Source organism: Lytechinus variegatus, chromosome 14, assembly GCF_018143015.1.
Source record: "Lytechinus variegatus isolate NC3 chromosome 14, Lvar_3.0, whole genome shotgun sequence".
NCBI classification, from domain to species: Eukaryota; Metazoa; Echinodermata; class Echinoidea; order Temnopleuroida; family Toxopneustidae; genus Lytechinus; species Lytechinus variegatus.
In genome coordinates this window covers 32,355,001-32,427,089 of record NC_054753.1, presented here as the reverse complement: position 1 = coordinate 32,427,089, position 72,089 = coordinate 32,355,001, and the positions used below count along the sequence as shown (strand labels likewise).

The following is a 72,089-nucleotide window of genomic DNA, read 5'->3' as shown; positions in this document are numbered from 1 at the left end:
TGTTTTATGCCACTTCGGTGCTGAGCTCCTTACGGATCGATACCTCAGATATAAGAATTGTCAAGCGTTCTTTCACAAAAATTCCCTGTATGCACAACAACCAATGATATGAATTGTGAAAAGTAGAATAACAAAGCTTTCTTTATGCTTCATTACTGACATTTTCAACAAATCTACCAGAGGCTTGAAAATTGTTATGAAAAACCACAAGGTTTTGAGAGGCTTTGCAAATCTATTAATTCAGATCTTTAAAAATCTCCATATCTCTAAATATCTTAACCAGGTGCAAAACCAGCTAAAGGTTGATGTGAATCATTAACCCAATCAAGACTGTTCCCATACAAAGACAATAGGAATTATTGTCTTTGGTACACACTGAGTTAATATTCAAAATAAGATGTATGGCGGCCCCTTAAAATATCGCTTTACTTTTATCAACAATTATCTTTCCCCTGTACAAGTGTACAAAGAAAATTCAAATCAAATCTCCATAAATGCAAACAATTAATATTTCAAAAGTCCAAGGCTATATTCTTGACAGTCTAATTCATTAAACGATACAAATTTTGTGAAGAATAGTGCAAAGACCAGGTGATGATAGAGCTCACCATTAAGTGATCATTTTATTTTTCTGTTAAATACAAAATTATTGTGTTACTGGTCAAGTATTAACAAGCATACTTAATTAAAGTTCAGCAACGTTGAATGATGATTGCTTAACGCCTCTGGCAGCTTAACACAGCATGAGGACACCGTAAAGAGGGTTTTTCTATAATTGTTGATTACTCTCCCCTTGAGGGCATTAGAGCACACTCATTATGTAATCATACTCCAGGTAGAATTATTAAAAGAGCAATGATGCTGTTATGATTGGCAAACAACAACATTATTCCATTTTCAGATAATCTTTATCTTATTCACAATTTTTCAACCAGCATTATCATCCACTTCAGGGGTTTTTGTCAATTGTTATTTTACAGAATTATAAAGAGTAAAATAGAAATCATACTGTAGGTTTCTAATAGTAATTTCTTTCATATTTTTCAAGCAATTTTTAGACACAAAACAACCCTCCTATAGATATTGGAATTTTATTGATATTGTTTATTGAAATCTTCAAGTCATTCACTGGTATAAAAAAGTAACATCTTTTTTTTAATCCTGGCAAGCATTCATGTGAAGACTTTAACACATAAAATTATATCTTTGGAGTGCTTTAAGAAATTAACCTGACAATACAATGTGTTTTTCTCCATTTAACTTTCTCTTTTTTCCACTTGAGTATGGCTTTGAACAACCAATTTTTCTTATAACCCTCCCACTCAGACGGAACTTGATCCAGATCACAGGGATATATCCGGCCGATCGTTTTACCGGAGTAAAAACCTCAGCCCACAACTGAGACACCCCCACACGACAGGGGGCACTTGAGTAGAAGCCCCTCATTTTATAAGCACCTGTATGCATGGTAGGCCCCCTGAGGAATGAGCTTACCTGCTGCATCTATAACGAGGGATGCTGACGTCTGTCCGCCAAACGACCCATCATGCATTGCTAACAAGCTCAAAAGACAACAAGGGCTCTGGCTGATATCTCTGTTTATCTGTCCATGTTTTTTTGCATTTTTTTCCCTCAAGTCTTACACTCACCTACATCTTCTGTTTCTACCTTACTTTTTTTTTGTTGAATATTCTATGATTCTCCAGTCGCAGACTAGCCATGTAACCTGAAACACGCATAAATTGGTATTTTACACCTTGATAGCTCGTCACAACTATGCAGTATGCAAAGCATTTGAGAGCTAAATATATAAACATTTTCTTGGTGAAGTATTGGATAAACAAAACGTAAAAAGCAATTATGCCTTAAACATTTTCCTCAGAGTGTAAAGAGGCAATAGAAAGCTCAAGCAATAATCTTTGTATCTAAAAGGGGTCCCTCTATCTTTTTTTTATTTCAAATGAATAGAACTTCAACAAATAAATCAAAGATTAAGTGGTACTGTAAGTCCATGGCAAACTATCTACAAAGAGTTATAATCAATTGATATTAAGCATATTTTTTTACATACCCTGAAGTATTTTAGAAACAGTCCTTTTCTTTCTTTTGTTTCTCTGACATTAACATACCTCTTCTCCTCCTCTCAATCCCCTTCTCACCATCTTGTTTTCTATTACTTCTCTTTCTTCTCCATTCATTTAATAACACCTTTGCACTTCTTCCCTCTTCCTGCTAATGTTTCTTCATATTACATTTCTCCTTTAATATACCTTAGAATCTTAATCAAACCACATTCACACTAGTCCCTCTTTTCCCATCGATCTCTCTACCTGTTTCCTATCTACCTGCACCCCTCTGTCTCTATTTAACACCTTCATCCATGAGTCCCTCCTCTTCCCCATCCAGTCGGAGCACCTCTGATGTATGCGGATGATAATTGCTCCTACTCTTTACATAGCTATCCCCGGGCACCCACAGCATCACAAACAACACTATTTTGCCAGGGTTCAAGTATGAGCGGGCCTTCCATGTTTGCTTGTTTATATCCTACCTTCAGCTTTTCCCCTCTTTTTTTCTTCACACGTCGCTCACCTCCGAGGTGCTTGTCTCCTCGCCCGCCATTTCACCCATTTTAAAACTAGTTCACAAAGGTAGGTTTTTCATCGGAAAGGAAGGTGTTGATTCATTTTACAAATTAACACTCCTTTATTTCCAAGATACTAGTGGCCTTTTCCTTTTCAAAGTCATTATTCAGCAAAAGACTACTATAGAAGCACATACCAGAGGATCCAGCCTTACAACCCACTCATCCTAATCTATGTCTCATGATCATGACAACACACTAGGTATATTTACAAGTATTTTACATATTTTCCCATTTGATCAATGAGTATCGATTTAAATTTTTTTATGATATACTTTTTTACGAATATGTTTATATTGAAATTTTTTCGTAGTACTAAGTTATTTCTACCTTGTTATTGATGATTTTGTTTGAAATGTAAACTTTTGCAATGCAGCTTTTGTCGCAAAGAAAGTATTTTTAATAAACCATTTTGAATTGAATTGAATTGCTAAGACCTAAGTGGCCCCAATAGAGACTTGTATCAGAATAATACTGGTTGGGATAGATCATATACAGGTGTTATACAGCAAAAGACAACTATAGAAGCATATACCACATGAACCAGCCTCACGACCCACACATCTTAATCTACATCTCCTAACCATGGTTACTAATGGAAACCATTTTGAGACAGATTAGAGTCAAGACACAAGCAGAGAATGGTAAAAATTCAACCCAGTTCTTGAGCTGACTAAATGGAAATGACAATTTGTGATAGGAGGAAAGATGGTGATGTATTCCCAAAATACCGGTATAAAACGAGAGAAGAGGAGGAGGATAGAGGAGTCATGTCGGCTATGAACTTGGGGTTGAATGGTTGTATTCTGGTTGTCAAGGTGATTGGAAGAGAAGTGGGGTTTTACGAGTTACCGAGGATTTATTCATATGTTAATATTCACAAGCATTATTAGTGTGCTTCATTCATTTTCAAGTGATATAGGAGATATCTCCTTCTCTCATTTACTCATTCTCACTCTCTCTCTCCTTTCTGTCTCCCCCTGCTCCCTTTTTCAATCTTTCTGGCTTTATCTATTTATAGAAATAGTGCAAATGTGACATCATCAACACTCTAATTTGCATATTGTGTCAGTTGTGCAGATACTATTTTATTTAATTAAGCAAACTATAAAATGTCAATCTTTATTGAATTTTCAACGTTGTGTAATTCAATTTTTCCATTTATATTCATATCAACTTCTTGTCAGACAGGGTGAACTTTAACTTTCAGATTTTTAAGAATATTCTTTTACAAATTTGAAAAGCAAACTTTAATATCTAAGCAATGAAATATAATAAATTGATTTTTCTCTTTTATTTCAAAACTTGTGATTTAAGCAATATCTTATTGATATTAAAAATGTTTTTAGTGTTGTTTACCAATACTGGCATTAATCTTTGAGTCTGTTGTCACTGACAATACTTGACTGATAACAATCAATGAAATCTTTCTATTATCTGATACCACTCTGCTACACGAACCTGAGCAAAAATATACCATTAACATTAAATCTACCATTCCAGGTATATTCTCCATGATTAAGAAGCATCACGTCCAGAAATCACTACAGAATTACCCTCGCACACATGGCCCCTACAACATCATCCCTCACAAATTTCGCGCACTTTTCATGTCGGTTACATCATCATGCCTCAGCGCCTTCACCAGAGAACAAACCAGGCATGTCTATTTTGAAGGGGTAAGAGGGAGAGATGGAGGGGGGGGTTGGGGTTGGGAGGAGAGAGGATGACTAGAGTATGGATGCATGGCTAGGTGGAGGTAGGGGTGGTTTGTTTGAAATTATATTCATGAGCCATATATAATATCAAAAGCCACAAATACAAACTGCCTATGGGCATGGTAAATTGATACTGTTTAATTAAATCACAGAATTGCTTTAAATATCACTAAACTGAGACAGAGTTTAGATGAAATGTGAATAATATGAAATGACAATCAATCGGCATAATGCATAAACTGGAAATAAATAAATAAAGTGCCAGCGTTTGCTAATTCACTCATCAGGGAAAAGTCATATTTTCAAATCATTTCTTTATTTTCTCTCAAAAATTGCTTTTCTCAAAATGAATTCTCTCATTTGATTCATTTCAAATAACTGGTAGCATGTTACAGACCAAAAAAATACCTGCAATATTAGAATATGGCATATGGTACCCAAACAAATATTTTCATGAAATTTTGAAAACCACATCATCAAATTCTCTGTTCACTTTTGAGGCTGTGGTATTAATGGATATTAAATGAACATGAGTGACTTTCACGATACACTGCACACCTCTCAGGCAGTGAAACTATTGTAGCAATCAAAATGAATTATGATTAAAGCATTTATTCTTGTTTCTTCACTTTGCATTGTGGGTACAGAGTCATAGGAGAGGCTGTAAATTACCACAAATGAATGGAAGTAAATCTAGCGCACAAGAATCTAATCAGCCTCAAGGGTATAGAGGAAAAAATGAAGAAAGCGACAAACACATAAATGCTTGAAAATGATAGGTATGATTTGGAGGAAGAGAAAATGACGAATGGGGAACGACAACATGTTGTATATGAACTCAATCAGCCAAAATGAATTATATTTTCTCTCTCCCCATACTTTCCCTTATTTGATACCTCCATTTTTCTCTCTCTTTCTTTGTTCCCTCCTAATCTTTTTTTCTCTCAAAGCCATAATCACTAATGGCCTGCTGATATTATATGAAATATCAAATACTAATTCATTTTTTTGTCTGAGACTCTTGGGAATAAAAAAAGACAAAAGAAACTTCCTCCATATTTGAAGGATAAAAATTGCAATGAATAAAATCTGATATATCATAGAAAGAAAAAAACTTCCCACAATATTTCCATACCTTTCGTTTCTTAAATCTGTCTTTTTCTAAAGGCACTGGGATTTGACATTTCTAAGGAGACAAACTTTCATTTCTTCAAGTTAAGAAAAATTACTTGTGACACTGAGTTTCAAATTTTTCCCTCATTTTTCTACATCGATATCAGTTGAACTAGGCCCTATAAAATGCTGCATATTACTACCATTATCAATAAAAAAAAATTCCTCTGAGAAGTACTGTTGAGGTATAGGTTACTGAAAAAGAAATATCAATAGACTTGTTTGAACTGTTCATGAGGGAAAAAATACAGAAGAGATCAAAAAGAAGTGTCTGAGTTGGTTTTGCAATTCTTTTTTTTTTTCTCTCCAATAATGAGACTTTATGAACATGGCTGCAGTACAGGCTACACCGATGGACAATCTTTTAATCTCTGAGATGCTACAGAAAAGGGTATTGAAAGCACTTAAATTGGATGATACACAGAGAAGTGAGGAGGACCACTTTCTGTTGAAGCTTTAATAAAAGAAAGTGATACAGAGAGAGCAAATAGCTGAAATAAATAGGAGGAATAACGTGAAGGGCATGGCAGTCTCAGCATGGTTATTAAATAAACGCATCATTGGAAAAGGGAGGGAAGAGAAAGCAGCAACACGATGGAAAGAATTTTGTAAAAAGCCTTGGCGAGGGTGATGTTTAATCAGCTGGGTGCGCTCTTACACCACTGGTTGACGTCTTCTTTCTTGAGATGCCTTCTGCTTATAGGAAAGGAATTTCCAAGATGAAGTGAGGGATTCGGGAGTCAGATAGAGAATGGTACATAGATGTACGAAGATGAACACCCTTTAGTTTCTATAAGATGGAGAAAGCGTGACTTTAAGATGGCTAAAGAGAATAGAAATGAGTTAAAAATATTTACTGGTTAACTGAATGAATAATGAAAGGCATCAATCTACACAGGCTACCCCATACCCAGGAGTGAAATGGGTGCCCTTGGGGCTAGCCCATACAGCTATACAGAAAGTGACACTTGACTTGTCAAACAGTATGGCAAGCTAACAGGGCTCAATCTCTTTTACTCACAATTAAAGGTCAAGTCCACCTCAGAAAAATGTTGATTTGAATCAGTAGAGAAAAATCAGACAAACACAATGCTGAAGATTTCATCGAAATCGGATGTAAAATAAGAAAGTTATGACATTTCAAAGTTTTGCTTATTTTCAACAAAATAGTTATATGAACGAGCCAGTTACATCCAAATGAGAGTCGATGATGCCACTCACTCACTGTTTCTTTTGTTTTTAAAAACAAAAGAAATAGTGAGTGAGTGACATCATCAACTCTCTCATTTGGATGTAACTGGCTCGTTCATATAACTGTTTTGTGAAATGAAGCGAAACTTTAATAATGTCATAACTTTCTTATTTTACATCCAATTTTGATGAAATTTTCAGGGTTATGCTTGTTGAATTTTCCTCTTTTTATTCAAATCAAGTTTTTGTTTGGGTGGACTTGTCCTTTAAATTTACCTATACAAATATAGCTACAGATAGCATCTCAGTTATGTCTTACTGAAAAAAAAATATTGCTCTGATTAACACACTCAATTCAATAAAGACCAGTGTATTATCATATCACCTCATTACATGTAGCTTATCAATCCACCAAGAGAAAGAATCATCAAATCAGAAAGAAAAAAAAAGAGAATCCCATGGCTGATAATGGAAGAATGCGATCTCCCCTTTTCCATTCCATTTCCCTTGTATATTGATCGACAACGACCGTCCCATATTGAAAATATTTTTCTCGTTTGCAAATGGCGTGAAGATAATGTCGTGCAGGTTGCTTCATTTGGGGAGAATGGACAGGGGTAAAAGAGCATGTGGTAATGTGACCTACAAGATAGAAGCATCAGGGAGAGATGGAGGGATAAAAAGGATGACAAGAAAGGGAGAAATAAAGAGAACAAAACAACAAAAAATGAAAGTTGAATAGAAAAAATAGAATAAATAGAGAGAAGAGAGAGGAAGAAAGATAGATAGTGAAGTGGACAAAAGAGAAAGAGTGAAAGAAAGGGGAAGAGAAGGTATAAAAAGAAAGAAATAGACAAAAATGAATATTCTAGTTCTTCAATAGTTCCATATCATTATCCTCTTTACTCCATCTATTCCTCTCTGACTGCATGCCAAAAACCTATATATATACACACAGTATATAATCTCATTATAGCCATCCACATACAGCTTTCTTATGAAATGTTCCAATCTCAATCAATATTTGATTCTAGATGATTCTGTCTTCTATGGCTGTAATGATACCTTCACAATCAAAATAAGCATAATTACATCCTCTTAATAAGAAATCATTCCATGTAATAGAGAGAATCAAAGAAACTTGTACAAAATACCAAATTACCGACCATGATCATAACAATGATGATGAAATTAGGAGACAAGTGCCATCTGCACTCCTGCAACTGTCTGCTAAGGAAGGTCAATCTATTTCATGCATTAAATCAACTTATGGAATTTAATGAAATGAATGCTCTTGTTTTCATATCATATTAGTAAGCTCTTAATTGCATTACATCAATAAAATGAAAACCAGAAGGTTGTAACTCATTTATATTCACAAATCAACATTCTAAACAAAAGTTGTACACTGTGGCTGAGTAAACACAATCTTTTGCTCATCTAAAATAGTATGTATAATGTAGAAAACATATACATCGCTCCATGGTATATGACTTCAAAATAGGAATATATGTCTAGGGACAAATTGACAATGAAATCAAGCCATTTTTTATCATTTCAAATGCCTCCTTCATAAACACAAGAGATTGGTTGTTGGCTCTCTGTGGTTGTTTATGGTAGAAGGGAAGCTTTGATAAATTGATGGATGTATTGAAAAAAATTATTCTCCTTCTCTTTCAATGTCTAACAAGTTCAATTCATGTTTGCCCCTTTCCAAAACAATTTTTCATGCTCTTGAAAAATGTTTCCTTTTAATGCAGCTTGTTTGAAAAATTTGGTTTTAAGGATGGGAGATCTGCATGAAATGATTACATAATTTCAGTGTCCCTAAGGATCACATTTAATGTACTCATTATGATCAACCTTGATGTGAAAACATTCTAAATGAAAATGTCTACATAATCATTCCATCACGTTCTCTCATTTTTTCCACAGATCTTCTGCTCTATAAGTAACTATCTTTATATTCACATGTTTTATTCTAAAACCCATTTACACAACCTATGCATATCACTTGAATGTAAACACTATAGAGAATAAAGGGACCAACACATCTCAGCTAAACACAGTCATGTAGGAATAGCAATAAATTGCTTTGCCCTAGATAATGTTGATTGGGTTTAAGATGGATCCCTTGCATAAGAATAGAAAGTACCAAAACAAGGAAGAGATATGGTAAAGAAGAAGCAAAATTGGCACAAGAAATCAAATAAGACAGAGGGGATGGAAGGGATGAGATGAGAAGCAGAAAATGCAGAAGGCATCAATCATATTCCCCCATCTATCTTCAAACCCACACACACAACGATGTTTCCCCTGTTATCTGATCAAATTTACCTGCAAGCAAGCGAGCAAACATAACGGTTGCCCCCGCCTGCCTTCTTAGTTTTGTGACAGCGAGGTATCTAACTCTTGGGTAAATATGAAGAATGAAATTGAGAAATCAATAGAATTATGTTGAGATAGTGTTATCTCCCTTTTACTTCCTTTATGCACCTGTCCCAGAATTTCAAAAGGCAAGCATAAAGGGTCGTGTATCAAAAGATGACATTTGACTTTGTGCCTCTACGGCTAACATCAGAAATTTCTTTCTTTTGGGTGACCTAAGGTATGGCAGGAGTGTTTGATTGAATATGGAGGTATAATATTGTCCAGTCAATAGGAAATATAAAAGGAATAAAAAAATTGTTTCATGATCAGAGTACTTTAGGGAAATTTGTATAAAATAATATTCAGCCATAAAATGAAGGTACTAATAACTTTTTTATAATCTGTTTAAAGTCAGAATGATTTCAACCAATATGACTCCATACCCAGTAAGGGCTAAATTATTTCGCTGTCATATTTTAAGACAGGTGAACAAAATGGTGATGAGTCAGCATATAACTGTCGGCTCTAGACATTATATTTGCACTAAAAACATGAATGAATGGCCCTTTCGTAGTGCCAAACACACAATACGTTGCCCTTAAATCCTTTCCTTAATCATCAATGATAATGTGTATACTAAAGGGATGTACTTAAGCTTTCAATTTCACTCTTCCAATATCCCATACCCCTTCAAACCAATAGAAAGCCTCTCATATCTTTAATTAACCCCTTCCAACTCCTTAACAATAAGACTCTCCTCCGGACCGCATCTCTTTCATCATGGTATCTACAGCAACCAACATCCGATTGCCTTCCAAGATTGCTTTCAGAGTAGGGTTGACTTTCATCCCACTGATAAACATGGTTTTCCAACGGTAAACAAATTGTCCCCATTACTGTCATCGTTTCATCCCGACCCGTGCCGAATTGGCGCTTGTTACAATTACGCCTACCCCCAAAATTGGGAATCAGCGCTAAATTCCTGTAGTGTTATTCCCAGTTAAATTCTTGACAGAGGGTCGCAAGTCTACAAGAAATTGGATACTTTAACAAACCATGCCAATATCAAGTGTACTTCACTTGAAGTCATTTCTTTTTTCTTAATATTTCTGAGCATTTTCTTTATATTAGATTGAACTTAACCCAAAATCATGCAATGAACACACCATCTGACTAGAAGGCTAAGATAAAATTTGAATCTATAACCTTTGTTTCTTAAGTCCTTTGTGCACTGATGAACTCAAAACCACCTTGTACACCAGTGACTCACGTTGTCGTAGTGTAAAGTGACAAGTCAAACTGGATTGCCCTTGATTACATTTAGACGATTGTTTTAATCAAACATAGAGAGAGAGAGGGATTCACATCAACTACCAGTCATGAATCTTGACTACTGGAAACAGTATCTTAAAGCAGAATATCAACACCCTTGAGGAAGTTTGGATGAGGGTCCTGAAAATACTGAACTACAGAAATACAAAGAGGGGGTATATTGTATAATTATCTACAGCTGTTCAAGAAAGAATAGTCTTGAGAGCTAAAAGTAATAATCTAAATCATCTAGTTATGGTATTGAATGATCATAACAACAAAAGAATGAGAGGGTTCATAGTATGAACCAGAGTTGGCAGTAAATTTGGCAGGTGTCAAAATTGAGTTCTGAGAGAGAGCTGTCCTAGCAGAAAGACCAACAATACATCCAACATGACAGACGAACAAAACAGAGCCACTTTGCACCACGAGATTACATCCCTTGACAGGTCTACAAACTCACGAGAGAGGATGGGTACACGTATGGCTGTCAAATTGGCAACACCAAGACAGGAGACAGAGAAATGCATACAAAGATGGCTGTCAGATGCTTCTTGCCAAGTTAAGACTGACAAGCGCTGTCATGCGCTTGTTAAGGTTACAAGTTCAACATCAAGATCAATTTCAAAGTAATCAAAACCTCCCACCAATCTTGCTTCTCCAAGGAACAACTAGCATCTGCTAAAAAATACAGATGCAGACCCAACTCATAAATTAACATCTACACACACTTTATTCAGGATTGTGGCACTATATCAAATACAAAATTATCATGGCACAAGAAAAGGGATTCTTATTACTTTCATTTCTTTGATCTGGGGCCATTTTTATCGTGCTTTTTATGCACTTGGTCAATGCAACCAACAGGTTTTGGAAAAAAAGCTTCAAAATTATTGCTAGATACCTAGAAAACATGTATGTGAATAGAATAATTTCATCAAATATCTCTGTAGCATCTATGATTGTTCAAAATAATAAATCAATAAATCTAACTACCTTTACAATTAGTGAACTGTTTATTTGTTTTTTCTCTACAAATTACTCCCCCACCCTCCCCCAAGAAAAAAAAAGGATCCGAGAACTGTATGGTACTGATGCAAGTGAGGCATAAACTAAAAAAAAAATGTAGTTTGCCATGCATCGTTAAGAAAAATAAATGAATGTGCCCTTGTTTGATTGAGTGTACTTCAAAGACCAGCCAATGAAGAATGTTAGAAGTTGAGATTTATTTCTATATATGAATGCATTGATATCTTTGTTTATTTACTTTTTATGTACAAAATGGTCTATACAACCCCCAAGGATACAAACTCTCAAGGAGGTAACCTTGATATATTATTACTACAGCCTATAGAAATAAGTGCATTATGATTTATATGTGATAGGGTAGGACTAAATTGACACATTTCAATTATTATGTTCAGTTTACTAAAGGTCACTGTATTGTACCTTGACAATGGCAATAGGGAGACTGATTTAGCAATTATCGTAACATTCAACAAAAATAATAAGATGTCTCTTACCTGTTTTTCAAGAGATGAATGAACGAAGAGTGGCGCATGTGAACAAGACATGAAAGAGAAGAGCAGAAACAAAAGAAAAACTGTTTAATTATTAAATTTCTGATAAATAAAAAATTTGATTTATAAATATATAATTAACTGCTTCATTTAACCAAACGACTATAACTGCTCGATAGTATTTCATTTATTTAAAGATTGATTTCTAATGTAAACCTTAACTTCTTTGCATATCTCATTTAGGAGGTTCTCCCCCCCCCCTCCCTCACACACACACACCCTCTCCCTCTCTTTTTAATTTTCTCTCTTTATCATCTCCTTCTTAACCTCTTACACCTACTATCTTATTCTTTCAACCCTTTCATTTCAAAAGAGTATTCCACTCACACATTCTATTTCTGACCCTGTTTCTTCCCCCTAGTTCCTCAATAAGAATATGACACACTCATTTACACCTCTTCTCAAACCATCGTATCCATAGCATCCATTACACTTTCCTTTCCCATTAGTGTTTGGCGTCACTTCATTCCATTTATTCATTCCATCTCAATGGTTTCTCTATCTCCCTCACATAGGATAATAATTTCTTTAATGCTTTGCGCTTGATTGTGCTAACCTCTTCACAAACTCTCTCTCTATCTATCTATCTATCTATCTATTTATCTGTCTATCTGTCTGTCTCTTATTTCCATCTCTTTCACCCCAAACCCTTCACTTTTGCTCACTGCTCTGCTCTTTCACTACACCCTCTCTATCATGTAGACTGCTATTCATCAATCTCTCTCTTAGTCTATTCTATGCAACTTACTTCCCCTCCCTCTCCCTTGTTATTCAGTCACTCATTCCTCCCCTATTCTCACCCTCCAGTCCCATTCTTGCCCCCCCCCCTGCTCCTCCTCTCCTTTATCCTCCTTCCGATACCACTCCCCACCCTTGTGCCTTCTCTATACTCACCAAACTCCAACACTCTTCTCTTTTCTCTTCCATCTCTCCCTTCTTCCCTCATTCCCCCAACCCAACCGAGTCTAACCCACATTCAATTCATTCATTCATGTCACTGATCTCTTCATGATTTCTCCATTTATTCACATACCAACACTCCCTAGCAACCAACACAGATCGCTACCAACATCAAAGGTTACCAAGAGAAAGTCATACCGTCAATGCATCACTTTGGTAAACATAACATTTGAATGAACTTGAAACATATAGCTATACTACTACAAGTTACAATAAGAGCCTCTGGTAGTATTTCATTAAAATTTGAAAGCCACACATGTACATACACCTTGAGGAAGGGTATATGCCAAAGGGAACAGTCTGTCCATTGCATTGGTAAACATAACATTTGTATGAACTTGAAACATCTTATTAAGATGTTGATTGAATAGAGTGGTATTGAGGAGTAAGTAATGAAGAAATAAAGGTTCAAAACTGAAAAAAATATTATAATTTATATACACAGATTTACACAGCTATAAGTAAGGCATTAAAGAAAGTAAATTATTATTTCTAATACTAAATACTTTCCAATTATAATTCCGATAAAAGATAATTCCTAACATGTTGCCTTTGGAGACATGACATATAAGATGATTAAAGAAATAGGCTTAATACATTAACCAACTTTTTGCTTCCAAAAAGTCTTTAGATGTCATTACAAATGATCTCCCAGTTTCAGATTGAGTGCATCATGCATTAATGAATAAAACCATCTGGGAAGATAATGAAAAATTTGAAAATGATTTAGCAACATTTAGTATTAGCTAAATAAAAAAGTTCTTTTGCTGCAGAAAACAAGCTTTAAACACTGAATAATTCCTATTACCAATTCAATGGTGCGTATTACTTGGGCTAATAACAGACCAACCGTAAGACCATATCAGTGTTCCTTACAGATGAAAAAGAATATTTTGTGCCTGGTAAAATCATAATCTTAAATTGAAAGGGTCAGTTATCAACCCACTCTATTGAAAAAGACTTAATTCAAAACGGATATCGTCTGTGAAGGGGACTTTTATACATCCCTATTCTGGTATTGCGAGTGTGAAAAACAGACCTGGCTCTCATCATACACATGCATTCCTATGAAATATTTTCCTCATAAAGACCCTCACTTTTAACCTTGCCTTTAAAGAGGGAGCTTCTTTCATAAGGATCTTCCTTATTCATAGTTATAACTCAAAACAGCTCTTCACGTAAATTCCTCCATTAATTCCCCATCTCTGAAAGGAACAGTAATATGATTATGATAAAATGTCAGCTCCCTTCTTGAGTTGGAAGAATTAATGAAAGGAGAGATTCAAGAAGAGTGTTTATTGTGTGATGATGATTTCTCCTGTGTATGTCACCTTGGATACTTCAGGTTATTGAGATGCAATAAGTGCATTTTTAGGCATGTATACTTGTGTGTTGATATTCCATATTGGTAGACTGGTAGTGGCAGAATTATGAAGTTACTCCATGGTGTCAAGAAGATGTGTTTTTAAGATCTCAATGACATAAATATGATACACATACTATGCAGGGATATACTTATAAGCTGGAAAAACTCTAGCAGATAGGTCTACAGTGTTGTGGCAAAGCTCAGACATTTCTGCTTTGATTGTAGGCTCTAATCAGCTAGGGGGTGTTCAAAGGTTTTTTCCCCTTCCTCTGTTATTGATTCATTTCTCATCATAAAAATAGGCCAAAATCTTTAAAATAACAATCAGATGTACTTATAATCCTCAAATTGAAACTTGAAAGTTAAACACCATGCCCATGCCCAACCAGAATGTTACATCATAAACACTTAAAAAACAATCATGTATGAATGTACATGAAAATAAATACATAGCAACAGAGTCTAGTACATAGCTCACTGTAGATAAACCAACATGATATGCTCATGAGGGGGTCAAAATCATAGTGTAACATATCCGGAATGTACATAGAACTAATTCTATTCCAACTCAATCCCTTCCAGGTCTTCATGTTGACTCAAAGAAATTGAGTCTACATGCAATATTATGATTGCTAGACTCAAAATCAGTCACTTAAATATCGCACTCACATAACTAGACGGTATGGGAGCATGGAGTGAGTTCAGAAAAGACTGGTCACAAAGGCTAGGAGTGTAGCATGAATGTTGCTATAGACAATGAGAAGGTGTTTGAATGGTGAGGATAGATGTATTTGGTTTCATTCCCGCTCTACAAACAAGGAAAATATTTTTGTACCCCTAGTCCTTACCAACACCTATTTGCTTCAGTGCAGACATAGCAGGTCGACCATGTGCAAATATTAATGTTAACACACTGCAGATCAAATTACACTCATGTGTATTGAATAAATGAATAAAAGTCCCAATCAACTTTCAAATAAATTGTATCAAAAAAGGAATAATATCAAAATTACAATGACATTGCCCAAGTGCTAATGCATTTAACTAAAGATTGTGCATGGTTTTGTAAAACAGGCATCTCAGTTTTTATTTCGAATGGCTACCTTTGTTATTAAGAATTTCTTCTAGACAGCCATAGGGTCAAAGGCCTTTTGTCTGTTTGATCACAGACAAAATATCATTTTTTTAATATCTGTAGTTTTATTGATAAAATGAAAGCAAATAAAGAAAATTCACAAATATATTCATGATCAACCTTTGAAGCAAAAATACAACTGACCCAATAATAACATCTTGTTAAATGTTGTCATATTCACTCATAGTACCACCTATGCTCAGGCAACTGCTAAAACGATTGCCATTAAAATGAACAGAGCAATATATCAATATACAGCAGTATCCACTCCTTATTTTGTGAATATGTTTTTAATCTCATACTGCCTTCTCTTTGATGATGCCTTTGATGATCAATGGACATGGGACTATTAATAGCAATTCCATTCAGATCGATCGTACCTCTGTAATAATTTACAGCAAGTCGGTTGACATCAAACCATGTAGGTGAGGTTGGTATGAAATATAGCGACCAACACTCGATCAATACATCACTGAGGAAGAACACTGGAAACTGCCAAAGGTTTTACCCAGGTTGCAACAGGGTAAGGGAAGAAACCAAGAAACAAATTTGATTCTGATATTACAATGTCCATCAATCGGTCACTGCTGCTAGCAAACAAGCAATGAAAAGAAGTCCATGAACTTGGTATTTGGGTCTGAAGTGTGTAAATTAAACCAGGGATGAATATTAATTTTGATTTGGTCATGGATTTCTCTGACAGGCTGGGGATAAACAAGTCAGGGGGAGTGAGAGCTGAAATGAGAATATTCAGATTTCATATGGAAGTAAGGAGATTAATAAGGCATGGAAAATTAATTTAAATTGCTAAAATCAACCTTGTCATTTTACGAATATAACTTTGCAGAAACATATTCAGACACAATTCATAACATGTCCACACACATTTTTAATAGACTTAAAATTTTCCAGTTAATAACAACTCATGCTTATCACATAAAGATAGACATACACAGACAAACTCGACTGTTTTGTTATTGAAAAGCAAATATCATACAACTCATATTCAGAAAAGTATTGATTTGTGGTAAAATTCATGCCCAATTTCCCTTCCACTCAAAAATGCTAAAACAAATACAGTGATACCATGGTAAAGGACGATGGGATACAAACATATTCAAATGATTAGAATGAAATATCATACTACAATGCCCTGCTCTCACGTCAATGGTTAGGTATCAACACTCCAAATCATATGCTATTCATTACTGCATAAGGCCAAGTAAAAAAAGATAGTAGTTGATCGTCCGGGTTTTTTGAGAGCGGTGATGAGGGAGGTCCTTGCTATTTGCTATCTTACTATTTTTTTTAAGAACACGGAGGCATTTTCTCGGTCCGATTTTTGACATCAGTGATGAGGGAGGTCCTTACTATTTACTATTTTTTTTTGCTATTTTTTATTCAAATGATTGTCAGGCCATGTCAAGCTCGAATTATGTGATCGATGTATGCTCAATAGTAATAATAAATGATTAGAAATATATGTATACATATTATTATATATGTATAAATATCTACGATTGATTGGAAATCTATGGAAAATAAAATCCATTGATGTATTATTACTGATGTATACTGGTACTGTATTGTTGTCAAACAGAATGTTCATGTCAAGTGAATAATTTAAACATTTTAATTTATGTAAGGGTAAAAAAAATGCATGGGGGGGTCTTTTTTATTGTCATGGAGTCTTGTTCAATTTTCCAGAGCCAATCTCATTTTTAGCTCTTGGTATGGTTTCGCATCGCAGTTTTCGGGTGCTTGTTCGTTTACATAATGTTTAATACTACTGCTCAATTTTTATTCATTTTTAAAATTGATATTGAATATTAAATCCCTCATTGAATATTCGATGCATTGCCTCCTGACATTAGAAAACTCGCCAGAAAATTCAATGCATTTCACAAATTCACATGTCACGCCAGCACAGTCAATCACATCATCCTAGCACACATGCAGTTCTCCCAACAGAGTCACAAGCACACAATCACCGTAACACACATCTAAGTACAGGCACTATCACTCACCAAAAAACCCCGCTGAAATACAAATTACGTCATTAGAATTGATTTATCTGCGCCATATTTCAAGAGCATGCGACGGATTAGTTCAGATTCAGTAAGCGGGGTCCCCGAAAATGCACTCAAAATGAAGAAATCCGCGATCTTTTCCGAGTTTGCAAACTTTATTTCCTCGCTAATTTATGATGGTATCTTCAAAATCCAATAAAAAAACAAATCAGAATTTTTTTCTTTCTTGCAATTACGGCGATATCGGACTTTGCAATTGTTTTTGAAGTTGCAAGAGAGATCCCAGAGTAATCTTGTGAATTTTTTCGTTATTCAGCAGCCATAAAAATAGTTAATAACAAGAAAATTGATGCTGCAATTAAAAAGGGAAGATGGCGAGGACGAGAAACAACACAATTTTTTTTTTTTTTTTTTTTTTTTTTTTTTTTTTTTTTTTTTTTTAGAAAATAGTAAATAGCAAAAATTTTCATGCGGCGGCCAAAAGTGATGCGCGCGAGGACGATCAACTACTTTCTTATTTTACTTGGCCTAAAACTATTGGGTGATAGGATCGTACTGCATCTCAAGGAGGAAACAGAGAGCGTGGAGAGGAGGAGAGAGGAGGAACAAGAGAAGATGGGGAGGGAATGAACTACATAGGCTCACACTACATCTCAGGAGGGGAAAGACAAACGAGAAGAGAGGCAAGGAGAAGAGAATAGAAGAGGAGAGAGGCAAGGAGAAGAGAAGAGAAGAGAAAGAAGAAAAGATGCAGGGAATATTAGATATAAAGGGACCAGGAAGATATAAATATAAATGTTTAAAAAATATGAGAGAAATCAGAAAGAATGTTTTTAACAAAGTTCTGGATGGAATCTGAAAGAGCAAAAAAAACAGAAAAGAGAGAGAGAGAGAGAGAGAGAGTGATTTCTCTGGTTAATGTAGCTTGAAATATGTTGTTTTCACTTAGGGAATGTCTCACGAGAATGGATAGGCAACAAGCCAAGATGACATTGTGTTCAGACTAAATTTGGGCTCCTCTATCTTGCTGCTTATAACAAGGCTCCTGTACATCACATGATTTGGAAAGGTGCTTGACCCTCACAAACAAGGTTAAAGAAGGGAAAATTAGTTTGGGGGACATAATTTAGTGAATTCCCCTTCCCATTATGGTAATGAACGAGATAAAGAGAATAATCATTAAAAGGGAAAATAACCGAATGTCAACATAATGGAGCTAGGCCTACTTTGACAACTAAATAACTTGGAGCGACTGAATTTGCTTTTTTTAATAAAAGGGATTTCGTGGGGTGTGGATTACCAGTTTCATCAGCACATTTATTAAAGAAATTTGATATAGGATTGGATTGGGTTAATGGCTGATAACTTTACTTTGGCAATGAAAGAATGATTTTCAGTTTTGATAATCTATCTCCTTGAAAAATAAACACAGATACTGATACTTTAAAAAGAAAAAAACCATTGCAACACACCTAAAAGCGTTGAATTAACATTTTGAATCCCATTTTTTGGGCCTTTGCAGTTTAATCCACCTAAACATTCTCCAGTGATGCGTTTTGAAGTAAATCTTGGGGGCATATTCCTGAAAAGGTCACCTCTATGTAAACAATGTGTGAAGAAAATTGCTTTTCTCCAAGGCAAAGGCTAGACTCTTTCACAGGTCCCTGATAGACAATCACACCTAGACAATGCAAGCACCATGTACTAGTAATGGAATGATTCCTTCAAAACTCCTGGTCTTGCAGTCTACATCCTGAACACTTGAAGGAGAAAGTGACTTTATGAGAGAAGGAGATATCAACTTCAAGAAACCAGTTTGATTCAGAACATGAAACCAACAATAGTCTCAATATAAGACTTAGTTCCTTATATGGCAAATAATATACAATGATCCCCTTTAATCAGGAAAATTATCCTACAGAGGAACATATGGTTAAATTATGTTTATCACACATTTATCAGCTTTTTACTAATTTCATTTCACACTATTTCCTCTTAGAAGGAACAAAATACTCATGTATGCTGCTTAATCTTTTTATAGAAGAGAGAAATTTGACAACCCAATTCTTTCCGTGCAAAATCTCTAGTGATTTCTAGTTACAGAAACTAAATTTATGTTTCTGTGCCACAAATCTGATTAAGAACACTATCTTACAAGAGTAATAAATTAACCTGACCTATATACACGACTGACTACTACATCCTAAAGGAATAAAAAAATGTTATTCTAATGAAAACAGGACATTTATCATTATATATCAATATCAATCTTACAAATGTAAAATCTTCTTTGGTGAATGAACCATTATGTCAAAATTCCTTTAAATTATTTCTGACTTCTTAAAAAGTAACTGTGTCTCTGTGTCATAATGAATATTCTTATCTAATTCTGTGAAGTTGATAGTTTGGGTAACCCAATTGCATAATGAACTCAGTTCCTGAAAGATTTCATGCAAGAGCTGGGACATCTTTTTTTAATTCCATACTCAAAATTGATTATATCCTTTACAAAATTATTAGGTTTCAGTTTGATCAAATTTGGTAGATAGCCTACATATTCTAGTGCTTAAAGGCAAATAAAAATGTCAATATTTGATAGAAGCATGAAACTGAGGCCAAAAAAAAAAAATAAATACATGAAAAATGGATACATGACTAACTGAATAAATTACAGAAGTGCAATAGTTGCACCGCTAAAGCCAAGGTAAACAAGTTGCAATTTGCACTTAAAGAAGTCTGAGTAAGAAGGTGACAAGTATAATTATTTCAACCATTAATAAGGAGTCTGTAGGCCTATACATAACAAAATCTATTAATATTACAGAAAGTTTCTTGGTATTGACTACAGAATCATACTTTTACTTATTTTTTGCAAATACAATTTCTTGAAGTCTACATCATTCTACTTGATTTTTCATTTTTAACCCGAATTGGAAGTGAAGGCTGGACCAAGACTACTTTATCAAATCTCTTTATGAATAAACATTCCCCGCTCTGATAATGTCTCAAATATAGATTGAAACAGGGTGAAAAAATACTACAAACTTGTTTTCTAAACCATAACCTTGGCATCACAGGTTCAATTAACCATTAGCCCAGACGGGCACCCATCCCCTACTGTTCTTAGATATTAAAACCCAATTGGCCATGTCTGTATTATCATAACCATGGTCTAGAGCCAGTCTGGAGGCAGTTAGGGGGTAGCACCCTGATGTGGACAACACCTTGTGATGATAAGCTAAGGTTCCTTCTTATGTTAAGGTGTTACATTCATGAAGAGTACACTATAAAACCTATGGTGTTAATAACAACACCAGTTACTGTTAGGACTGTGCCTTCAGGTGTTAACATTACACCATAGATAATTGTAATGCCAAATAGTGTCACTATAACACAGGGTTATAAACCAGTGGATGCTGAACTAACGCCATCAACGTAACACTGGTGTAAAATGCTTGGTGCAATCCTCTCAGAATACTGACTAGTGTGAATTCAACACCACTGATTTTGCAATGAAAAACCTTATCTTATCTTGCACTTATTTGAAAGACAGGATTCAATATGAACCATGCGCTTTATATTGCCGACAGGGTCTAAGTACTGCAGCATTTATTTTCACAAATAAGCATTCCCCCTATAGGCCTATGAATGATATCAATAATAGTTTGTGTTCTGGGCTTGTCAATGAAGAGAGAATTCTTTCAGAGTCCAAAGAACAGTTGCGAATGATTCGATCAATCTCAACTATGGAAAGCCAGCAGCTCCAATATCTAGAATGCATATTCAAAGAGTTTTCTGCAAATGATACATTCCCAGACTGCTCCTCTTTGTTTTCAAAAGGATGTTACGTACATTTCCTATTCTGAATAATCATGATATTGTTAGACTTCCAAAGATGGGATTGATCTGATGAATTGCATCTCTCTGTAAGATGGGGTCCATGTCTTCATGCTATCTGCTCTCTGCCAGACCAGGTAAGGTCAGCTCTATAACAGAGTTTATTTTCACAAATGTGCAACTAACATGTATGTTATTCATGTTGAAGCGTTATCAAAGGTCATGACCTCACATGACGAGTGCCTTGCCATATGGCGGCCGACTGTACAACACCCATTGTTATTGTTATCCCAACTTGGCGCTAACTCTGAAAATCATTTTTGCTGTTATTTCAATCAACTGATCAAACTGTGTAAAGATAGGATGCAGTAATGAGAAGTTTGGATTTCATTGAATATCTTTTATCTATGTAAACAACAGTAAATTTATAAGTAGGCATATCACAAAAGTACACAAACACATTTATTCACCATTAGAAAGTATAAAGGAAGAAATGAAATATATGAATTCTACCATCCCCTTTTCTATATTCTCGCTCATAATCACAACTTTTCTCTTTCTTCAACATTCCTTCTCATCCTTCTTCCTCCTGTTTTCCTTTCCCTTTCCTTCCCTTCATCCTCATCCCTTGTGGATACCATTCTCTCTTCTCCATCTTCTTCTTTTCTTCTCTTTTCTTCTTGTTTCCTCTTCTTTTTTATTTTCTTTTTTCTTAAGTTTTTCTCCCTCTTCCATCTCTTCTTTTCTCATCATTTTATTTTCATCTCTCTCCTCTTATCTTTTGCTTCAAGACATCCATATCGACCCTTTCCTTGCACTTTTATCCACCATATTGTTTAGAATTCACATGACATACTCAAGGAATACATTAGTGCAACCAACAGCTTAGAAGCGCAGAGCTGCTGTTTGACTCTCCCTTAACACAATTCAACATTTCACAAACCCATGAATTTTGATGGGATCGTGTTGGAATCGGCAAAAAAAGCAAACACCATTCCGCTGCATTTTTCCATCATTGAAGGATGAAAATGGGTGTCGTAAAAAAGAATTGAATTGTACCATTGCGCATGAAACACTGTGAAGGGGTGTTATTTTGCTGCTGGAATATTCATGCTATACAATTTGATGACATGGATGCTCAGATGCCTTCAATCATCTCTGTTGTATTGATGCAGGTACAATAGGTGTGACAGCTATTTGAATTCATATCATATTAGACCTTACAAATGGAGATAGTAATGAATGAAATTGAAATAAATTTATATTTTTTAAGGATCAGCATACAGAGGTGCAATTCATTTCTAGAATGAAGCCAGTTATTTGATATTCAAGCAATCAATTTGCTGTTTACAATGATACGATCACAGTGAATCTATTATCCAATTGAAGGTACATGTATAAACCTATTGGTCATTGGTATATCATGGATAGTCTTGCAAATGCTCTATTATAATCAACCGTGTTTCTTTAAATCGCAGGGGCTCAAATGCAGCTTGGCTGTTGATACTCAAGGGCTATACCTATACCCTTTTTACACAGGCTAAAATTTCCTTAACCCCGTACTATAGGTGGGGCTAAATGGCAATTTAGCCCCACCTATAGTACGGGGTTAAGCTTAGCCCACTTTCTTTTTACACAGCATTTTTGCAAAGTGGGCTAACCCCACCTATAGTACGGGATTATTTGGCCCTGCAAAAAAGCAGGGTTATCCCACCAATTGCGGTGCTAAGAGCAATAGTACGGGGTTAAGATCGCATGTGTAAAACAAAAGTGGGCTAAGCTTAACCCCGACTATAGGTGGGGCTAAATAGTACGGGGTTAAGGAAATTGTAGCGTGTGTAAAAAGTGTACGAGTGAAGTACTTGTACTACGAATGATCGACATAAACCACTAGTCCGGGGTTAGCGAGTTTCATGTGTTAAAAGCAAGCATTCCTTATCCGGGGTTAGCAATAACAATTTGGCATGTGTGAAAAGGAAAAAAAATAGTACGGGGTTAAGGATAGTACGGGGTTAGCGATAGTCCGGGGTTAAGAAAATCCTGTGTAAAAAGGGCAATAATTTACTTGAAATTAATTGCACATTGATTTTCTTTAAAAAAAAAACATTCAAGATATGTCATGGCATCTTAAAAATGTAAAAATAATCAGAATATTTCAAAGCAATTGAGTGAAAATTTTGTCCATTTATTCTAATATTGGGATTATGGATGGTCAGAGATAAAAAAAATTAAATGATAAATATAATATACCCCTCCCCTCTAACTCCTGAACATCTCTATAGAAGAATATTCAATAAAAAGAGGGCATGCAGAGGATATTATAGACTGCTGGAGCCATACAAATGACATTTTATTCTCTCAAATCGCTGACTCAACGCTCTCTCAAGAGTAAAGTATTGCTCTTCTCTACTCTAAACCTATTCAGGAGATATTATCCAAATATTACAGAAAGGACATCCAAGATAAAGGGGGCTATCGAGACAGACTTACGAGGGAATAGAACCCATGCATATTCAGAGACGCGTCGTCGTCGCCAGCATGGAACACCATGTCATCATCAGAGATGAGTAAAAGAACCTGACCGAGGCAAACCACCAATAATTGCCCATGCATTCTATAAAAGAATATTAAGGGATGCAAGCAGAATTCGTAATAGAGGTTGAAAACAGACCTCTCTCTATATGGAAAAGATGTCAACAAGTTATTTTGAAAATAAAATATGGGCAAAGGGAGATTACTTGGTATGAAAAGTGAGTTTTAATGATAAAAAAATAATATACTTATTGTTACACTGATAGACTCATATTCTTTTAACCAACTTTATTTTTTTCCATCATGAATACTGGTAAATATTAAATCATTCCCCATGGAAGAATTAATCACCTCGTAAAGTATCTAAAATCCGCAAAATTTAATGTATTTCAAATCAAGTAAAATGAGGAAAGCAAAAAATTATTCCATGTGCATATAAATTTGCCTTGGGCAAGTCAGAGTAATCCTTATGAGACATAACCTGAATACCCATATACGGGACTGAAGAGATGACTCACTATGAATTATTACATTCCAATATGATTTATATCTTTCACACAAAAGAGAGAAAGGGCTGAGAAAAGATACAATTAAACCTTGCAAATCAGGAATAATATACGGCATGTGTGAGAAAAAATTAGAAGTGTAATTAATCAATATCCAGAATTCAATGACTAAATAATGAATTTAAAAGCAACATCTGTTTGAGCAGTATACAGTATATTTGTTTTACTATTGTTGCTATTAACAGTAGCTTCATTATTATGAACATATATTACGTCCCACTCCCCTCCCATAAACATGCTCAAGTAAAACTGTACTTCAAGCAGTCAATTAAAGTTCAACACATTAATCTTAGTCTATAATGATAAAAAAACAAATGTTGGGGAAATTAATTGAGATATTTATTCCTCTTGAAAGACCAACTAGGAAAGACCAATTCTGTTTTACCATGGATACTGTCAGCAAGATAAACAAAGTGGGCAGTGCATTATGTGATAGCGTGACGACCGACACACAACTAACGTAACAGGAGAGGACAGAAAGAATACTTCGCACACGTATCGTCGTCTTCATACAATTATTTCATATAAAACAAACTCACTCTAAATTGTGAAAGTCATACTTGTTTGACTGAGCCTGCCAAAACAAAATTTGCTTTTCTTATTTCTACCTTACTTCAGTTAAATTTTCAACTTTCTTCATCATGGCTAACAAAACAGAATTCATAATATCCTAATTGACGCAATACCATTTCAAATAATTTTCTTTATATCTTTTTGGGGAAAAGTGCAATGTTTCATTGAACAATATGGTACTAAATTACAAATGATGGCATCTCTTCCCTGAGCATTTATGTTATCTAGATTTTTTTTAAGATTTCAAGAATTCATTAATTTCATTTCCAACACCATACAACAAATAACACATTTTGAAAATGATGTCATGTACATTCAAAGATTGAATTTTCAAATAAAAAAAATAATTCTGGCAGATGTTTTCAGCAATGAAGTTTAGCACCAAATTTATCAAAAGGAAAAAGCAAGTTTTTTCGAGACACTTGGACTTGACCATTGAAAGAAGTTTTGACCAAACAAAAGACATGTGACCAATTAGTCTGAGACCAAGAATAAAATGGCCATGACTGAAATATAACCCATTATATTTTCCCTGGTCATTTTCAGTCATATTTTGGCCATTCTTCACACACCAGGTGCAACTTGTATTTTCTTAACGGTGTAAAAAGAAAGCAAACAAGAGAGCAAATAAAACACAAATTGGCAATGAATTTGTTAGTGTTCACACAAGGTCTTTGTCAGACCTGATGAGTAGAATTCTTTCATTTTTCAAGCTAACGCCTCCGCCCCAAGGTCGGCCATTTTGTTTTACATGCAGGTCATGTAGTCAAATAAATTTGCATTCACACTTCTTACAAATGAGGTCTAATATTTCTATTTTATGAGAAAATAGTCGTTAACAGCAATTGGCCACCTCCAGTCATTATCATTTTGAAACATGACTATGAGATGAAAAATGTGCCGGTTGAATATCATCATCAATATCAAACTTCAGTCAAATAGAAAATCAAAGCATCCATTCTTATATAGGTCACACACACACATGCTGCATGAATGCAGGTGAATTTAAAAGAATAATCTTTGTGCATAAATATCTGATGTATCACTTGAGGCTCTGAGATTTAAGGCCTGGATATGGTGCAGGAACTTTCTATAGTCGAATTAACATCACGCTTGAACCCAATTTCCACCGAACATCGCGGGAGTGTTTAAATGGAAAATTTGTTCTCAACCAATCAGACACAAGAATTTCAGCAGCTTATAACAGCTACTCTCCATATTTCTTAACCACAAACCAACAAAACAAGACAAGAAGTTAACACAGGGCGAGCTAGAAACCAAGGGGGAAAAAAACCAGTATCATGTACCCCTCTCTTTCTCCATCAGGAAATAAGGCTGAGACAACCTGCTCCTGTTAATATACAACACAAGACACCAAACTTTGGATGAATAATTTATGAATATTGACAGAAGCCTAGAAAATATGTGCCTCACATCGGCATGGCAACACACATGGAGGCCCAAAATAATTCAAGCTTGATTTCTCTCTCTCTTTCTGATGTACCCTTTTTTCTCTTCTTCATCGGAAGTTCATCTCTTCTCTCTTTTCCTCCTGCAATGTCTCCTATTCCCTTGAGGCAATCAAACCCTCTGATCAACTTGTCGACTTTCCACGCACTCTACTACTAATATGCATCCCATCTACGCTTCGTATATTTCCCATGGTTTTCATGTTCGCGCCGCCTCAGTGTCTCTACTCTACCATACAAGCTTGATTCTCTGTTAGTATTTCCCACTCCACAATTCATTTTCATGATTTTTCCTCTATTATTTATAAAGCCCCTCTCTGTTGAACATTCCATCTCTGGAAATGAGATGGTCTTAATATGTGACATGAATGTATGTCAGTTAATTTCATGCATTTAATAACTAGCAGAAAATGAGCTAATATAGGGATCATTATAGGATCAATTCATCTGCCCTCATTACATATGTCTTCATTAATCCATGATAGCCAAGTGGTCATGTTCTAAACTAAATTGCAATTTCTAGATGAAAATTTCATTATAATAAGAATTCAATTATGAAAGCCTCGCAACTGTCAACATTCTAAAAATGAGAAAAATCAACAAAATATATCATATACACATGCAGGATTTATCCTATCAGGTTGTATAATTTATAACTGAGGGATAAGGTGAAGTATAATAAAAAAAAAAAAGGTACTGTATGTTCCCATGGAAATGTGTAATCAAATTACCCAATAAAATTGAAAATTCATCTCAAAATTCTTCCCTGAAAATTGAGGATGGTTGGGAGGTCTAAACCAATGCTTCTTTACCACTTTAGCATCTAAGATATAAATGGCAAATCAATCTTGCAAATCAAAATAAAAGTTAAAAACATACAGACACACAGATATAGATTAAAAATGTTTGATACCAAGACCTCTAGGAGGTAAAAGAAGTACATCTCTGGATGTGAAGAGACATTGTTTATGGGTTTTGAAATGCAACCAAGCAGAAGGAAACATCTAACAAATCAATGAAATATACGACTGATATGACTCCGATTGATACCATGGGGAAGATTTATGAGAGTATGAACGTGCTCCTCATGTTACCATCATTATTCAAAATCCAATTAAACCAATCCCATAGTCAAATCTCAATCGCAAAGATTGAAGCATTTTTCTCTCTAAAAAATAATTCCTCATTTATGCTATGACTGAAATTGAGAAAGAAACGAATGGAATAGATCGTCTATGCCACAAGTCACCGCTTTTATTATCCGTTTTTATCAGACATCTCAAATGCCATATTTTTCCTTCTTTGTGTGTTTAGGCTTTTGTGATTTGGTCAATAGCACTTTTAAGGGCTCGCAATGCGATCGTTTCTTTTGACAATTTGGCGTTTCTTTCAGAATTCTCTCGAAAAGCTTTCATGATCTGTCAGAAAACAGCATTGTCCTCCTCTGTTGCTGACAACAAATATTCACATTAATGATGAACAGGCAACATAGAAGGCAGATTTCCACATCCAAGGAGTCTAAAGTAGTATCTTTGACTCTCTTTGATATAAAAGAAAGAATATTTGTTGAAACGGTCTGGATTCTTAAGAGACATTCACGTGAGGTTTATTTGAAAATGCAATTGCACTTTGAAGTATAGATAAAAGATTTGTGCTATCACCTAATAATAAACGAAGATATCGCTTATGATATCTCTGTCTTCCATAAGTACATTTGATAGGCATGATATAGCCTATAGGTGGCCATCCTTAAAGATAATGTAGTTACTTCTCTAAAAGTATCTCCAATGAAAGCTATATTATCTGTGTGAGGCTCATAGCATGACCTCTTTTTTTTGTTCAGGTAGGGAAAGATGGGAAGGTTAATGGAGTACGGAGGTGTAGAGGCCTGATTTTCGGAAAGTGAAGCTTGCAATATAAATCAAACTGGAACGCACATACCCCATGAGAAATAGCTTACAAACAAATGAGAGCTAGTGAAAGATGAAAATTAAAGAGAGAGAGAGAGAGAAGATGAAAATTGCTGCATGTTGTTTAATTTATTGTCTATCCCTCCTTTCTTCTCAATGTCTCTCTTGTATATATTTTTCTCTCATTTCTCTTTCTTTCACATCCCTGTCCATTCCTTCTATACCTCCTTTGCCTTCCTTGTTTTCTTCCTCTTCTAAATCATTCCTTCCTTCAATCCATCTCACTTTCTTTTTGCTCCCTCACATCAAATTTTAAATCATTTCAAAAGGTTTTTTTTAACCTGTGAAGAATACACCCATGACTTGGACGCCCTCTGACAAGTTGCTTAGGCATTGTCATGAACACAAGCATTTGATATGCAATGTGCTCTATTCAATGCCAGTCTGAAACTTGAGCTGTAGTCATTTTTCCGTCTTTCAAGCAGTGCTTTCTAATTTTGATGTGTGTTTTGGATCAATCTTTTTTCACAAATTATACCATAGTAGAAAGTCAGAGAGAGCTGAGAACAGGGGGTTGCTGGAAAAAGCCGTTTGAATGAAATGTCTAGCTTCAACAGTAAGATTGTAACATGATCTTAAACAGCTTTGCATAGTTCTCTTCATTACGAGGAAAAACGCACCGACAATACTTGCAAAACAAACTACTCGCTTTATGAAAGTGAAATGAGATTGATTATAATCATCTAAATTCATGGGCTCAGTAATGCTTTACTAGTAATATATTGTCAAGTATTAACCCTATGAATACTGAATTTGTTTGTTCCCATTCATTTCCATAGAGGGACATCTCATTCCTCTTGACAGTGGGTTCAATTATTGCTTGTGCTATAATTCTGTCATAGAAAAAGAAAATGGCTTCCTGTAAAAATAATAATAATAATGATTAGACTTATATCATGCCAAATCTACTCTGTAGAGAGCTGAAGGCGCTTTTAGGAATTTATAAAATAAATATAAAGGAAAAGTAAATTTATTCAATTAATCATTTGTGAGAGACTCCACAACCATTAAATATCAATTTTTGGTTCATATGAAGCTTTTTATTACCTTTTAGTTCCAATTCCTTGTAAATATAAGTCATTTTTCAAATGCACTTCTGGCCTTTCAAGTTGAATGTTGCAATTTACATAAGAACATGAAATTGCAAACAATCCTTGCAATAAAATAAACTTATTATAAAAACTTAAGAACAATGATACTGCAGTTCTTAAATGTCAAACACAAAAATAAGCCTGAATCACTGCTTTAGAATAAGCCTTCATCATCAAAATAGAAAATGAAGTTAAAGTCATTTTATCCTGCATCCATTTGAAATATTACCCAGGATTAAAATTTTCCCTTTTGCACAATCTTGTCATCAAGATTTGGCATATGGGGGTAAAAATGCAGTTGTATATATTACATGTCACATATTTTTACCCATCCTGGTGGTGGATTAGAACTCTAGCTGCTTGGTTTGCACGCTTCCTCGAGCAAAACAAAAATTATCTTCAAAGACGAAGAAGGAGAAGAAGGAATGCCATATTTCTGTGTGTTTGTCATCGGATGTAATGCAAAGACTGTCTCTGAAAATAAATAGGACAAACCTTGCATGACAAGTAGGATGAGAAATGAAAAATATCTCTTGAAGAAAGATTCAAGGTTTTAAGACCCCTTTTCTTCTTTGTTTGAAACATCATCCCCTCAAAAGTGTGCAAGGTATTATGTTCTATATTTTTATTTCTATGCAATGACCAATCAAAAAAAAGCTTTTGCTGAACAAGTCTTGTCATGTTGAAATGAAACGAATTATGATACAAATATAAAATAATAAAGTCTCATATAATTGAGCAGTAACAAATTTGCCATTATCAGATTCGCAAATATTATTTCCTAATGAAAGAGTAAACAAAAATATCAAAGATTCTCTTCTCATTTGTCTTACTTTTATATTCAATTTTTTATTTTAATGAAAAATGGGCATCACTGCATGAAATATTAATATGTTCCTTATTGATTTCTTGCTAACATTCGATTCCATTCAGTAAAGATTACCAAATACCATCTTTCTAAAAATGACAAAGATGGGAGATAATGGAACCTTTTCCAACATGTGGTTTGAATTTTATCACTTTTTTTTCAATACTTTCATTCATGAAATTACAACAAAGGTAAACCTCATAAAAATCTATATACCACACTCTTATTACTTCCAATGTCTGCAGAGATTTCTATCATAAAGAGAAGATGGGCGATGATGTATGTCTCGTATAACAGGTTATTTTGTCTAATGTTTTGTTGTAGATGTGTGTGTGGTATCTACGAATAGAAAGTGTGTCAGCATTCGCACTCCCTTGTCTGGTTACAGAACTTGAAACTTTTCACACCCGCACAAAAACGGCATAAATGCTGTTTCTCTTTCTGATGAAAAGGTCAAAGCATCCCACAAGTTCATAACATTTATACAGGACAGAATACAATAGCATTCCCAATAGCTGTGTATGTAAATGTGGCCTGGAAAGCCATGCTTCACTGGCCAATTCTGGCGGAACTGGAGCAAATTTCTCTTCGCTTCGTTTGAGAAAATCTCCCTTCTTGCTGCCGAAACTTGCTCGTTTCGAAATCCTTTCTCGGGTTATGGTCGGGTACATGACATTTAGACTAGTATGTAGGCCACTGAGCAATATTCTCAATTCACTACTACTGAAGAAGTCTTCAATTTCAAACACAGCTTGTGACACTGATTTTGACCTGAAAATGGGTATCAAAGAGAGGCTATTAGAGTAGTCTTGCATGAAGAACCATTTATTACATCACCTCTGTGCTTTGTTTCCCTTTTTCCTGCTTTGTATCCATCTGTCTATCCTAAGGTTTTTATTCATCCATCTCCAAAAAATAAGGTCCCTTAATCTTCCCCATCTTCACTCACACTCTCTCTCTCTTCCTCTCCTATCTGTTATTTTCTTTCTCTCCATTTCTACATTTATCACTCTATTAATTTATCCTTTCTACCAATTCATGTCTTACTTATGTGTCTCTGTTGCCTTTGCCCCTAATTCTCTCACAGAGATTTCTTCCTTCCTTGTTTTTCTACTTTCTGCTAATTCCAATTTCTTCTGATCTCTGTACATTACAATCTATGTCATTGATTCATCTACCTAATGACAATTCATCTAGATATTTATTGTTAAATCTAAATAACTCTCTATCATTTTGTCTAACGTTTATCCATCGAATCTTCCAATCACACATTTAAAACCATTCCAATTCCAAACCTTCCATTGAGTCTGCAATGGTAGCCTATGCATTCAATGGTCATTCACATTGGTCTTTATTACATTCCTTCTCCTTGCATCCTCTTTCCATTCCCTGGTAACTCTCCCTATCCTACCCTAATCACGATTGGGTTCACATCCTAATCAAAGTCTATCACAAGAGGACACAGCCAGAGAAACATGCTTTTATTGCAATTTGACCAAAATTGCCAATGCTCTGGATCGCTTCTGCTCATTTACCCAAGCACTTACTGCCCATTTCAGCAAGAGATGAATAGAAACCTTAATTACAGTGTATAGCCTATAGGCCTATAGATATGGAATAGCCACCATTCAGATTCTTTTACGCTGAAAGGTCATTAACTTTTATGCTTTAAACCGATAGTAAGTTTCCTTCTAAACAGATAACATTACAACTTAGGCTTATAAATCATGTATTTGGAGCAAGAATGATGTTCTCTTCAAAAATGAAACTAGCATTTACAAGTGTAAAAATCCCATTTGGTTCTTAAAATACAATTTCATGTTTAACAATATTTACAAGCCTATAACATTCACTTTATTTATTTCAATTAAATGTAAAATACACAAGGAGCTAAGTCATTCTGATTTCAAATCAGAGTTTTTAGTTGTTTTTGAATATAACAATTTGGCATGTATAAGTTCAATTATTATCATTATAAACAATACTTTAAAAAAAAAATTTACCACAGATTTTTTTATGGATGGCTATCAAACCTACTGTGATTTAGAAAGTCTCTTTCAATGTTTATTTTTCAATAACCAGTTGGTATGTTGCTAATGCATCTTGTTGATATCAGTAAGGCAACCAGACTAGAACTAGCTACATGATGATATATGACCAAAGTAACACACATTGTAAGTTGCTATTTCCTGGCCTGGAAATATTAAAATAATTTCAGTAGTTTCTGAAAGATAAGTATTAACATGTTCATTAAAAATTTGGAATTTCCAAATTATTTCAGTTTCATTAGTCAAAAGATGGTGTGAGAAGGAAGAGAATAGCACTTAGAAAAGCTATATCAATTGTATATACATGTAGATTAATGTTAATAAACATTAAAACAAAACCACTCAAGTAAAAAACATCTGCAATATTGAAGGCAAATTTTACATCAAAAAGTATTCAATCGGAGTCAGAAAACATTTTCTCCTCATGTGGCAGAAATCTCATAGTTTTATGCTTTCAGACGAATATAGAATGATGTATGTTCAAAGAGATTAAACAGCAAGAAATATTGATTGAACAAAGAATGTCTAATTTCATGAATTACATACGAGCTAGTTGGTCTTGGTTCATTGCTTACACCTATGGAATGGAAATATATCATCTCAAGTGAGGTGAAGATATTCATTGCTTGAACTCATAGAGAAGTACATGGAAATGAGTAGTGCAATTATGCATTTATACAATTATGATTGATACTGCACGCCATGGTATTGTTGAAGCATGTTGGGGGCGCTTTGATCTCGAGCAGTAGATGTGACAACCAATTCATCACATCTAAATGGAGGTATAAAAGCTCCAAATGGATAAACAAAGTTTTGTATGAATAATGGATCTCAGAAATGGATGAAATTCACCACAGGATCCCAGTAGTGGTTAAAAACATAACATCTCTGGCGAGACTGTATGCATACAAAATAAAGTATTCTCTCCTTTCGCACTTTTCTAAAATTAACTCTGCGCGGACATTCAGACAGACAACTCTCCTGCCACAAATTCTCTACCTATCATGTAAGCACTTGAAATTAAGGACTCAAAAGAAAGAATGTAAGAACGCAACTTACAAAGTACATACTTGAAATATAGCGTTTGAGTGACGCGCTAGAGAATGAAGTCACTTCAGCTCTATGTAGTGATCAATTTTCCCACTGCTTTCAAGAGTTTTAACGCTCTGCTTTTTAAAGCTCGGACCCATTTTCTTTCTCGCTTGCTTGTTTGATTGCCGCAGATCATTGATTGCAACATGCGACACCCAAACAAATAGAAGATGTTTCTTAAAAAAGGATATAAATCTAAAATCCCAGGTTAGAACCCAAATCTACAGTAGATCTTGACACATTGAAAACTTAGATTTCCCACAATGATCTTTTTAGGGGGGTATTATTTTCTTGTTACAGCCAACTCTTAGACTGCCTTAAAAACACACATTATTTCATCAAAGAACTGCAATATAGCCTATTTCTTTTCTCTTGTATACCTAATAAGGCACTAAATCACAATATTAACTTAAATATCAAGGTATACTTAGTTTAAAATACAAAACAAATTAGTATCTATTTTTTAAAAATACATTAAAAAATAGGGAAAAGGAAAGAGAAATAATTTACAAAATGAGAACAAGAAAGAGGTGCTTGATAATGCAAAATGCAAAGCAGTACACATTGACAATCTATCTACACTGTGAATTTCAAATATAAATGCTCACAGGAAATGCAAAGATGGAGATAATAGTAGGAAATGGTAAAGATAATAATTGTGTTTCAATAAAGTGTTTAACTTCATCAGAAATAGGAAAATATTAAGAACAGTGTACCGTTAAAGGGGGTAATAAATGACTTTTTGGTGAAATTGATGTTGAAAATGTGATTTTCCCTTTAAAACATCATCAAACAAAGCCTGGAGAGTGTTTTTAAGTAGCTATCCATCACTGAGGGATGCAAGCTTCAAACTCTCTTCCAATTCTCTTCCTTTTCTGATTGATTTCAGAGCTAATCTCTGTCCCGATACAAACCTCCATCTCAACATCGTCTTCCCTCAAGGCTCTTTATGTTCACCTTATTCTTTTTTTTCTTCCTCCCAGCCCTAGTACATACCCCATGAAAAATGGTTCTGAGAACACATTTCAATGGATACAAGATACAGTGGACATGAAAAGGAAGTCCATCTCAATTAACTTTGCAATATCAATTCCCAATATAAATACAACAAGAATATGTATTAAACTACCATTTTTAGAATGATTTTTTTTTCATTCAAATCTTCATTACATTAATTTTAACAAATTTTTTTAAACCTACATTATATGTTTAAAAAAGTGTTTGAAAGGCATTTCTTTATCACAGCACTTAAAAAAAATTGAAACATACATTAACATCAAATTAAAACCTTTTATACTGAATAGTCTGAATTCAATATATTCCAGTCTTACACATTTCGAAATTAGAAAACTCCAAAATTTAGAAATTGAATCTATATTCTTGAATTTAGGCTTGAAGCTTCCTTCCATATGGGGCTGTATATATTATCAGCATGAATGAGGATCGGTAAGCCAATGTACCTAGCTATCTTCCTTTGGCCAATAAATCAAGCCCCTAAATACACCAGGCTTATCTGTTCTAGTCATTGAAGCGAAGCTCGTTTAAGAGTGAATTTGCCTCCTAATACCCCATTTGGGGATAAAGTTCTCTGACTTGGATGAATATTCGGTTAAATTAAAATAAGGAAGAGCATAAGGGATTCATCTTTAAAGGGGTTTTTTTCTTGTTGATTTTGTTTTCTTTATGCCATCATATGCAATGAAACCATTTTTATAGAAAATTGTGATTACAAAAATATTGCATTAAAGAAAATAATATTTCTTCTTAAGGTCATCACATATCATTGGTCTTTCACATTATCATGCATGTATACAATCTATCTGACGCATGAAAACAGCTACATGTATGACAATATCAAATTGAGTTTTAAATCAAGGAATATTACAGAACATCTCTTAAACAACATTCACTCATAAATGCTCTTCAAAACTTAAACATAAATTATAAAAACATTCGAGGGAGTAAAGACAATTAATCCTACATTAAATTACAACTGAGACATTTCATGTTGAATTAATTTTTCAAGGTACTGATTTTTTTTAAATCTGAACAATTCTAATCTTGTGTACAGTTTTACCTCTCTCTTTCAATTCTTTGCAATTAAAATTTCAAAGTGACTATAACTGGAAATGTTAATTTAATAACAGCTATGTCATTGCTACTTGTTTGCCGTTGTCCCCTGCGGCATACAAGGCTACTACTATCTTGTTTGTTACATTGACTTCCTTTATGCATGCTCATACCTCTACATAAAAACAAGTAATGACCCTTCTTCGTCATACTGTCTCCCCCATTTCATTCCAGACCATGTTGTTTCCAAATTCAGACCCACATCACCAGGTTCTTCCCTGACTTCACAACAAAGTTAGTGATTGCAAAATTTTCTCATGAATTCTACCCTGAAACATGATATAAATCTCAAATTAGAAGAAAACCCTACTTTAGTTGCAATGAGGGATGTTATGACTGAGGTCCGGTGTTGCATTATGGGTAGTCTTTGGAAGACAGCATCTGCGAGGAGAGACTAACTTCAAGTAACTCATTGCATCTTGTTTGTTTGTCATGTTTGAAGACCAAGAAACCATCAGTCCCAGACGAGAGATCAATAACTTAGCATGTTTTCTTAGCTTCCTCCCCAATAATCAATATCCTAATTCTATTTCTCTCTTTGTGTATCCCTTGCCCATGGTATGCGGGCATTCCATGGGTACATGGGTCCCCTTTGTTACACTCTTTTGTCAGAAGGTACATGGACAATGGCGATTACATCCACCTTTGAACAGTCACAGGGGGCTTTCATTTAGCCCTCTCAAAAATTTTGTCGTAAACAACTTTTCCTCCTTTTAAAATGCCGCTCACCTCACCTTCTCTCCTTGTAGGTGTCCTAAACATGTTCAATTTGTGAAGAAAGTATCTCCTTGTTTGGGTTGTCCTATGGGTAGGCCTATCTATTTCATAATTGAAGTTTAAGTCACATTCATGAAGCATATATCAATTAAAAAACATAACTTTAATAATCTCAATACATTGGATTTACTAGTCGTAATTACATGCTTGGTAAATGAGTCAGTACTATGAATAACATCTTCAGTTAATAACTTGTGAAATTTCAATACGCCAATCAATGATTTATACTCAGACATGAAACGATTGATATTAAACAATAGCCAATAATGGGTTCACACAGGCTTTAATATGGGTAGTAATGGCTGTATGGTAGTTTAGTCAGTTGCTTCTCTTATTGATTTACAAAGTAGGCCTACTTTCTATACTCCATGACACTCATACTGATAGAATGATATCATATTCCTAATTTCTTATCCAATTACCAAAAGTGGAGATTTAACCCCTCTAAAGTAAATTTACACAAGACCTAACAATTTGTTTTAAAAGGGAAAATCAAATGAGATTGGAGCAAGGAGCCAGTCATTTGGGAAGCTGGTATTTTGTAGACAGACGTGAGTATGGGTATGCAAACATAGTATGGTACTAGTGAACAGTTCAGACAAAATGAGATTTATAACATGTATTTACAAAACCAATATGATGTGAATGGTCTTAACTAGGTATGAAGTCCAATCACAGTCAACTACAGATATTCTCGTAATTATGACATTGTTCGAAGAGATTTCATTAAGGAACCCATTTCTGATGGATCAATAGAAAAATAACTGGCTAATCACTGGGGGCAATATGTCATTCATCCAAAAACATATTTTAAAAACAGCAGACAACAGGATCCTCAATTCTAAAGTTATTTACTATCACAGCATTTCAATTAATCTAACTTAATCAATCTTCTGAATAAAATTTTGAAATTCACACAGAACGGAAAATATAATAGCCTATCAAATAATGATTTTCGTGAGTCTAAACTGGGATAAAGCATATTTATTGAGCATTTGAATGGAGTGTGTACATAGTGGGTCTAGTTCAAGGGGACTTAGACTGGGGACTGTAGGGACAAGATTATAAACAGACATCTGAAATATGGAAGACAAAAAAGTACTTTAAAGGATAGGTTGCAGTGGGAAAAAGATGAAAAGATAAGGAGAAAATTATTAAAGATAGAAAAGATGATTGAACATAGGGGGTGAGTAGCAAGATACATGTATAATACAGATGACAAATACAATAATTTCACTTTTTAAAATGAAATATCAAATATGACAAATCGAAGAAAATAAAGAGGAAATATTAATATTTGGTCCACATCACAAAAACAACGACTTTATATAATATAATAACTATCTTTTAATACTGATGATATAACAAATACAATAATGTAGGATCAATTCATCCAAACTATTGAAATTGGCAGGAAAAATATCAAATGGAAAATATTTATGAATTATTAGAACATTAATTAATAAATTAGAAATATCAAATCACACAAACAGGGAAAGAAGAATAACTTTTCATAAATTTCTAAACAATAAAGACATAAAAGTGTCTCCACAAAGAAGCAGATGCTCATCAAAATGAAAAAGAATACAATTGCTCAGACAGGAGCAGATATTAAATAATAGTTATCTGTCGCCACTAGCAGGGAAGAAATAAAAACAACATTCAGACACAATCATGGTTGAACTTGGGATTCACTAGGGTGGGGAAGAGGAGACTCATCCTATGTTTACAATCAAAACACAAACACCAAATACGCAAGCAATTCTATCACCTTCAACAGTGACCATCGTTTGTTTCCTCGCTCTCTCTATCCATCCCTCCAATGCTTGAATGCCACTATTTCAGGGGTTTTTTTTTGTTCCATATCTTTGTCATGCACAAATGGTGCAAAAAATTGCCTAAAAAGGTTTTTCCATTGTGTATTCTTACTCGTGTGTGAAATAAGAACATAAAGTTTTGCACCCCACTGCAAAGGGGTGTGCTCTCGTTCGATTGCCTTTTTTTCTTCAAATGTTAAAGCGGGTATTACTCCTAAAATGCACCTGCTTATGTGAATGTATCAACCATTGGTTCATGTAGCTACCCCCCTCTACCCATCTCTACATTCCCTCTTGCTATCTCTCCTCTCTCCAACTTTCACATTCAAAATCAATTGTGATGTCACAATCAGTATTAAGAAAGTGGATAGGACGTTGGGGGTTTTGCTGAATACATAATTGACCCTCTCTTGTTTTTATAAGCACCCCAACGAACAAAATGCAGAAGACATTTGCCGACACTGGAGTGGCAAGAGGAAGCGCAAGCATATGGTTTTCGATCAACAGCCGACATCAGGCCCTATCCATCATAATGAAAGCATATTTTCCTACATAATCTGAATGGTGAATTACAAAACCAATATAAAAAAAAAACAGTCACGTTGCGCTGGCAGGGATACTCTTTCCTCTAATTTTGATAATTTTGTTGTCTTTTTGACAATATCAACATAAATAATTAAACAATGGTGGATGAAAGAACGGAATGATGCTAACATGGATTTAATTTAACTCTCTAGAAGTAATCATCATGATAAAGCATTGGTTTACTATACATATGTTGCAAGCCAACCTTTCCAAAGAATTAAAGCTTTGCATGCATTTTTCTTTAAAAACCTTCAATCTTCTTATCTTCTGGTTTTCAAAAGCTCTAAATTATAAACATATTTCTTTTTGATTACCTCTTCTCAATCATATCTTTGATATTATGAAGAAGAAAGAATATCTACGGGTTTAACAACAATCTACATAATTCCAACCAAACCTTGCACTAGCCTGCTGGTTAATTCAAATTAAAAATGAAATGTGTTTGTCAGCATCTATTCCTTGCTTAAAATAATCAAATTCAACAAACTGCCTACATTAATATATTTTTAGAAACTTCTGTAAATATAAAATTCTCAACTCACACGTTTTTTTTGCATCTTCATACATCAGAACTCATTCTTACATGTATACCAGAGTAGAATGCATCAAAGCATCATCATACATTTATAGTTCTAATGTTGGGTTTCCATGGCCCTCTACAATAAGTAAGTCAATGCTTTGTTGGTCGCTAACGTGCGTGAATCAACGCAACGCAATTAGAGAGTCAACTGTATGAAAATGGACATCGCTATATTACTTCTCCTCAAATGCTTGCTATCCAAAGTGAGTGAAATCAGCAGGAGGGGTTGGGGAAAAATCACCAAGGTTAAAATCATAGAGGACAAATGAATTTTGATTTGCGACACCGTCAAATGACAGGTAATTGCTGGGGAATGATGTGTGTAGCAAGGCATCTAATGACATCAGACAAGGCACATGTGCTCCCATTAATTTAGATAGTTTCCTGTCAATTTTATTTACACTTGGCTGGCCTTAAAGACAGAAATTCATAATTTGCCATAAAAATTGCTGAAAAGCAGTGTTTGATGGATGTCTTTGTCTGAAATTATTAGAGCTCATAATCAATGTTTTGTTCTTAGATTGGGATTAACTGAGGTGGGAATAAAATTAAATGAATCTTTGCTCTTTGATGGCATCGATGGTAGTAAACGTTCACCAAAAATCAATAAATTATTCTTCTGATTTGAGCATTTCCATGGTAACAGTGCAGTTCAGCTTGCATGCCCAATCTCTGTCATCATAGGCAAGCATGCATCTCTCTTTATCGTGATAAGATGTCCATGCTTTACTATAGGCTATCAGAAAAATAGAACATTGATTCTGGATCAATTATTAAAACCAAATGTGGGAGGCTCACCCAAACCATCTATCTCTGATAATTATTAATGTTAATCTCAAATGGACAATGATAAATTCATACTTGATTAAAAACCAATATTACACCCAAACATAACTCTGGCTTATATTCATTCATTCTAACTAAGCTAGTGGTTCCAGTTCCATTGATCACAGTTCGCAGGAGGGTGGGTTGATAACCAGAGGTGCTGGAATGTTTTAATCAGACATAATAATAATTTAGCTCTTGTATATAGTACATACCATATACCATTTAACATCTCTAGATGTTCGACCCTCTAAATGTTATTGGTTGCCCGATTCGGGCCACCAAAACTTAACATTTTTTCAATAATGGTTGCCCGAGGTGAATTTCTGGTGGCCCCGGGCCACCGCTAATGTCGAGCCTTGCATATACCATTTAACATCTAGAGATAGATGTTTGACCCTCTAAATGTTTGACTGATGAAAACATTCTGGTACCACTGGTCATTTATTATTGAGGATTCAAAAAGGAAGGTACTGACCTTGACAACTGATATCATCTGCACCTGCTTCATACCCTGGTGAGCATCCGCATCCTCCTTGGTTGAGTGACCATATCCCTTCATTTTGACATATATACTGAGGCGTACTACCCGGTGGTACTGGCTGAGCGTTCCTTATACACGTCCCTGGAACCGTAACAAGAGTGTGCGTCTCTGGACCCTCATTGGTCTGATTAAAAATCGCAAAGTCCAAAATCACCTGAGGACAAACTTGGTAGAAGACACGCACCTGCAGCAGGGCCATGCACGCCCCTTGGTCGCGGAATGCTATGTAGAAACCATTGGCCGTCACGGGCCCGTAGTCCTCAATCCGCACGTTGACGACCTCCTCGTCCTGCGTGTCGGGATCGGAGAACCGGCCCTCGGCCGCTATCCTTGCTACCTTCTGGTAAGGTGGAGAGCTCCAGTCTGGCGACGTTTCTGTTGCATCGTCGGTGTCCGACTGATAAAAATACACATCAAATGTTTCTTTACATAGTTGGGCATCTACGATGCCAGTACATGAGTACATTGTGAATTTAACTTCTACATGAATTCTATTTGCTCCTCTTCTTTCAATATAAGGCATACGAAGCCAGTTGTCTCTAGGATCACTTACATGACAAGTCTGATAAATCCTTTCATAGCTTGCTCCAGACTCTGTCCACTGCAATAAAAGAGAACAGATAAATAGTTTATTAGTTTGAATGCACACTATGTAAGTTTTAACAAGCTAAATGGCAAATTTTATCAATTAAAAAAGCAATGATACCGAGTCAGAAAAGAAGAAAAAGAAATCAGTAAACCAAAGTAATGACAATAATAAATGCCAAACATATATACCAAAAACATCAAATTATAATAATAATACATAGCATTTATGAGGTGCCAATTTATCTAGTTGCCTATTCAATGGCACACTATATTAATCCGGCTATAGCTCCAGCTGCTAAGGGCGCTTGGTGCATTCAAGAAATTAATCCTGCCATGTACCCATTCACCTCACCTGGGTTGAGTGCAGCACAGTGTGGATAAATTTCTTACTGAAGGAAAACACGCCATGGCTAGGATTCGAACCCATGACCCTCTGTTTGAAAGGCGAGAGTCAGAACCACTAGACCACAATGTGCCAAGATACATCTTGGTTGAATTAGGTTAGTCTGTAACATATTAGATCATTATTTTTAAAAATCTGATTCTTACATTCTTAATACAACAAAATTGTTTATAATGAGTGGATACAATACCACAGAAAAATCAGTAAACTCAAACAAGCAAATAACAACAAATATTTCATATTTTAAAATATACCACATCAGAGGAAAGTGTGGAGTAACTTTTGACGATTTGATGGTAACATTGCTGGAAGAATCTTCATAGACACGATCAATGCCAATTAAATATTCAAAGGGCACATTATTCTAATTGCTATTTCACAAGTTGGGAAAATAATCAGTTCACCACATGGTCTTTTTTCGAGCAGCCAGTCGCATATTAAAGGTCAACCATGATCATTTTGGCCCAATTTATAGAAATTTGTTTTACATTAGTAAAGAAATATTCCAGCATCTCCACCATGCATTATCATCACCAATGTCATCATCATCAAGAAATCGACATCATCATCGTCTTCATCAATATCATTATCATACAATGTGGTCTTCATCCCAAGACTACAGAAAGCTATGATCATGATAACAGTCGGTCATGAGAAACAACTTCATGACTGGTATCATAAATAAATGGTAACAATTCTCATGGTCTTTTCAAATATTATGAGTCACTGCTGAACATGGAGTATAGCATACAGGTACTATAAATGTATGCAACATATGATACAGTAAGATACAGTAGCTACGGCCTTTAAACCTTGATTCAAACTGTCTTTGATAGTCTTGTATGGCCAAAGACACCAAATCGTAATCAGGACCCACTGACTCATCACGATAAAAAAGGTAATTATGTCTCATTAAGTCTACCGGGTTTAATGACATCTGCATATTCCTGTTTGGACTTCATTTGGTATAGCATTATGGTGCATTCGGTGCTCCCTCTCTCTCTCTCTCTCTTCCATTCTTTCTCGAATCACAGCATTAAAATAATCATTACAACACTACCTTGGATGATGATGGTGTTATAGGCTAACAAGATCAGCCACAGGAGGTTGGGAGGAAAGATCTATAAAATGCTTAGTGGGCAAATTCAAGAAAAACTACTTTTACAAAAAACATATTATTCTTACACAGTTTTTAAAGCATAAAAAAATTGCCACAAGTGATTCTGTAATTTACCAATAAATTTATTAGGCATCCATTGATTTTTGTTTGTCTTACGGAGATGCAATTTTATGATTTCATCTTTTTGAGACACCTTGGATTACATAGTAAGGTCTTGTGATAATGCAACTTAAGCTTTTATTGCTGGAAGGACAGGATATTAAATACATCAATTTTAAAACAGGAATGAAGCTTTTGGGAGAAAAATCCACTTTTTCATCAGCAATGATCTTCTGAGACAAGATCTTCACTGTATCTGCCAGGATTACTGTACAAAGAGCAACCCGCTTTTAAAAAGCCGCATGGAGACAAAAAGACCCTGAAAGCAAGATTGCGATGCTTTGCACGGAAATTTGGATGGCCTTTTCGGCTCCGGGGCAATGAGAATCTTGAAGCTGAAGGAGATAAGAAAGAAAGTATCAACAATAACAAGTTTATGTTGGATCGTCACGTGAGTCATCGTCGGCGGCAACGGAGTCCAGTAAGCATAAAGTATCAGCTCGGCTGTCTGCGTTCATATCCCCATTCCATGTATCTCTTATTATATCTAAGTGCTCACCCCATAACTTGAGGCTACCCCAGACGGCAGGCACAATTTATAACCACTTTTCCCCCTTCTCTTTCACCCTCTTGCCACTATGGGTATGCTGAGGGCCTTCCTTGAAATGTAATGATACTTGATTAGCATAATATTTGCATGGGACGGAGAATTTAGGGCGACAATCGGCATATTGCGTTTTGCTGGCATTGGCGCCATCTTATATCCTTGTTCATCTCTTTTTACGCAGGATTTTCTTCTGGTGAAGCTTGCCCTCCAGGCTAAGCGTGATATTAACTCGATAATTGCGCGAGATAGGTTGATTTTGACAGCATGCTAGCATTTCGAGTCTTAACTTTCCTCTCTTTTGCTTTCTCTCTGTGGATAAGCCATGACACGAGGACTAGATTGGATGGTACGAGGAGCGAAAACTTGAGGCACTTTTTACTCAATTTTGGAACAATTTACTGCTCTAATGGTGTTGAGACTGAACACTAATTAGACAGCTGTACTAACCCTCTACATAGAGGTATGTGGGAATTAACATACTACATTGAAAACATGAGGAAAAAAGATGTTGCTTTAAACATACAAATTCAAAAACAAAAAAGAAAAATCATTGTAGCATTTATCAACTTACATAGTATAAAAACATTGACACTAATGTTAACCTACATGTAGCTGTCCTTATATCATGGATACCCAATAATATTGAAACATCACAAGCCTTTTGTGACATACACCTGATGTACTTCACCATTACATGACAAAATAAAATGTATGGACCACAATGTAGTTCATGAGGATAAAGGATAAATTCAAAGTTACACTCATATATGATCTTGGATACTCCATTCAAGAGCTTGAATACCTGTAATATAAATTATATGCCTTATGTAATATGATCTATACTGATGAGCATGGAAAAGTTGTGTAGTGTAAGTGATATAGTAGTCATATTTGTGTCAAGTGCAACACATTATATTTCATTATGCTGGTATATTTACCCAAAAGTGCATTCTACTCAACTTTCTTACCAATAGTACGTAATAAAACATTGGTTTTTCAGCTTAAGTCATTCCTATTAATCCACCATACTATTTCTACTTAGTGATGGAAATGTTTCATAAAAATAAACTCCTGGTTGTTTTCTAGATTACAACCACCACAAAATTCTTTTTACTCATTTATCATTTCCATCTTTCGTACCAATGGAAATGATGTTTTAAGAAGCTGGATTACTTACTGGTCATTTTGAAGATTAATAGAAACCACATATGCAAAACTGTAAATTGTGGTTGAAAGTCATGCGACAAAAAACGTGACTACCCTTTCTTGTGAAATAATTACAAATTCAGAACTGAATTATACAATAAATAATAAGTAAAGATAAATAAATACATCACAGGTCATGGAATGATTATGAAAGCTGGCTAACCCTCTAAATAGATGGTCCTTTCTGTTTTTTGCATACTTTCACTAAAAATTTACCCCCCCCCTCTACCCCCCCCCCCCATTTCATAGCCCTTTATATACATGTATATTCATATTGAACACTTATTATATTACAAAGGATTTTAATAAAAATAAAAAACATGGAGAAAGATGATTTTCACCAATAAGAGGGATATAAAGAGAGACAATGATGAGAAAACAAAGCTTTAGCTAACCAAATGAAACCAAATAATTTCTTCTTTTCATATCTTGAAATCAACTCAAATGCTTGCCATTGTTTTAGTCTCCATTTCAATCCAATTGATATTTGAATTTTTAATTGTCTAATATTCCTCACATTTTAATATTGTATTTCCTTTTTCTTTCTATTTTATTATATTTAATGAATTTTTATGTACACTTGCTCTTTGAAATTTAGTTATTATCTTTGAACATCGTAAATTGTAATTGTTTGCTTTTATCCGTGACTTGTGAACGTTTTATTGTAAACATGTTAATTTCAGCCTTCTGGCTTTGTAACATGTATTGTTTTTCATACGAAATAAACCATGATTGAATTGGATTGAATTGAAATGAAAATAACTAGTAAAGATATGGAAAGTGGATGACACTACAAGCTGAATAACCTGTGATTTGCCTAGGAAAACCCTTGCTGGTATATCCTCCTAGGGATTGGGATGTTTCTCATATGACACAAAGCAGTAATCATCTTCATAGAATCAAAGCTAAACCATCGGAAGACATCCCACCTCTAACGGAAACAGATAAGGGGGCGGGAGGGGGTAACATGGAATAAACACAAGGACGAAAGCTGATGGAATGAAAAACAAAGAAAAAAAACAAGGTGAGTGGAGGATTGTGGGTAAAGGAATGTGTATTCTACCTTCTCTCACATGAGGAACCATGCCGAAGGTGAGAACTAAAATAGCCAGATTTTAGTGGCATTTCGATTCCTCCAATCTCTCTAGCTCTCTGACTAATTCTCTCAAGTCCCATTCACCATACTCTAGCCATTACTGAGGGGCTACATTACAGGGAGAAAGATCTTTGCTTTATGCAATCTTTGAAAACTGCATCAATAGCATTCGGGGTCACTCAAAAATTAGCTAATGCAGTTGAAAAACTCTTTTTTTACAGTTAAAATAAAGAAATCACAACAATCAATAATTTTTGGGGGGTATTTGGTTGGAAGAAATTATTTTAACATCTTGCTATCTGAGGTAGAAAGCAGCATATCATCTAATTGAAAGTTCTTACAATTATATTGACTTCATTCACATGATTTGAAAAATGATATTTAAAACTATACATTAATTCTATTCAAACTATTTGATCTCTACAATAAGAAAATTATTGTTTTATCGCTTTTCAATAAATCTACTTTTGTAGCAATTTGTTGTATGCTTTTTACCCCATCTGAAATAGAATTGTATTCTATCCTTCCATCCATTCTACCTATTATAATCAGCTCCTCAAATGTTCAAATATCTTTGATCTGTTTATCCCTCCATCCCACATGCATCCAGCAATCCTACTATCCTTATATCATGTCATCTTGTCTCTTTCTCACATTCCCTCACTCCCTCCCTGAGATGTAATCCACCCTCTCCTCTTCCTCCTCCTCCACAAGTATTCTTTGCCGGCAGGTGACGTCTCTCGCGGTGAGCTAAGCCAATCAGAAGGCTTCGTCGGCAACAGAGGCAGGTGGTGTTTGTCTCTGCGCGCCTCTGGTTCCATCGACACCGAAAAAAATGACAAATGTAGCGTGCGTCTACCTCTAATGGTGTGGGCAATGGACAAATCTATAAGGGATGGTAGATGATGGGACTGGGATGTTCGTAACTTGAGATAGGAGATATTTTTGTTGAGCTTTATGTCTTTGTCTGCATTGCTCCAGCAGGTACAATATATCTCTATGCTAATACAGGACCTGGAGCCATGGATAGCAAGGTTTACAACACATTTCTTTTTCAAAATTAGCACTCCAATCTTCTTTTGACTGGAATTTGGGAATGGTGATCGTCCCAAACTTGAATTAAAAAACAAAATTTCTTATACCCCTTTCATAAACCCAATTATGCGGCTAATAGGATGGGTTTATGAAAAGAGTATTAGACACAAATATTCTATGTTGGTTGTTCATAGTATGTGTTAAAACTATACTGCTAATATTGTGCAGTGGTGCTTGTGGTTAGGTCTGTTCAGTGGTAGTGATGGTATAGTGGTCTTACTTAAATTTTGTGAATTATGGGTAATTATATCATTGCTTAGCAGTGATAGGTATGGACAGGTGATCTGTCCGAATTCTATGCACTACCAACCTTGTCCATCAGTATCACTTCACTACCTTTGTCTCTCAGCTTGTTACAACACAAGGATGACCATTCAACTCTCATCTATTCATCTCAAGTCCATTCTAAGGCTTCTTACAAGGTCTACTTTCTCTTTTCTTCCTGCTAAATCATCACCTACTGGTCCATAAAGACTGATCCTTCTCCTCAAAAACTTCACCCCCTTTGATCTCCAAGTGGTCTTTATGCATCCCACCATAGCCCCTTATATCAGGCCTTGCACACCCTTCTGAGTACCCTGACAACACCCCCTGGACAATACCACCACCATCCCTAACAACAAAGGAAACAAACCATCTTTACCTGTCACTAATCCATGGAGATAAGTCCTTTTTAAATAACAGTGGAAAGTAGCCTTTTCTTTAGAGATTTAACCCATTTTTAAATAACAATTGAGTAAAGCTCTTCATAAATAACTGTGATGTAATAGAGAGTATTTGACACAGAATAGACAAAAATCACTTACAATGAGTGAGTAACTCTTCAGATTTGAAATTGAATTGGCCATTGTACAGACAGGTTTTATGCACCCCTCTCCCTCTTCATTCTTTGCCATCTTATTACCCCTCTTGGATTTAGAATATTCTTCTTCTGGTATCAAAAGACCAATTAGCTTCCTACTTCAGCGACCAATGGGGTCCACAGTTCACCTGGCACTTTCTTCCAATGATGCAAAGATTAATCTAAGTAGGCCTTTTTTACTAAATCTGGGGGGGTATAATTACAGTTTTAAAGAAGTAATCATGGGTCTCCTTCAAAGCTTGTTTGGCATTTGACCTCAGGCCTGTGGGGAAGATTAGAAATGAATCTGACTAAAATAATTAAGATTCAAGATTCTTTTAAAGGTCAATGTATGCATACAAAGGAATTTGGTTTCCAATTATTCCATAATCATATTATTAATCATATAAGCTGTATCAATGCAGATCTAACATGACAGAAACTCATCCAAATAATGTTATTCTTTCATTTCTTTGTTATCAGAGACTTAATAAATGCCTGTAAATCTCATAGGTTATTTCACAAAGAACGCCATCATTTAACTTTTCTATCATGATTTTCCTGATTTTTTCCTGTATCCAAACAAATAAAAAGACAAAGCAAAAATGTTTTTAATAAAGATAACACAACTCTGTATCAATCAAAGTACACAACCCAACTAACTTCATGTACCAACTACATAAAGTTTAAAAATACCTGGCTTTATTTAGCATGTACTCTGTTGTTGATATCATGGAATAAGAATTCTTGTCAGAAAAATAGACCATTCAAATAAAGGGAGCACTTCAGATGACAAACTTTTATAGCATCAATTTACTCTACAATGACTAGGGTCATCCTATACTATACACTCAAACAAGGTCCAGCAAATAGAACGAAGGGGAGAGAACAGTTTGCCAGATTAAAGGGCATCATTTTTGGTGATCTAAGTTGGTCATTGGGACTAATATGGCCAGTAATCCAAGTCTTATATCTCAATAGACATTAGAAAATATAAAATAGAATAGATTTATTAAGTCTATGATTGCCTCTGTCTACGTCTGAAGGTTGAGAAGAATAATCGAGCAAAGAAAATTGCACACTAATACATGTAAATGGTACTGCTTTTATTCATCCTTTGCTCAATCGATATAAATGCTGTATTTATCTCGACAAATGATCACTTAACATACCAATAGGAATAGGGCAACGGTCCTGCTCATAATAACCAGTACAGAGGTGAGATAACAAGAATATGTAACACACAGGATTTTCAACCTATTAGGTATTTTTGTCTACCTCTACCTGAATTTATGAATGTTTATGTTTATAAGCCATATGTTGAAATGACCAACAAAAACAACTAATCAGCACTCATATTCTTTTCAAATTACCTTATTTTTCATCATTCATGAACTTCACAACATAAATCAAAAGATTTATACCTTGCCAAGTAAGAGCTAAGCTTTTACCTTTAACTCACTTTTCACTGCATGATATCACAGTGCACAGTGAATATGAGCAATGTAAGCAGACTCAGTTTGCATAGAGTATGGACTATTTATTTTGAGACAGAGCTCAGGCCAAAGGACAGGGGGTACTATCCAGTAAAGAACCTCAATATAAATCATATCACTCTTTGTTTGCAGACAGAATAGATCCACAAATATTTCTTTGGAGAAAGAAGGGAACTGCAGACAGATTTTGAGGAGAAAGTCATGATTTCTATGTCCCGTTTCTCTGGGGAGAAATGGGATAAATTTGTTTTATTACCATTTCTGGAATGGAAGCCGGATTTGTTTGGAGAACGTTTGTTCCCACCATACAATAACCATATGACCAAACATAATCCTACCCCTCAAAAATATCCTCCCCCCTCAATCCCCAAACCAATCTTTCTTCTTTTTTTTAATCAAGACCTATAAGCTCTACATATCCTATAATGTACCTATGTCTTTATGTAGGCCTATGCATAACATTTTTATAATTTTTCACTTCTTTAAATTGCTTTAAGAGCAGTCTATTTCCTTTCTATGTTAACTTATTTATTGGCCACTGAATTTAACTTGAATTCAAATATTTCATCTTCAATAGACATAATGTGAACCCTTAAAGAGTTGGCATTACTGCAGCCCACCCACTTACATTTTCTATTCTTTGAAAATTATACATTTCATACAATTATACTAAACTGAAAACACATGTTGTAGAAAGGCAGCTAAGTCAATAACTCATATTACCATGTTTATTGAATTACATACTCATCTCTAAAATACATTATAATAATAAAAACATATTACATACCTATCAAGCACCCAGGGAGGTATTCTCTTGGTGCAATAAAACATCAATTCAAACACAGTTTGAGACTATTCTTCCTTCCCCCACTTTCAGACAAAAACATTTTTTGGAATCTTTTTTTAAACAAATTTGAAGCTTTGAGACTAAAAATATTTCAACTATCCGAGTTCAGACTACAATATTTTGTTTTAGATTTGCAAACCAGAGGGGTTTTTTATATATATATGTTAATGGTCTTCCCAATAAGATGCTTTTACACCACATTCTGTGATACCAAACAACTTAAATTCCAAGTGTGAATAGCCTCTGATCAAGTTCTACCAGGCATTAGCCACATCCATTTAGAGTGGCAGTAAATCACGCTTAATCGTGACACATCCACACAAACAAGTCTAGCCCTATTAGCCCTAACATAGTCATAAAGTGGTAGAGAGTAGATGGTACAAGCATGGAGCCTACATGTACCAGTAAAGGGGTAGGGTAGTGGGGTAGGGTATAAGCATGGACCCAAGCAATATATAGGGGTATGGTATAAGCATCATAGACCTAATCATTATAATGGGTACGGTGATGGGTTATGGTATAAGCATTAAAGACCCAACCAGTATAGGGGTACGGTAATGGGGTATGGTATAAGCATTAAAGACCCAACCAGTATAGGGGTACAGTCATGGGGTATAGTATAAGCATTATAGACCCAACCAGTACAGGGGTACAGTAATGGGTTATGGTATGAGCATGGATCCTACCAGTACAGGGGTATGGTAATGGGTATGGTATAAGTATTATAGACCCTACCAGAAAAGGGGTATGGTAATGGGGTATGGTATAAGCATTATAGACCCAAACAGTATAGGGGTGCAGTCATGGGGTTTAGTATAAGCATTATAGACCCTACCAGTATAGGGGTACAGTCATGGGGTATAGTATAAGCATTATAGACCCAACCAGTATAGGGGTACAGTCATGGGGTATAGTATAAGCATTATAGACCCTACCAGTATAGGGGTACAGTCATGGGGTATAGTATAAGCATTATAGACCCAACCAGTAAAGGGGTATGGTAATGGGGTATAGTATGAGCATTATAGACCCAACAAGTATAGGGGTACAGTCATGGGGTAGGTATAAGCATTATAGATCCAACCAGTAAAGGGGTATGGTAATGGGGATTGGTATAAGCATTGTAGACCCAACCAGTATAGGCGTATGGTAATGGGGTATGGTATAAGCATTATAGACCCTACCAGTATATGGATACGGTAATGGGGTATGGTATAAGCATGATAGACCCAACCAGAAAAGGGGTACAGTCATGGGGTATGGTATAGGCCTAAGCATTATAGACCCAACCAGTATAGGGGTACAGTCATGGGGTATGGTATAAGCATTATAGACCCAACCAGTATAGGGGTGCAGTCATGGGGTTTAGTATAAGCATTATAGACCCTACCAGTATAGGGGTACAGTCATGGGGTATAGTATAAGCATTATAGACCCTACCAGTATAGGGGTACAGTCATGGGGTATAGTATAAGCATTATAGACCCAACCAGTAAAGGGGTATGGTAATGGGGTATAGTATAAGCATTATAGACCCAACAAGTATAGGGGTACAGTCATGGGGTAGGTATAAGCATTATAGATCCAACCAGTAAAGGGGTATGGTAATGGGGATTGGTATAAGCATTGTAGACCCAACCAGTATAGGCGTATGGTATAAGCATTATAGACCCTACCAGTATATGGATACGGTAATGGGGTATGGTATAAGCATTATAGACCCTACCAGTATATGGATACGGTAATGGGGTATGGTATAAGCATTATAGACCCAACCAGTATAGGGGTACAGTCATGGGGTATAGTATAAGCATTATAGACCCAACCAGTAAAGGGGTATGGTAATGGGGTATGGTATAGAGCATACCATGGTAGGAAGGAGACTCTCTGTACACCAACCCATCAATAAAGAATCAACATTACTTGGCAGTAATCTTGAGCAGAAAGCTGAACTCTTTCATAAACATCCATTTCAGTTGAAATAGAGTAAGATGGACATAAGCTGCCTATTGGCTATGTGGGACTTGTTATTTTTAAACCCTTTTCTTCTGCTTTTATCAAAATCCACTCGCCAGCTCCAACACCCAAAACAGAATCAAAGTACAACCAACAATAGTCTACTCTACAGTCATTCTCCTAACCAAGCTATAGTGTTGTCACCCTAAACCGTTATTTTTACTGGTTTGGTGGAACAGCCTAGAATGCAGGGCATTAATTCCTTCATCAATCGGTCGTCGGCAGGACAAATCTCGTTCGCTTGATGGATGCGTTGGGCTGAGGGTGTGAACGTGCTCGAAGAATGGATTAGCTCAGGGAGACAGCCAACATCAGTGTGAAGCAGGTCGCACCATAGACGAGGGGCAGGAGGATGAAAAAAAGAATAGCAGATATACCTCCCCTTGATCCCAGCCATATAGATTCCTGTCGGCAACTCAAGCCAAACAGCTGAAAATGTGGGTTTCTGCCAAAATGCAATTACAACTCCTGACATTTCTTTTCCCATTTTCCGTCTAAATGTATTTTCTGCCCTTCTCTCCTCAACGCCCTTGTACAAAATATGAATTGAAGATTACGCTTGAGTTAAGGATGGATTAGGATTTAAATAACACTGTCAACTAAAGGAATTGTTCCTTCAAATAAAGATAAAAAAAACATTATCAGATGTTTGGTTTCAAATGCCAATGAATATGAAGAACAATGGAAAAATACTAACAAAATCAAATTTTTTTGTGACAAACTCATTTTATGAAATCCTTTTTTTTTTATTTATTAAAAAAAATATGTAACATTTGGCAAAAGTACAATGTATAATTCAAGATCATGCATTGCTACCCCAAGATGCAAAGTGTTATAAATATGACTAAACAAAATACTTCATCATGCTATTTGTATAATCGTGCAGCAGATATACATGTCTATAAACAAAAAATTATATAGGTATATCAATCTACCTTCCCATTCTGTTAAAGGGGAATCCAACCCAAATAAAAACTTGTTTTTATAAGAAACAGAAAAATCAGACAAGTTGATAAGTGAAAGTTTGAACAGTATTGAACAAACAACAAGAAAGTTATGAATTTTTAAAAGTTGTAAATATTGGTAATCACTATACTCATGGAGACTTCAAATTGGCCGCATATGGGATGTCATAGTGATGTAAGGCAAGGACTACTCTTCTATGTACTCCAATACATATTATGGCTAAAATGTCATTTTTCCCCAAAGTTTTATTTCAAATTATATTTTTCTTTCATGAGGACATTAAACAATATACTACCTGGGTTATATTTAGATTACGGCCCCAGGGGAAAGGGTACTTAGGAGAAAACCACAAATCCCTGATAATAAAGTACATGGCCTATGGGAAAGTTGTCCTTGCCCCTTGTCATAATTTACTTACCCAGTTGCCAATTTGAAATCTACATACTATTAGTGATCTCAATTTTAAAGCAGCTATAACTTTTTAATTGCTTGTCCGATTTCTTTCAAACTTTCACCATTCTGTTCAATTTATTTTTCTCCTTCCCAACACATTTTATAGCCAAGGCTGGATTCCCCTTTAAATATTAATTATCAAATACTGTTACAGTGAAAATTGGGCGTTTTTTAACTTAAAAACTTTTCTGATTGTCTGAACTTGAACGTTACACTATAAGACTTTGAGGTGTATTGAAATATTGAGATGAAATCTGCTGAAAAGAGAATATGTTTCAAACTTGAAGAGGTTAAATATCAAACACATCATGAATCAAACCATACGGTTGTAACAACACATTATACCAACCAAACAATCATACTCAAATAGAATTTATAATATCAAATATATAACACAACCAAAACATACACAAATCTCTTTAATATTTATTGGCTAATGGCAATAAGATCACTTGTGTAATATAATTGGCTTGCAATTAACTTGCATTTACAACCCTTTGCCATTAACATAACATTTAATCCACCAGTCATCAACTTTCATACCCTGGAAATAACAAGCATGCAGATATGTTGAGAGATAAATGCAAGACAGTCCAATGTGGACTGTTATTACTAAAGTCATTTAAGGTCAAGTTAGGGAACCTGGGGGTAAACTGAGGTCAAGGGTCAATGGAGAGGAATAACTTCATGGGTGATTTTTGGTAATCACATTGTTTGTCTTGTAACTGAAAATCCACTTCAATTTATTCCTAATCATGTAATATTATTGGAGAGATGTATCTCACACACAGAAGACCATCCTCATCCTAGTCATAAATGAGAATCATAGATCAATATTTAGTATTATCGCAAAAAACAATCAAATAATACAATCATTATTGACACAAGTCATAAAAACAATAACAAGAATATTCATACACATAATGATCACAATCCATTTAAGTTCAGTAATATCTGTGAATTACCACTCATAATAACAAAAATCATTACAGATCGACATCAATCAACCATTTAAATATTAAACTTGGAGGTTACATGTATATGGTTACTATGAATGGGAAAATATATAAATCAATATTTGTTATTGGACTGGGAAACATCTATACATTTGAATACTGATTACCATCTATGCTACTTACCACATAGTCCAGATAATTAGACTTCAGATTTTAATAGATAAAAAGGAAAGTTGGAGAAACTTATTGATTTTAACGCTTATTATCTCATGTTTTCATCAATATTAGGCGAGAGCAGGGGGTCGGGAGCATTATGAATCATAACAGACCACTCATTCTAAATTAAACAATAGATGTTATCCTACTTAAACATAGGCTTACCCAGTGCAGAGTACAAGTTTACATTAGAACTGCTACCACAGATTATACACAAACCTGAATGTTGGTATGATGCTTTCATGCAACAATGTCAGTCTTATACTCCAATTTGTTTAAACTAAAACGAATGCAATAATTACTTCTTAATTTCCATTATTTATCTTTGTAATACAATGTATTCTGGGCCCTTTGAAAAGTTCATATAAATGCCAGTTGTGACTCTACATAATGGATTCAATATCAAGCTATCTATTAGTGATATTGCTCATTCTAGAGTCACAAAGACATTAGCTGAACATGAATTGATCCAGGCAAGCACTCAACGGATATGTTCCAAATGAGGAATGTACATTTAGAATATTTAATATTGTCATTATATTCTGGATTATACCAATTGCATGTACTCTGTGACCAGGTGTACAGGAGAAAAACACTGCTTCGTATAGCATTGGCAGGGAATTACAGCGAAAATATGACTGTCTTGAAGCGCGGTCCATTACTACGCTTCATAATCAATACAAAGTATCGCATGCGACAAGTCCCATAAGCATACAAGGTAGTGAGCCATAACAAATGAATTGAATTAGATGTCCCATCATTGGTACGCTCTAACAAGCTCTCAAACGACAAAAGCCTCTAATTTGATCAAATATCTCATCCGCTTTCCCTTTTTGGCACATGGGGGAATCAACATACATTGTAAAATCATAAATCCATGACGTTGGTTACATTGTAATGAGTGTCCCCCTTTTTCCAATTTATTGAACAGGAATTTGAGATGGAATAACTGGTGCCCAAACTGCATTAATTATTTTGTAAAATGATGAATTAATTAAAAATATAGCCCTTTTATCTGATAAGTGAATCAATGTTTTTTATGAACAATCTTTCTATGTAAGGTGCAATTATGTAAATACATGAAAGTATGAAAATATAACTTTGCCATTCCCATTTTGACACATTTTAGGTGATTCTGGCAAACTATTCAAATACCCCCCCCCCCTCTCTCTCCATATACTCTCATCCCGTCATCTCCCTTACCTGTAAGCCTACTCCATTAGCTACCTTTCACTACTTGTAATATGTAAATGGCCACAGGAGACAAATTGAACAGATTTGCTCTGACAGTATATGAAATTGGAAATTCAATTTTAGATTGGAACAGAAGACATGATCTTATCATGTGTCTTGGAACCATTTTGCATGATAAGATATATACCATAACTTGCTTGTGAAAAGGCAGAAGGGAATATTTAAGATTACATAGCTCTGACAAACATCTATTATTTTTTATTTTCTTTTCAAAATGACAAATAACTAAAATTGAAAATCATATGTCCTTAAATTAAAGAAATACGGCTCTTCATTTTCTGCTTACTAATCAATTTCTTTCTTAGCTCTTTCAAATTTAACCCTCATCCTAATAGTGCCTGGTTTAAAAGAGGTAAAATAATCATTTAAATCAAACAATAATAAAGATAATCTATTTCTACATGTATAACATGCTTATAGTAAAAACTCAATGTTAAAATTCAAGAACTTTTATTGGACCACTTTACTTTATAATATCGATCTCAAAATCATATAAAACCGTCACATGCTAGTCATATAACAGGCCCTTTTCATAGAAATTGCATTTGCGCATCTCTCTTTTATGATGACTTTATGACATACATTGAGATTTCTGTTCTACTGTTGAACTTGGAATGGAGTGAGCAAACATTCTGTGCCTAAAATCACAGAGATATGTGATCAATCACAAAATGAAAATTTCCCAATCACAGTCATTTCCCATCATACTCCAACTACCGACCAATCTGTGGAAATTTGCAATTAATCGCAAATCTGAAACACTGAATTTTAATGGTGCACTTTACAAACTATGGCATTATAAATACCTGTTGGCATTCTTAGAGCACTAAAACCTAAGGTGTTTATAAAACACCACTGATTTGGAACATAGTGTTAAAATAGCAAACAGAATATTTGTTTAATAACACCAATAGGTGTTGAACCCAAAAATATGAATTTATCACAGGTGTAAAATGCTTTGTGCAATCCCACAGGTTAGCTTTAATGCCATTGTTTTTGTGAGTATATTACAAGGTGCAAGAGTTTTCCCAAATACAGAGGAGTTCCTATCGAATATGAGTCATAGTCATGGATCAATAGAACTTTATCTTTTCTTAGGTAAACAATAAAGATCACAAAGAATAACTTAGTGTGATAAAGTGCATGTGACTATTATTCAGAAATGATTTATTTATTAAGAGCAAATAAGTAAAAATAATAAAATATAGAGTAAGAAATATACAATGATGTTTGATATTTATGAATGTGACTTTATCAGTCCAAAGCAAAAAAGATGTAAACTGCTATAATTCTAACAATGTTAAACCCATTCTTGCTCTCATCAACAAAGTTACAATATAAATTTTATTAGAGAACAACTTTCCAGATAAAATCAAATAGATTTACAAGAGGAGATAACAAAAGTATGATTAAAGTGCATGATGTGTTAAACAATGATTTAGCAATTTGTGATCTATCATCAAGTGAACTCTTAATAGAAGGGCATACATTTTCTGAAACATTGTCCAGGGGATTTAAAAATCAACAAAGCAATTGTGCTGAAATTTTGAATTCCTCTTGTAGGCCTACTATTATGAGATAATTAAAATAAAATGCACCCATTCCCATTTTGAAATCCTGGAACTCGTAAAGTACCCTTAGAGGGATTTCTGTTTAACCACAGCAAATTGTATTTGGTTTGCTGACAAAAAATTCTAAATCCTTAAGCCAGGCTGACACTTGCACGACTTTTGGCCACGATTTTGTCGTGGCAAGTCGTGCCATTTTGGGGCACGAACTGGGAGGCTCCCGCACTCTTTACGACTTGTTCACGCATAGTTCAAGACAAGTTCACGACGAGTTCACGAATGCGTGACCGCCAGTGTCCACATTGACACGAACTGGCACGACGAGTTCACGCATAGTTTGCGCATAGTTTACGCACTTCCCGCATTGGCATGACGAGCTTGCGCAATTCGGACGGTGTCGTGCTGAACTATTCGTGAACACGACGTGAGCCGTTCATGAACTATTCGTGACAGTCGTGGCATGGCCCGTAATGCTACGCAATAGCACGCATCCTCCCGCATCTTCCCAACAAGTTCACGAACAGTTTGCGCATAGTTCAAGACCCGGTCGCTAAATTTTGTTGTGACCAAAATTTTGAACATTTCAAAATTCTCCTCCCGACATGGCACGCAGTCACGGCGTGTCACGACGTGTTTACGCACACTTCACACCAGTTCACGACTAGTTTGCGCACTAGCACGAAATCGTGCAAGTGTCAGGCTGGCTTTAGCCATGAAAACACCAGGTTTACTTTTGGTTCTATCCAACCATGGACCTATCGTAATACTCATAGGTCCATGATCCAACCAACTTCAGAACTGACCTATTTGAAATCCCGAGCATGCTAAGTGTGAGGGAAGAATCTAGCTTCTGGCAAAATGTTGCTTGAAAACATATCTTAGAATTTTTAGGTTAAGTTCATGATATGTTTCTCTGATGCATCAAAATTATATCAAAACGAGAAAATTACCTCTTATCTGAAGTTACATTTTCTCTCTTTTAGTAAGCTTATTTTTGCTCATCAAAGATATTTCTTTTTGTCTTGCACAATGATGCTCTCCAGTGTCCTCTCCTCTACCCCCCCCCCCCCATAATAATTATCACCACTCTGACCACCATCCCAAAAATATATTTCTTGTCATCTTTTGTACTATTTTATCTCCATCTTCTGTACAACATATCTTTGCAATATAGAAGTATAAGCAAGGAACAAAAGGCAGAGCTCAGTTCAAGCAGTTATCACTAAGGTGTGAGACTCCAGTCTTGTTTACAGTCTGACCTCTTAACTTTGGACTACTGAACCATTGTAGGAGCTAGACCAACTTAATGGACCTTTAATGGTCCACTCTGTGTACAGTTCATTGTTGGTGTGAATGTTTATACATATGATCATGCCCCCATGATTTCAAAGGCTCTTTAAGGTAATTGTTATCATTAACCAACATTATACACAACTCAGTTAATGAACTATCTTGGGGGGGGGGGCACTTACATTGATGAGTGGATACCATGCGCAACCCAAAAAACATGGGAAAAGGACGTCTTTTTCAAGATGGGGCATGTTACGTACGTAACGTAATGAGGGTGTCAAAAACACTAAAATAATGAAAAAAGGATATCTATTTTGCTAGGAATTAAGCTTCGTGTTTAGGGTCAAATTTTCGAGGGTTTAAAAAATCAAGACTAAATTGTTTTATAAAGGATATACTCTTTGCCCCAAGAGTCAACACTATGTGTTTTGAGTACGATTTGCGCAAGTGTGGCTGTACTAAACCCAAAAGGTAAAACCGATGACCATGACAATGAAATATCGCTATACTTGTTAAGGGGTTCAATTCAGGGAATACTTGCCAATAGTATCATTTTTTTTTCAAATACTTGTCAAGGGTAGGGTTTCACAAGCAAATACTTCTTAAGGGATGCATTTTCAGAATATGGAAAATATGTGTTTAGGGTGCTTTTTGAGATCTCATGGTCGCACATGGTATCCACTCGTCAATGGGACTGCCCCCCCCCCCCCCCCGAGACTATCCTTCCATACTGAATCAAGAAATATTTTAGTCACACCCCCTCCCTTTCCTCCTCCCCATTTATACATCAGAGAGGAAGGTGATTGCTGATATTCAAGCTTCTACAAGTACTGCTTTCATTTCAACATATAGCTAAAAACCTGAAATAAATATCTTTCAACTTACAACAAAAAATGTACATAAGATCTGGCATAAACTTATTAATTTATCACCAGAAAGACAAACAAAGATACATTCTGATATGTCTTTGTGGCTCAAAAATAACAAAAAAAGACAAAAACGGACACTCAAAAAGTGTACCATAAAATATTTAACACGATAGTAAAGATATTTTCAAATTAATTAATAAGAGATTGTGGTTTACTTACCCCTACATATGTTTGTGAATCTGGATCTTGTGGTGGATATACTGTCCAATATAAACCAGGAAAGTCATTACTATCATATAATTTAACTGTAAATGAGAAATTAAAAATTGGGAGATAAAAAAAAAAACAAGCGTTAATCATTGTCAATTCAATCAATACCCATCCATACATTTACAATTCAGTATTACACTAATATTTCTTTCATGTCATAGCACTGTTTTTACAAAAGTTAATGATTTAGTTTTCCAATTTTACTTCAATAAAACATAACTCATTTTATTTCATACAATCTTATTTAACTACGTTATTTCAAAAATATGCTTCAAAATACATCACTAGAAGACTTGTTCATGAATATATTTGAATGTTGTGTTTTCCCATAAACAAAGCACACTTTCTTTTTTTCTTCCTCTTTTTTGTGTATTTTCCGCAAGATTTCACTAAAGATTTTTTTATTTCATACCTAAGTTAGAGAGGGAGGGAGGTGGCAATGACCTTGAATGTATGTGGCATTTTATTTAGCCGGAGATTAAAATCTCTACAAAAGCTTTATTTCCCAATTCTCCTTCTTCTATTCCCGCTATGTAACCATCATCTTCTTGGCAGTCCATCCTCTATTTTCGTTCTCCTCCGCCAAAATCTACCCGACAGGGTTGTGCGGAATCACGTTTCCATCCCTCGCATCGAAGCAAAGACTCTCTCATCGCAAGCATTACGACAGCCAATGCTCATCGACCTCGGGCGAGAAATCCAAGTCCGCTTCTTTTACCTACCCTTCTCTCCTTTTTTATTGCGAAAAATACTTTGAAAAGGCTTTGAAAAAGCGGGCCGGCTACTGTTGCGCTCTGAGGGCCCGAGGCGACTGTGAGAAGAGTCTATCCTAGGCTTTGCTACTAAGCTGGTAGCATGGTACAACATGTTTCAACAATTTTCTTAGCCAAGCAATAGCATCTCTTCCATGTCCTCATCTGTGGTGACCAATGTTATCACATTTATGACTATTTATTGTACAAAACTTACAAATTTCAAGAAGAAATAGCTCTTTGCTTATGTATAACATAAAGCCTATTAGTAAGTTCATAATGGAAGATGATTAAGGTAGCAATATGTGTCAACCATTATATAAAAAATTACTTTATAGACATGCCATATCAAATGTACTTGTTTAATACATGCACTGGGTGGTTACACAACTGCAAGTAACAACCATTACCTAAAACATTTCTTTTTTTATACATTGCTATTGACGAAATATAATAGGATTTAAATCATGGAGAGCAAGTTGACTCATTTCATTTCTATCAATTAACAATTAATATATTGCCTGTTACTCCTTATTTTGTATTTTATTTTCATGGAATTGGGAAACATTCATCTAGGTATAGCTTGGCAGTAAACATGAATGTTATTTCATCCTGTCAAACCTCAGCACAGTAAATTCAATTACTCTCCCATAGTTTTCACCTAACTTAGGATTATAGCACCGATAAACAGATTGAAATAGGAACTGTGAGTACTGAATTTCTTTCCGTGGGGGCCCCATCGAATGGCGAAAGGGGGGATGGAGACGAAGGCAACGAAATCAGAGTTCCGCTATGCGTCGTCTGCAGTCGACTTCGTACACTAGTGGCGGGAGTAGGGCGACCACCGGTCATGAATTATGCATGCCATCTCTAAACGGAAGCATTTGAACACATAGAGGGCTGGGGGGCATTGTGCATTTTAAATGCAGTGAAAATACTTGTTTCTAAAGCTGGGTATAGTGGAGAGTGAAAGACAGAGATAGATGATGATACAAATAAACTACAGGAGAGAACAGCTGCTATACATGTTATAATTACATTGCATATTGACGAGTTTTAATCTGTTTCAATGATACATCTTCCCTAATATATTTTCTTCTTTCTTTTCACTTTACCTTGTGTACTTGACATGAGTGGATTTTGGGGGCTCATTATGAATCCTTTTTCTTACCATTATTATTTTCATTATATCCAAACCATAATCTTTACTTGTGTATTAATTTTCTTTCAATCAACTTAATTCTTTAATTCAAATTTCTAAAAATACAATTTTTTATTATGGATCCATGGAACATATTCGTCAGTTCCAAGAAAGAAGTACATACATGTAAACTCACATGAGTAGCTAATGTATTTCACAAGATGAGGCAGAAGTAGATATCAAAGAGACATGATTGGTGCATGATTCTTATTCCATTCTTTGTTGCATTCAAGATTGTTGCAGGATTATTCTTTAAATCAATTTCTATCAAAGATTGTAATTTAACCTCAAAATAAGTCATCACTTGCCTCGAAAATTAATACTTCAGAGGCATCAACCCCCATATAGCTAACAGGAAAATTCCTCAAATTGTTAGTATTTCAATTTAGCCAAAGATGACAAAGACAGCATTAGATACATATTGTAGTTCCATTGATAAGCTTTGACTGGTCTAAATTACTTCTACTCCATCGGCTTCTTTCATAACTTATTTTCAGAGGGGGAGCACTTGTTTACAACCGCAAACGGACAAAGGAAATTCCTCCGAAGAGCCATGTACCATTGTTGTTTGCATTGTTAGTGTGCGTTGGAATCTAGAATGAAGAAAACCTTTGTCGGGTTGGTAGCATCCATACTGTCATCTTCCATTCCCAATGGGTATTAGGTCAAGAGAGAATAAGGGGTGAAAAATCAATTTGGTGCGCTCAACACTGCTGGTTAATTCCCGGCTGGACCTCTTTTCTAAATCAATGCCAATTTTGTCACCGAACATGCATAAAGACGAATACATACATACATACACCGTGGAGGTAATCGTCGGAAGGTTTTTGGCGACGGGTCGTGTCGGGACATGAGAGATTTGCATTGAGTACAAGAAAGATATTGGTCACCAGCACAGGACAAGCAGCTGTGCTGAAGACACATAAGACATTCTGATAAAGATATATCATGGAAATGAGGTCACACTTTAAGATGGAATCGCAGCGGGGAAGGGGGGGAAGAGACGAGGAGACAACTATTATAGATGCACTTTCTTATTGAGTTTGTTTGTACATCTGTCTGTTTGGTGTGTATGTCACTATCATCCCTTGAGAATGTAGGATTGCATCTATTCCATTAACTGGTATCAGGATATCCAGGTTTTCTTTCATACACGCACATTTCTTTTTATTACTTTCATTTTTAACCCAATTTTCTTTGAATATAATAATAGAATATAATACAATAATTCCATATTTCTCCCATATTTCTCCCAGCCACATGTAAATTATGTTTTTAAATACTGTCAATATAACCAATCATAACTAGGACTTGACCAAGGCTATGTTAATTGTAGCTTTTATGCAACTTGTAAAAATAAATATGAAACAAAATTTGATGTGAAAAGTTAAATGTGAATTTAGGGTTTAAAAACTACAACAAAATAATTCATAAAAAGGTAAAGTTATTATTCTTGTAAACATTCTTGATATACCCCTCACTACAGAAAAAATGGTTGTTTTGCTCAATTCCTGGAATGTATCCATGTAAATACACAGAAGGGTGATTAATCACCTCTGTTTTATATAACGGATGAGTATGATTCATACATAAATGAATAAATGAGATAAATACTATTTCACCAAAAAAATTGGGTGGGAGAGTCCTACATGCACCTGACAAACAACTTGTAGCATTTTGCATTTCAAACCCAATTTTCATCATTCACCATTAGTTTACTAATCGGAGAAGCCATTAATCTCAGATGCATCATAATAACCAAAACTTTAAATGTGAAAGCCACTACAGTACAGACACCCAATGGTACACAAAAGAGAATTCCAAGCTTTAATTGCAGTAAAGGTATCAAATATTCATGAGAATTCTCATAAAATATTTGTGAAATTGATACAGAGCTACTCAAGCGGTAGGTTTCCACAAGACTGTGTGCATGCTAATGGGTATAGGTAGGCATTGTAAAGCACAATGGAAAGTGTATTCACTGGGTCTGTTTCTTGTTGACATTTTAAATGAACTCTACTTGTTACTGAGATTTTATTTTGATTCTTAATATTACTGGTCAATTGATTGAATTAATATATGATTTATTCAAATTATTTCAAAACCTTAAACAATCATTCTAAATATCTTTTAATAAGAAGTAAACAAAAAGGATGGACAAATTGATTGACTACAGTACGTAGCATACCATACATTAATTATCCATCCCAACTGACATATTTTAAACAGAGGTCAATATATAGAATATAAGGGGAAAGCCCCACAGTATTTGCCTTTTCTATCAGACCTCTAACCTCCACCCCCCCCCCCAAAAAAAAAAAAGCTGGTCTATTTTTGTGTAGCACCCTTCCATCAAAAATCCAACAAATCATATGTCCTTTTCACCTCCATGTATAGGCTGCTGATCATTGATAGGACCCGTGTTGGATCTACAAGGAAGTTTACAAAATATCCCCAAAATATACAAATCTGATTAAAACACATGATAACAAATATTTAGTTTAACACAAACTCATTTACAATAGGCCACAAATATGTTTAATTAGTCATGCAAATAATAATGAGTTTCATTTCCTAAATATAACCAGACATGCCAAATGAACTGCACTAATGATTGTAATGCACATCATGCTCTGGGGATATTGCTTGATATGTTTCCGCTCCAGTTCATAGACCACAGTATGCTAATGAATGGTGGCAAAATCAATAAAAACAACAACTACAACCACCAAAATTGATTCTCATTAGCATATCTTTAGAAATGAGAATATGAAGTCAGCATAGGACAAGTTTGTGACACAGTGCAAGACAAAAGATCACAACATTTGACAACACATTTACTGTGTAATCATTGGGTCCTAACCTTGTACTATGATTATGCTATCAGGAATGTACATTTCATATCCAAAGACAACATTGAATCCATCCATATTTCCTCAAAATATAATACTTGTGAAATCAACTTCCTTAACTATGCACTATCACACACAAAAAAGTGGGGGTTTTTGGAAATACTAAACCTACTCAAGTTTAGTTTAATAGTTTAGTTGTTTTTTTTTAAGTTTAAGTTGTTGGTTTTTTAGTTTTAGATTTATATTGCGACCTGCTGGCCTCGGAGGAACCAACTTCTGACAGAACAGTAGAAGACTGCATGTAACCTGTGGCTATAACAGGGGGGGGGGCTTACAAAGAAGAACAAATGCACCTATGTAGTGATCCAGTAATGATGCTTTATCAGTCCATACATTGTCATTTGTCAGGCATATACTAACCCCCCCCCCCCCCCCCCCCCCCCCCCCCCCCCCGTTCAAAATAACCAGAAAAACAGAATCCAAATCAAATAGGACCAAAGATTCTATTTTAAGGAAGCAAAGGCCAGTTATTCTTCGGAAACCAAAATCTAAACCAAAATCTAGGCCTACGTGGAAGTTGCAGTACACAGTCCAAAGGCTTCACTGAGAATGACAATGTGAGTGAGAATGAAATGAGATGGTAATTTACTATGCCTAAAAACTATCCATCACATATCTCATTCCACTCATCAACTGTCATTTAGAAATATTGGACATCACTAAGATGGAGCCCACACTGCTAGCTGGGGGTGTACTCCAGGGACATACAAAGTTCATGTTTTGTGGGCTCAACCACAAATTACATGGCCACTGGTTCTCAACCTGGACAAACCAGATGAACACCATCGTTCTCAATAGGCGGTTTCAAACCGCCTCGATCACAAGAATCCCCGTTAAATTACGAGAACTTTTTAAGGCTAAATAATACCCGTTAATTATTCCTGCATTCACACCGCCCCGAAACACATCCTTCGGGATAAGTTCCCGAAGTTACGAGCATGCGCAGTGTGGTCTGATAAGCAGGCAAGGCGGGAGATTCAAAATCTCTAGCCCAGCAGCCACCCACGCCGCCGCGCCCAACGACACGTTGGGATAAAAGTTCCCGTAATTTGCTTTCACATCGCCAAAATACCTGCGACCTTGGAAAAATCCCCACGAAAGTTCTCGTAATTTCGCCAAGTACCTACTATTTAGCGGGTATTTTCTTTCGGGAGATTACGCGTAGTTTGCTTTCACATTACCAAAATACCTGGTATTTTCTGATCGGGGTAAATTTCCCGATCAGAGAATACCTGGAACTGGCGAACTTCGAGGCGGTTTGAAACCGCCTAATGTAAGAACAGAACTGAGAGTGGGGGAGAGATTGAGGTGTGAGAAACGGTAAGCACCCCCCTGAGTTACGACAATGGAATCCTCACCATCTCATCTCCCCTCACCCTCCATACCGGTCCCATGGTCTATAACATTCAGAAGGTAATGGCTCTGGTCTTTTGCTTGGTATACTCCTAAACAGATGACGAGAGGCTGAAATTGATCCCTCATGGCCATTAAATGGTGGCTGTACAGGTATGCGGTCGATATGCCAAAAATATGATAGCAGGAAAATTGCTTGAAAGACATTACGCCGTAAAATGCAAGATTTCATCGCTGGATCGAACACAGAGGCTCAGAAAATGAAGCAATAGCTTGCCACGTATTCTAGGAAACATGAATTCTTTGGACAGAAATATAAATTTGCTCCAAAAGTTTTCATAAATTTTTATATAGTACCGTGTTTTGATAAATGAATATAAAGGGTAACAAAATGAAGAAGAAAATCTTGTATGAGTGTATAAGTGTCAAAAGCTGTATAAGGAAACACCTACAAATAATATTTTTGAAAATCATAATTCACTTATTGCTTTATTCATTGCTTTTCATAATTATGATAGACGTAAAGAGGTTAATTGTGGTTGATGTTGCCAATTTGCAACCCATAAAGATCTCTAATTTTCCAGTGATGCTCTGATGCCTGTAGGCAAAGACTAACTCTTTTAATATGAGCTGTTATAATTGCACCTCTCTTTCTCTCTCTTAGCTGATACAGCACAAGATGAATCTTCTACACATCTTTTTCTTTCGTGCAAGTAATAAGAGCAGCTTGTTGTTTTCGCTGCTCTCTGATGACGGGGTAATGACATTAAATAATTCATGTCCACATCGCCATCTTGTGAGGTTTGCAAAATTGATCACCCTTTTCTCTTTACACCTTTGTCCATCGATTTACTACTTGTAAGAATGCTCTTTCTTCACTGTCTCTTTCTCTCATTGCTTTGAGTTACTTATAAAATATGAAGCAATATACTTGAGAGTGAGTGTAAAAAAACATTGGGTGAACATGAAATGTCATACTCCTGAGTTTAACTTGAAACTTGAAGCAAATTTCCCAGTGCTCTCATATAAAATCAGGGGAATAACAATTCAAAACTACTGTTTTAAAACAATTTGGGGATCAAATTTATTCAGAAGATTCCTTAGACTAGAGGCCAAATTGTTACTCTTTCTGCTCCAGAGAAACACAGCTTTTAAATTGAATACATTTATATTACACAAAGTTAAAATGTGCTTTTTATTTACTGGTGTTAATGGTCAGGTTCTAAAAGCTCAAGTACTGTACAGCCCAGGAATACTCAATCAAGCACTCTTGCAATCTGTGCAATTTAAAATAGTCACATATGTTAATAATCAACCAAAGAAACAAGTTTGGTCTATTTGTTCATTTATCTAGTGGTATGTTATCAAAGTGTGTCAAACTACAGCTGTTAAAGGGGGTCCCTTAATATACAAAATATGGTTCAGATCTCAAAATTTAAAGAATGATATGTCTATATGACCTGTTCATGAGCATTTCAAAGAACAATTCATGGGCATAAAATTATTTGTTCCATAATGTATACACTCTTAAGAAATAGAGGCATAAGTTTACATTTTCCCAAATTAATTAGGTTTTATTTAATTCTGGATTTCAAGAATTAGAAGTCTTGAAACCAACTGTATAATACATGTAGCTGAATGGTATTCTCAGTAACATTTGAAAACAGGTTTAAAATATTGAGAGTATCTTATAGAAGGAAAAATAAAAGGCCTGAATATTTTCAAAATGTTTATGGTTTTACCAGTTAACATTGCTTCCAAGAAGTATAGATATTCAATTTATTTTGAAATAATTTGACCAGATCTATATAGGGCCTACTCATACGGTCAAAAGTGTGTCAAGAATGAAGAGTTAACAGCTTCCAAAGCATATAAAACAATTACTTAGATGACACAAGCAAGAAACACTCTTACACAAAGAAGAATAATTCACCTATGACCCCCCCCCCCCCTTTCCATGGTAATGTCAGATTCACTGAGGATCAGCAACAAACTGACTTTCAATGTGGAGCCAAAAGTGAATGCTTTCACCCTCCTTCCTGCATTCATTTTGCATTATTTTTAGGCATAACATAAACGAAGGAGACACAGCCAGTCTCGTCTTCTCCGCCACCTCATCAGAATATTCACAAGAGTCATTTTCCCCTGCTACTCCGAGATACTTCATATTTTGAAGAGCATTATCATGTGAGAACCTCCCTATTTCTTTATCAGTCAGGGGGAAAAGAAATCGCAGAGATTCATAACGGTCATAAATATGGTGTCTCGTATTTCTCTTCCCCTGCTGCCCAGGGGTCACCCAGTTTTGGGATGTACTAAAATATGCCACGAAAGTAGTAGACGGTGTTCCATACTGATTTACAATTTTTATATCATCTCCAAAAATTTGAGTTAAAAATCAATCTTCCCATCCAAAGAAACATTGATAAACATATGAAATTAATTACAAATATTTCCCTTTTTCTTTCTCTTATTATTTAACCCTTGGTTTTACTTCTTCCTCTCACTCTCTACACCTTCTCTTTTCTATTAGAGAATTCTTTTTTTTCTCTCCTAAATTAATTTAATAATTCGTAAATACATGTATGGTATATTTGCAGTATTAATATTCAATGAATTCATTAAAACATGTGATATGGGCGTATGTACTATTTTATCATATATTACCAATTTTTTTTTCAATTATATATCATTTAGCCATATCCAGATGGAATTCAGCATTTGTCACTGATGATGCATGCTCTAATAAGTATACCATACTGATTTATACAATTACATGTACATTTTTTTTCCTGGGAAATAGAATACGATAATAAGGGTAACAAACCATTTCCTTTTTTAGATCCTTGTCTTTTCTGCAGACTGTTTTAAAACAATTAACCAAAAAGCTGCCACCCGCAGTGCAGATCAATGTATGAAGTCCTCTTAAAATAGAGAGTGCAAAGCCAATTAACAAATCAATTAAAAACTACGTACTCTTCCCATATGGTTATATAAGCGTGCAGAATCTATATTGCCAAAACGTTGTCAGAATATACAGTCGCGGACATAGATATTAAATGTTAAAGAATAATTAATCAAAAGAAATTAATTAGATCACTAATAAAAAAATCATTTATTAATGAATCATATTTTACTCAATTTTTAAATGAAATAATTTGGAAAGAATCTGAAGGGTCATTTCTGGTCAACTACGGATTCCAATTATAGCTTAAATTATTTGCAAATTGGACAAACATTTAATGATGAATAATGATGCACAGCAGTGGAACCTATATCCGGTCAAATCAGAACAAATACAATGTAAAATAGACAAGATAAGTTATTCAGATTGACCCATCTTTTTTATTTTTTATACCTTTAGCTGAAAACTAGCCACAAAATAGCCGTATAATGAAATGAGTTCCTTTGAAGAAGACGTGAATGGAAAACAGCACTCAAATGTGTTCTGAAGCTCTCATAAAATGAGAACACAAATAAATAAATGAAATAAAAATGGTGAATGTCTGTGGTTTGGGTGAATTCATTCTTTATTGGTTAAGCCTTTAAAAGCTTTGCCCTTTAGCCCTTTTACTGCTAACAATACTGGTTGAGATAAAGGAAAGGATCAACCTTTTTCAATATGATATTGCGGCATATAGCTCATTTTTAGTTCAAAGGGGTGATTGACTTGCTTTTTAAACTGGATGGAGGGAGGGGCTATCAAGGACTAGCCCTGATGCCCTGGGGCAATGAGAGCTGTCAGTAATCACTGCTAAACAAGCTATGGAAAATAGAACTATCAAATTATGTAAGAATATATGAAACAATCCATATTCATATTTGTTTAAATAAGCAATCGCCAATTTTACAAACAAATTTTTTAAAAACTGTTTTAATATGGTCATAAGCAACATACATTGTAAATCATAAATAAGAAACCAGATTGGGTAAACTCGCTATATTATGAATCAAATCAAACTATAACTTCCTCAGTGGGAGGAGGGACTGAGACATAGATGCACAACAGCATTTATAAATGTAATTTCAAATGTCTTTTTTAAATCAGATCTAGTAGGCCTATTGTGGAGATTAATTAAGTTAATTTATTCAAGATTCTATAGAAACAAACCCCAATCAATTATCTTTTATTAAAAATTATTTCACCTCCTGCACTAGCGGGTCTAAATATCTAATTTCAAATTTTCATTAAGAATGGAAGACATGATTTTTCAATAAATATTTATCATTTCTATTAGACTATTAAATTCAATCACTGCTATTTAGGAGAAAATCCATTTTTTTATGGAATAAATTTTCTTATGAAATTCACTAGATCTATGCCATTCTAATCATTTTATTCTAATCATTTTATTTCATATTTACAGTTTGGTTTCTTGTAAATTTTGTTGAAGTTGAAATCATGAAAATCATAAAAAGAATTTAAAGAAAACATATTTATCTGGCATATTTCGTATTTTGACCACGAAGAAAATGACTTTTGACAGCCGCGGGGCGGAAGATCTAGAATAAAACGGAACCCCCGCTACACTTTGTCCGCCTTCACGCCCGGCACAACACGGACCAGCTCGGCGGGCAGTCCACCACCATACCCGCTGGTCTATGATGAGACAGCACAGACTAAACACAACCCCTTTCTTTGATCAAAAAATCCCTTTGGCATTCGTTTGATTGAAAAATATTTAGGACAAAATAATTCTCATTAAACAGATAACACTGATAATGTCTCCGAAGAATCCATAAATATTACACTTGCGCAAAGGAAAATACTATTTTTTCGAAAACAAAAAGATTAAAAAATACCACTGCTGCCGGAGTTTGTCTCGGGAATTGTATTTAGGCTACCTCAATACCAAGCCAGGCCAGGCCAGGTGCATCGGGGATGAGACTCGGGACATTGTTCAACTTCAATTCAAGTCAAGAAAACGGAACGGGAAGGACCGACACCCAATTGTGACAGATACTTTGCTAAATTAACCATAATAAATCCACTTAAAATGAGAGTCTGATATTACATTCGCTTAGATTAACATAATTAAGATAAGATTAATGCGATAAGGGCGAAAGTTTGGAGGGTAAAACTAAAACTAAAGAAAAGTTCCAAACTTTTTGTCACGCTGATCCAGACCAAAACTTTCACAAAATCCCAACAAGTACGGGCATGGAAACTCACCTTCTTTTGCGTATGAAGTCCATACACACAAAACAATAAATATAATACAATTCCGTAAGTTATCCATATTGGAAAGAGTAATTCCGAGATGTTTTCAAAATATAAAGTAAGTCATTTCTCTCCCCACTCCGATAGCGAAGCACACACACCAGCCGCTTTACCAACAATAAATACACCTGTGTTCGAGCCCATCTCACCACTCGGCCAGCATCCATGTGCATACAATACACATAACTAGTTATTGGACGAATTCATTTGTGTACGGGGGTGTGAGTGAATGGCTTCAATCGAAACTCGTAATCACATTGGCAAATGAATGCAACGGTTTTCTAACGGACTATTGGAAGTGAGCCCTCAACGATTAGGTTCTTCGATAACAGACACAGACACCTACAGATCAGTGATGGTAAAAAAAATCCACACGTCTTCTCATTAAAAAAAAACATAAAAGTGACAAACTCCACGGTTTTAACAAATCAAAACTTTGACTGATACTTCATTTTTTCAATTAAAAAAAAACACATTTTGTTGATGAACCAAAAATATGGATGAAAAATATTCACTCCGGGATGATCTTCATGAAATTTGATTAAAGATAAAAATAAGGAAAAGAACATAACATTTTATTAAACGAAACATGTTTGAGGTTCACAATATTGC

The 72,089-nt window shown here is 35.2% G+C and overlaps 1 protein-coding gene across 1 annotated transcript; it reads right to left on the bottom strand.

Moving 5' to 3' along the window:
• Positions 1 to 40,629: 40,629 nt before the first annotated feature.
• LOC121427472 (ephrin type-B receptor 2-like) lies at positions 40,630 to 71,666 on the bottom strand. The gene is made up of 3 exons (XM_041623874.1): positions 71,430 to 71,666; positions 59,988 to 60,073; positions 40,630 to 41,383 (listed from the first exon to the last, which is right to left on the bottom strand). Exons 1-3 carry the CDS (start codon positions 71,494 to 71,496, stop codon positions 40,697 to 40,699), a joined length of 840 nt encoding a protein of 279 aa, XP_041479808.1. The 5' UTR covers positions 71,497 to 71,666; the 3' UTR covers positions 40,630 to 40,696.
• Between the last annotated feature and the right edge of the window lie 423 nt (positions 71,667 to 72,089).

Excerpts from the sequence above, each read along its gene's own strand:
- LOC121427472 (XM_041623874.1), bottom strand. The coding sequence starts at position 71,496 with ATGGATAACTTACGGAATTGTATTATATTTATTGTTTTGTGTGTATGG. Across the intron at positions 60,074-71,429 it reads GACTTCATACGCAAAAGAAG|TTAAATTATATGATAGTAAT; the intron begins GTGAGTTTCCAT and ends TCTCATTTACAG. Across the intron at positions 41,384-59,987 it reads ATTCACAAACATATGTAGGG|TGGACAGAGTCTGGAGCAAG; the intron begins GTAAGTAAACCA and ends CTTTTATTGCAG.